Source organism: Daphnia pulicaria, chromosome 1 (assembly GCF_021234035.1).
Source record: "Daphnia pulicaria isolate SC F1-1A chromosome 1, SC_F0-13Bv2, whole genome shotgun sequence".
NCBI classification, from domain to species: Eukaryota; Metazoa; Arthropoda; class Branchiopoda; order Diplostraca; family Daphniidae; genus Daphnia; species Daphnia pulicaria.
This window is the reverse complement of record NC_060913.1, coordinates 35,615,759-35,675,944: the sequence shown is the minus strand read 5'-3', so window position 1 is coordinate 35,675,944 and position 60,186 is coordinate 35,615,759. Positions and strand designations below refer to the sequence as shown.

At 39.5% G+C, this 60,186-nt stretch overlaps 3 protein-coding genes and 1 long non-coding RNA gene across 5 annotated transcripts; 1 reads left to right on the top strand and 3 right to left on the bottom strand.

The window, feature by feature from the left end:
• Positions 1-36,106: 36,106 nt before the first annotated feature.
• Positions 36,107-38,557, bottom strand: LOC124323154. Its single transcript, XM_046784317.1, has 5 exons — positions 38,515-38,557; positions 38,293-38,427; positions 37,940-38,189; positions 37,690-37,871; positions 36,107-37,612 (listed from the first exon to the last, which is right to left on the bottom strand). The coding sequence occupies exons 1-5, from the start codon at positions 38,555-38,557 to the stop codon at positions 36,144-36,146; spliced, it is 2,079 nt and encodes a 692-aa protein (XP_046640273.1). The 3' UTR covers positions 36,107-36,143.
• A 492-nt stretch (positions 38,558-39,049) lies between these two features.
• Positions 39,050-41,516, top strand: LOC124311827. The gene is made up of 7 exons (XM_046776196.1): positions 39,050-39,180; positions 39,242-39,473; positions 39,538-39,756; positions 39,823-39,966; positions 40,023-40,699; positions 40,767-40,938; positions 41,005-41,516. The coding sequence occupies exons 1-5, from the start codon at positions 39,142-39,144 to the stop codon at positions 40,322-40,324; spliced, it is 936 nt and encodes a 311-aa protein (XP_046632152.1). The 5' UTR covers positions 39,050-39,141; the 3' UTR covers positions 40,325-40,699; positions 40,767-40,938; positions 41,005-41,516.
• Positions 41,517-42,016: 500 nt separating this feature from the next.
• On the bottom strand, positions 42,017-42,802 carry LOC124323138 (secreted RxLR effector protein 161-like). Its single transcript, XM_046784316.1, has one exon. It carries the CDS (start codon positions 42,800-42,802, stop codon positions 42,017-42,019), a length of 786 nt encoding a protein of 261 aa, XP_046640272.1.
• Positions 42,803-56,848: 14,046 nt separating this feature from the next.
• LOC124312184 lies at positions 56,849-59,789 on the bottom strand. 2 transcript variants are annotated; one of them, XR_006910321.1, is made up of 8 exons: positions 59,512-59,789; positions 59,182-59,406; positions 58,965-59,109; positions 58,802-58,903; positions 58,325-58,725; positions 58,085-58,254; positions 57,501-58,017; positions 56,849-57,315 (listed from the first exon to the last, which is right to left on the bottom strand). It is a non-coding gene; the product is annotated as an uncharacterized LOC124312184 (long non-coding RNA). The 2 variants fall into 2 exon arrangements; XR_006910320.1 differs by having other exon boundaries at positions 57,829-58,017; positions 59,512-59,787.
• Positions 59,790-60,186: the final 397 nt, after the last annotated feature.

The window sequence follows — 60,186 nt, the reverse complement described above, 5'->3', positions numbered from 1 at the left end:
GGTAAAAATTACTGAAATTAGTTTGGTTTAATTTGTGAATGAGTAAATTTTACTTTTACCGAAATCTTCATTTTTTTCAAAGCATGGAACTTTGAGCAATGTGTCGATTTTTATGTTCTTCATTAAATGTGCAGCAGCAACAATAAGTGGCTCCAACTCTAGCATATTTTGGCGAATTCTGTTGGTTGCCTGAGGGAATATCAAATCAATTTCGGAATAAAGCTATGGAAATATTGGGAATTAAACGTCATTTTGTATAGAAAACTTATTAAAAATACAATATTACAAATGGTTAAAAATTGTTTAAAAAAACGGGTATTCACGGTTTACATATTCCGTTATGAGCTCCATTCCAGATTGAATCACCAGCCTTCTGTCCTTGAAAGTGGTTTCTAGAAGAACTCTAATGCCACTCACCAGCATTTTTTTAACAGTTTGCAGCTCAGCAGTAGTTGGCTGCTCCACATCGATTTTGCAATATCACGAATCCCTTGGTTAATCTGTGACGTCGTGATCACTACTTTATCATTCTTCATTGAGGGTTGCACATGAGCAGTGAATGTCAAAGGCAGCTTGAAGTCTTTATGAAATCGCTTCGAAACCTGCAAAACCTTTGGGTGCTTGATGCTTGGTCTCGGGACCATGAATATATCTCGGATATCACCTATCGCTCACTGGCCAAACTGGTCTCGAATTCATTTCCCTTTTTCCTGATTCCAAGAGATTTTTCACGATATCGGGTTCGCTGTGAATGGCTATGTTTAGATGATGGTTTGATGATGAGTGGTTATGTGTTGCGAATTTATCCGATTCGTTCCACAGTGATCTTTCCATTTGTTGGCGGATTGTGTGACGCTTACTTTCAGTTCACTTTGATCCTCTTAATTTGAATAGAGGATTGTGTGAAAGAAACGGTTCAAATCCTCCACTTCCGTTTGGGTGATGGATGAAAAAGTTTATGACCCCTCTTCTTCTTCTTGTGTGTATCCCCTGCGACCACCTGTACCTGAGTCACACACACAGCCCCCAACCAAATCTAAAAAAGTTCCTCGTTTATATTTAGAAGACTCCATCTTGTTTTTTTTCCGGTAGACTAAAAAGGGGGAACTTGAACTCTGGACAGCCAAAATGACTTTGACGGCCGTATGTTGCGGTGATTCTAATTCCTTGAATTTTTTTTTAAGTGACAGGTAAAGATGCAACGATCTCAGCGGCGCCTGTTAAGAGTAGTGGATTCGTAGATACTGCAGGTGGAGTTTTGCCCAATGTCAAAATTCTCCAAGAACCATCAGGTGTGAATTGTCAACACCTAGGACATCTAGGCGAATGCAGGAACCTTGGCATAAAGAACTTAATGTGTGGTAATTGTAGATTCGACAAAGATAAAGGAACACCGCCAATCAAAGCGCTGCCCACTTCCTGGACACTCCAGAATCTTTGAAAAAGAGATCCACTAGACCAACTTTATTCGTGTTCTAGTCTCCCGCTGTTCCGGTAGGGTTACCATTCCCAATTCTATGTTTCAAACACTAAAAGAAACAATAATCAAAAATGAACGGTAAAGAAATTTAAATGTAATGACGCAACATAACTATCAGACTATAACGAAATTTTCATTTTTAGAAAAATTATGGAGTATCTGAAGGTGAAAACTAATTTGGATTACGACATCCACGTAGTACAAGAAGTTGGGATCTCCGGATCGATACTGGCCAAATTTTCAGATTGCTTCCTGCATTTGCCCAATGGTAAAAAAGAACACCACGAAACTGGAGCCAACATGGCAAACATCTTTTTTTTTAGGTCGTACAAAAATTCGATGTTTGGCTATATGTAAAACTCACCAGGAGATTTGAATGGCAAAATTTCGAATCATGTGAGTACAATATAATAAATTTAATAAATACACTTTCTTATATATGTCATTTTTAAAATTTAGATTGACAATTTGAACCAACTACGGGAAGGCGGAATCGAACCGAGCCGTGTTATTTACATGGCATCTGGTGTAAAAAAATTGTATGTTTGGGTGCTTGATGCTTGGTCTCGGGACCATGAATATATCTCGGATATCACCTATGATTAATCGCTCACTGGCCAAACTGGTCTCGAATTCATTTCTCTTTTTCCTGATTCCAAGACATTTTTCGCGACATCGGGTTCGCTGTGAATGGCTATCTGTGTTGAGAGTGCGCCACTCTGTTAAGATGATGGTTTGATGATGAGTGGTTATGTGTTGCGCATTTATCCGATCCGTTCCACAGTGATATTTCCATTTGTTGGCGGATTGTGTGACGCTTACTTTCAGTTCACTTTGATCCTCTTAATTTGAATAGAGGATTGTGTGGTGCTCTCCTGGTTAGTTTTGTTCTTCTTCAGATGGACTTTTATCGTTCTACGTTGTTAACGAAAGGAAACAATACGATAAACCGACTTGAAAGGTAACATATTTTGGTATTTCCTTGTCTAACAATTATTTAAAGAAACACTGTGGGCGCTAAGGAATAATAATGTTGAGAAAAGGATAATGTTACATGTGTAATGGTCATCGCAGTAGAATTTTGATTGAATATGTAGAATATCTCACTGATTTTATTTATAGGTTTCACTCAACAATCAAAACTGTCTTAAATCACAAGCCAGTGAAGTTTCATCAGGTTTTTTAAGTTCTTCTTGATAAATCTCTAAATCACTATTTTCCGAACCATGGATTCCGACGGAAACACAATTGAGGGAAGATTGAAATTCCCAACTAGGAAACCTCGTCCAGTCTTTCAAAATCTAGCCAAATTATCCACTCCTTTTGCATTAAAACTTGTAGAAAAGGAAATGTGTAGGAAAGGAATTAAATCTTATTCTATTTTTGAGGTATGAGATTTGATGGAGAAATATTTTAGACATCAATTAAATTTTCATTTCACTAAATTGTTTTCAGTCAGGTTATGTCTTCCGTTTGACATAAAAATAAGTAAAATGTTACTGCACCCAATTTGAATACATGCAGCTATTCCTTTTTCATATCATATGGACTACCATGTAGCCATATCATTTACTTAGCTACTGAAAACAAGGTTTCTTTTCAAGAAACAGCATATAACTCTTGTTGGAATGTTTAAATTGTGAAAACGTGAAATGTTGTCGAAATCCGGAATTAAATGAGTTTGCCGTTTTCCCAATAAAGAGATTCAAAGCTAAAGTAGTGAGTCGAGAAATTTGTTTTAAAGCAATCGCATTAGGAAGAAATTGGTCCAACGCTTTGCACACTCTCAAACAAATGAGTGCTACTTAATACCTTGTCATAGTTGACACATATTTATCTCGTGTCCTTCCCAACAAAAAAATTTGTTAAATGATCTCTATATAACAGTTTGGCAATGCTGAAAGTGTTTTGATCTTGAGGTGGTTTCACTTTCGACCTAACTTTCAGCAACGCCATTGGTTTTCAGAGATCACGTGACAAAAACTAATTCAATCGGATACCGTCTGGACGCACCATTTGACGCTCTAAACGTTGCCGATATGTTGGAAATATGCAAATTTTCATGACGTTGCCATGCCATGAAAATAAGCCGAGATTTTTTTGACACAGAAAAAACATACAACTTCGAACATAGATTTAGATACAAACACTATGGATATTTAAACACTTTTGAATAGAGATTGTGATGCGAGACGTCATGGGAATAAACATAGTTTGTTGTAAATGCAGAGTATATGACTCCAGAGTCATACATTTCAAAAATTATACTATTTTACGGGGATTTACATAGGAGGTGCCATTCCATTTGTAGCTTGTAACTATAGATAACGGCTCACAATCTGGGATGTTATTTAATAAAAACAAAGCACGAAGGGGTTTTTCTTCATGTAGTTCAAAAGCATGAAAATGTTTATCAAATAATGAATTGAAATGAGACACAATAAAAGCAATCTCGTCATTTTGAACAACTATTTTTTTGGATTTTTCCAAACTCGGAATAACAAGAAATGGTTTCGAAGCTTTTTTCGGTACAATAGTAGAATTTTTCCGATACATCCAGCCATTAACTAATACCCAAGAAGGGGAAAGAACTGGGTGGTTTGGTTTTACAAATGATTCTACTAGTGGGAATTTTTCTACTGCATTCAGGCTACTTAACACGAATAAATGGGGGCCAACCTCAACTCAATGTTTTTTAAATCCGTCATCGCTTTGCATATTTGCACAAAAGACACTTTGAAGGTGATGAGCGATAGATTTAGAAATATTAGTAAAATTGCAATTCAATTGAGCTTTACGTTTTACAATGTTGTGAAAAGCCTCATATCGCATACACCAATAGCGAATAGGAGAGCCATGCATTTTTATGATGTTGGGATAGTGAATCATATGATGAAACTTGTTAATTGGATTTACGTCCGGAAAAAGTCGGTTAAAATCAAAGTAAAAGTAGTCAATCATCTCACGTAACTGGGAAATATGAGCGGGAGACAGAACTGGAGAGAAAATTATGTCCATAATATCTATAACGAAAAAACTAATGAAAAGTATGGATCTTTTCTAGGGATTAAGTCACCGAAAATAAGTGGGAAATTTTTTATCAAACACCATGTCTGAGTGGCACGTTGTTTTATATTATAGTTACCTTGTTCTCGTAAATTTTCTTGAGTAAATTTTGGTGATGGCTTGTTCGAGGAGTCAGAACTTCCATATGAATACATCCAAATTCTGCCATTTAAAACTTAAGCAGAAATTCCATATTCTTTAACATTCGGTACAAAGAACCTTAATACTAACTTTCAAATGAAGGGGACAACGCCCTCAAGAAAATCGTGCATTGCGTCAAGCACAGGATGCAACACAAACATAAAACACAACACAAAATTAAAAAAGCGACTTTTATTTAAGGCGCAATTTCTTTTTAAACTCGTATTGGAATCCCCTTGATTCATGTCTTCTGCAATTCGAACCCCAACATCGTAGTTTTCTGGAGTTCGTAATTCCAAATTGTCTGCAGTGCTGTGTGATCGAATATCACTCTTCCTGATAAAACAAATTCGGCAAAACCGATCGCAGGATAGCGACATCAACCCTCCCAACTCATGAGCACCCTTAGTGTCTGCGCAAAAACTTACTATTGTTCCCCTGATCCTGAAACCAGGGTGACACACGAAAATTGCGGGGATGGCCTGGAGGTCGTACGCGTTGCTGACCACTAGTGCCCGGCCCTTCATCATTCGTCTCGGCATCTTCTTCTTGCTTTTTTGAAAAAAAAAACAAACAAATTTCTTTCACATAAATTATGACATAAAAAATTTTACACAATGTTGCAAACGGAATACACACCATATTACTAAGTAACTAATTATTAGCCTACTTTTAAATTTTTAATATCGTACCATTATCCCCATCCAGTATTCTATTTTCTTCTCCCATCCGCAATTGTTCTTGAATATTTGTTTAGTTTTAGTCGTTTTGTTTGTAGAATTAGTCTTGAATAGTAAAATGGCCCATCAAGGCCTACAGCAGAAAAAGAAAATAGTGGCGAATCGATGTTCGTCATACCGTGCTTTAAGAAAAAGGCCCACCAAGGCCTACAGCAGAAAAAGAAAATAGAGGCGAATCGATGTTCGTCATGCACGAATTTTAAAAAGGGGGGTAACAAACAGTGATTGTCAAAATCACTAAAAGATGATATTGTTTCTGTACACGGGACTTTTCGTGGCCACGGATACCCATACGGATAAAGAATAAGAAAGACCATTGAATGACAGAGTACAACATGGAAAAAAGATAAGGAAATGCTACTGACAGGAAATGAGGAGGAATTGACCTGCCGCAGCATAGAAAAGCCGTTGGCTGAAAAAAAACACAGCCGCACATTTATTTAGCGGTGAATCAATGTTCGTCGTTGACGAACTGAAGACAAAGGAGAAGTAACAAAAGTTAACGGTAAACATACACTCTCTCTCTCTTTCACACCAAAATTTTGTTACAGGCGAATCGGTGTTTGTTGAAACGGGTAAAGGCAATAAAATAGCAGAGTAAACACGGCATGACAATGTTAATGCCTTCATGTACAATTAGTTCCCAAATCAAGTACCCGTACGAAGTTGTTTTTGTGAATTTAATTTTTTGGGGGGAGGGGATAGGGGACGTATCAAATAGGGTTATATCGCTGAACCGTCGGACGTGTGCGCTATAAAAGCGAATTAGCTGAAGCAACGAACGCTGAGGCTTGGACGCTGTTATAAACCACACGGTGGAGTGTGTCGCAGTGACTAAAAATAAAATTTTGCAATCAAAGAGAGAGGGTGATTACGGATTTAATCCCATGAGTTGACATGAAGTAAGAAAAACATGGAGTAAAGGATTTTTCAAGGGACAGAAAGCCTTAGTAAACAAAAAATTAAGAAAAAAAAAGAAAAGCCGGCGAAGGCCTGGCAGGCTGTACTTTGGACGGCTGTGATTAACGACGTCTCCTGCCAATCGTTTGTCACGTGCACGGGGCCAGTTGACGCTGCGTTTTCGATCCTGCTCGCATTGTTTGCCCGTGCATATTTATGGAAAACACTATCGTTAACACGAATAAGAAGAAGAGGAACGGTTCATCCTCATCTCGCCATTCGAAAAACCAATGGGATCAAGACATTTTTCCAGAGAGAAAAGAGAAAAATGAAATGTCTCCAATCAACGGGGCCAAATTTGGTTGTATAGGGGAAAATTGATTCTCTGCCCTAAAAATACGTTCTGGCGTTATACCAGACACTTCACGGGAGGGTGCAAACAAAATGTAAAAATGATAAAAAGAGATAAAACTGGGGTGGGACGCCAGAAAAGTAAAAAAAAATAACAGCCACGGACGAAGTTCAAGGCATCTGGTATAATGCGAGGGTATCACATCTTGGGGATGTGGGGTGATGTGGACTAGAGCGTCAACGCTCTGGAAAAAGGCAATGAGGCTCTGGTTTCGATCCCCAGCTGAACCCGTCAACAAATTGTTAGTCGCGCCTGTAATGGCAGCACAGCACAGATTCTTGATAATAGTGTCAAGAAACCTGATGTTAAATATACTATGATGTATAACACATCTCGATAAACTGAAGCGCCTTTGATCATGTTATGGAAAAGGCGCTATATAAATGTAATACATAATAATAATAATAATATCACAATATAGCAAGTCAAATTAAAAATCAAAAGCCGAATCTCAATTGCGGCTGAAATCGTTAAAGCCAACCCACGGCCGAAAAACAAATGTAAAGAGGACGCGCAAGAAATCAAGAAGATTGCCAAATGGTGTCAACCTTACTCATACCTCATCATGCAGGTGAAAGAGCAAAATTTCACCCCCAATTTCAATATTACTATTCATTTTCTATTCTTTTTTTCTTAAGCTTTCGTATGTTCAATAAAAAGTAAACAAACTCGAGGAACACAATTTCAATTTATTATTTCCTATGGCCTTCCTAAATACATCATTAAACGCAACACACGAATAAGCACGCGGCGATACAAAACCAAATTGCAGTTACCTTCCTGTTATGATCCTCCGTACATCTTGCTGTCGCCTGAGTGTTTCTTGGGAGGCTATGAGCTTTATCGGAGGGTCCAAGGAGGGAGCTGTGCCGTGTGGGCGTGCTCTCACTGGGTCGGTAAAAACCGTGTCCGGGCCTTGCACCGGTAATAACACAAACTGTAAACACTTTGTCATTGACTCGCGAATGAGCGAGATGGCTAACCCTGTGGAGAAATACGTGGTCACTGCCACGTTGTTAAACACCAGTTGCTTTTTTACTCTGTTTTCCATTCTAACTGCTAGGGTTGAAGTTTGAAGTCGACTTACCCCGGATTCGAACAATCTCATTTGACGAGATTGTTGCCTAACGGAAAGTGAACAGACCCTTGTTGGACCTTTTCGAGAAAAACGAGTAGTCCCTGTTGGATTGGAGATGCTCCTAAAGCTTCTGGGAATGACTATATTGTGTGGGGCCACTTATTGGCATCATTATTATCGGGCCCCTTCCTCCTACCTTTTTAAAATCTGATCCTTATTTCTCGTTCCTTGTTGGTTCACACTTGTTGAACGAGGGAAAAAATGCAAAGGAAAACGAAACAGGGAGAAAAAAACATTATTGAAAAATGCGATGAAAGAAAGAGAAAAAAACATCTGGTGGGGTCAAGGAAGAAAGCAATTGATTTAGAAGAAATGGGTTAGGAATTCAGGCATGTGTTAAATGGATCAGGATTTACAATCGAATATTCGCCTGTTCCGTTACAGTTTTTCAATATATCACGGAATTATTTGGAAAATCAATCACAGGGGTAGTGGAAAAAGAAGAGAGAGATAACAGAAACGAAGGAAAATAATCCTGTGAGGGCAGAAACGACGTCAACAGGGTATTTTCGTTTTTTTTTTTAGTTTTGAATAAATTAATCAAGAAAGTAAAACCGACTCGCTGGATCATTGGAATAAGTTTGGCTGAATGCTGCGAACTTTTCCCGCAATTTGAACCCATTTGGCAGACTGGTCGTTAAAGGGGGTACATTGTCGTTGATTGGGATCTTCCCAGCCAAATTTTCTGATTCGACTTCAAATTCAAAATTGTTAAGACAATTTGTGTTCTAATAGGTAAGGCTTGTTCCTTGTACCTCTCAAAAACGATGAGGAGAAGTTGGGGAGTTTCATGAGAGGTGCTCTGATTGGAGACTGATTTCAAGAATGTGAAAAATTTTGAGTACTTTGGATTTCGTCATTATTTTTGCAATAATGAGGGTAATATATTTTCTGTCGACAGATCGGTATTTAGCGGAGGAATCCGCTTGAGTTGGGATAGTAGGAACAATTTGTTTGATTCTTTTTGTTAGACCTGCAGGGGCCACTCAGATTTACTGCACCGGATTGTTGATGGCGATCGAAGATATAGACGTCGACAAGGTAATGTCCCTAAGGGAATCGATGAGAACAATGGAAGATGTCGATATCAAATGGGTAATTTGGTGGTGGTGCATCTCTCTACTAAGGAGAAATCTAGGGGTCAAAACCGACTTACTGAATCATCAGAATTAATCAGGTCGTTCCGGTGAAATGAAACCACCGGAGTGGGAATTTGTCACTAGGGCGGGTCTCTCGTTTTCCGGCGGTTGAAAAGTACCGCTTTACTTGTATTCCCTTCCCGTTGTTTAATTTACTTTTTACTTCTCTGCGAGATGACATCTGTAACTCTCATGCAGAACTCCAATTGCTTTAAACCAAGTTATATCCACCTTAATTTTCTTGTATTCGCCACCACGGCTAAGACGTGATGGCTTGCGTCCGTCTTTTGGGATTATTTTAGAGATAATAAATTAAAAAAAAAATTTGCTGTTTTCCACCCTTCCGATGACTTATGAAATCGACTGGGCAGCTGCAGGTGTCGACAGTGTCATTTCGACATGAAAGTGGTCAACCACAGGGGGGATTGGTTTGATTATCTCGTTAATTTACTTTGGCTCCTAGTTGGACAAGTTTGGCGACGACACGGCAGGCGTAGTGCTTGACAGTTAAACAGTTAACGGTGTCTCCAGTCTACTGTTTTTAATATTGATGTCGCACTTGGTTACTTCTTCGACAATTCCTGTCACACTGTTCGAACGGGCATATTTATGCAAAACACTATCGCTATTTAAAGGTTCGGAACCTACACGTTTACTGAGGAGTCGTTTTGGGGCACTCATTCCACAGCTTACTGGCTGCATAATGTTACACATTGAAGTTGAAAGCTGAACTGTAACAGAAAAAGGTTATGTTGGCGTGTGAAAAGTCCCCGTTGAATCGGAGATGCTCATACGGTTGTTGGAAATTTTTCCCCTGTGTGTGGCGACTTGGCATCTTTATGATCGAACCCCCCCCCCCCCCCATTTTTCTTCAATATGATTCCCTTATTGTCGCTTGTCGACCAATAAACACCAATTTGGGCTGGATTATACTGCTTTCATGTCTAATTCCTTTAGTTTCAAGGTAATCTTCAAACTTGGTGGGCGTAATCTTCAAAAGTGGCGGTAAAGTCGTCCTTAAATAACACGAAATTTTTAGTACCACCAAGGCTTGTGATGGGCCCCAAACATCTGTGTGTATTATGTCACCAATTTGAGTAGTGTCAATGGTTTTGGTTGGCAATGGAATTTGGCTAGTTCACATATTCGACATAATCCAGTATGAATAGTTTGATTTTCTGTTAAGTTGTGAGACCTTTGTTGAATCCTTTGTTGATCATCTTCGTGAGGGTATGGTATTCGGCGATGTTGTTTTTAACATTCAATTTGACCTTGTTTTAGCTGCAGAATTTTTCGTGTGTACTATCTACTATATGTTATCCCAATGTTTGTCTTCTTTCTTCATGTACATAGCAGGAAGTTTGTTCTTTCTTTTTTCTTTTCTTCCCACTCTACTGTAGTGGATTCGCACTTCCATCTTATCTCGTTCTAATTCTTTATTCCAACTACAAAAAACACGGTAATACACAAATTCTAATAACAACAGACGTTTCCTAGTCTTTTATGCCATGCTGGGAGCGTTGCTCGAAGGTCTGCTCCTAATCCAACATCCTCTTCGTTGGCGGCTTTTGGTTTCTGTTTCTGGCATCTCAGGTTTCAATTTAAGTAGGTAGGTCATTCTTGCTTCTTTTCCAGTGAGGACTTTTTGACTTTTCGGGTTTGCTTCACTTTATCCAGCATGTTGTAAAACATTCGTGTAGCAGTCCAAGAATCTTCGCCGACTAGTCCGAGCAAGTTGATTAAAAGAAATTATAGGGTTGACTTCACATTTTTACTGAAACAGATTTCAATCCAAAACGTGGTAATAAGCAGCGAGCAAAATTAGAACCGCATCTGATGCGGGTCCTTCTATCTGGAACCAATGTTGTTTATCGATGGCGAGATGCAGTGCTTTTCCACGGCTGAAGATAAATGGGGATGTTCGTATATCTATTATTGTGAGAACCTTTCTCACAGGGAAGCTGCAGTCTTCGTTCGATGGTCCCATTCGATGGGGGGATATTTTTCCAAGAAAGAGTGAGCTGATGCATTTCTTACACTTTAAAAGCAATCGATTGCGTACGGTCGGCATATTCCTATTTGAAAAAAAAATAATAACAGGTTAGAGATAACAGAAAAGAGCACAGAAAGAGGAAAATATTCAGTGTCGCACCTCTCTGTAGTATAAAAAATGACTACGCTCTTATTTGTTCCAGGTTACTAAAATGAGAAACTCGCAAGCTGTTGTTGTGACTGAGTGTTTGTAAAGGTAAAAATTACTGAAATTAGTTTGGTTTAATTTGTGAATGAGTAAATTTTACTTTTACCGAAATCTTCATTTTTTTCAAAGCATGGAACTTTGAGCAATGTGTCGATTTTTATGTTCTTCATTAAATGTGCAGCAGCAACAATAAGTGGCTCCAACTCTAGCATATTTTGGCGAATTCTGTTGGTTGCCTGAGGGAATATCAAATCAATTTCGGAATAAAGCTATGGAAATATTGGGAATTAAACGTCATTTTGTATAGAAAACTTATTAAAAAGACAATATTACAAATGGTTAAAAATTGTTTAAAAAAACGGGTATTCACGGTTTACATATTCCGTTATGAGCTCCATTCCAGATTGAATCACCAGCCTTCTGTCCTTGAAAGTGGTTTCTAGAAGAACTCTAATGCCACTCACCAGCATTTTTTTAACAGTTTGCAGCTCAGCAGTAGTTGGCTGCTCCACATCGATTTTGCAATATCACGAATCCCTTGGTTAATCTGTGACGTCGTGATCACTACTTTATCATTCTTCATTGAGGGTTGCACATGAGCAGTGAATGTCAAAGGCAGCTTGAAGTCTTTATGAAATCGCTTCGAAACCTGCAAAACCTTTGGGTGCTTGATGCTTGGTCTCGGGACCATGAATATATCTCGGATATCACCTATCGCTCACTGGCCAAACTGGTCTCGAATTCATTTCCCTTTTTCCTGATTCCAAGAGATTTTTCACGATATCGGGTTCGCTGTGAATGGCTATGTTTAGATGATGGTTTGATGATGAGTGGTTATGTGTTGCGAATTTATCCGATTCGTTCCACAGTGATCTTTCCATTTGTTGGCGGATTGTGTGACGCTTACTTTCAGTTCACTTTGATCCTCTTAATTTGAATAGAGGATTGTGTGAAAGAAACGGTTCAAATCCTCCACTTCCGTTTGGGTGATGGATGAAAAAGTTTATGACCCCTCTTCTTCTTCTTGTGTGTATCCCCTGCGACCACCTGTACCTGAGTCACACACACAGCCCCCAACCAAATCTAAAAAAGTTCCTCGTTTATATTTAGAAGACTCCATCTTGTTTTTTTTCCGGTAGACTAAAAAGGGGGAACTTGAACTCTGGACAGCCAAAATGACTTTGACGGCCGTATGTTGCGGTGATTCTAATTCCTTGAATTTTTTTTTAAGTGACAGGTAAAGATGCAACGATCTCAGCGGCGCCTGTTAAGAGTAGTGGATTCGTAGATACTGCAGGTGGAGTTTTGCCCAATGTCAAAATTCTCCAAGAACCATCAGGTGTGAATTGTCAACACCTAGGACATCTAGGCGAATGCAGGAACCTTGGCATAAAGAACTTAATGTGTGGTAATTGTAGATTCGACAAAGATAAAGGAACACCGCCAATCAAAGCGCTGCCCACTTCCTGGACACTCCAGAATCTTTGAAAAAGAGATCCACTAGACCAACTTTATTCGTGTTCTAGTCTCCCGCTGTTCCGGTAGGGTTACCATTCCCAATTCTATGTTTCAAACACTAAAAGAAACAATAATCAAAAATGAACGGTAAAGAAATTTAAATGTAATGACGCAACATAACTATCAGACTATAACGAAATTTTCATTTTTAGAAAAATTATGGAGTATCTGAAGGTGAAAACTAATTTGGATTACGACATCCACGTAGTACAAGAAGTTGGGATCTCCGGATCGATACTGGCCAAATTTTCAGATTGCTTCCTGCATTTGCCCAATGGTAAAAAAGAACACCACGAAACTGGAGCCAACATGGCAAACATCTTTTTTTTTAGGTCGTACAAAAATTCGATGTTTGGCTATATGTAAAACTCACCAGGAGATTTGAATGGCAAAATTTCGAATCATGTGAGTACAATATAATAAATTTAATAAATACACTTTCTTATATATGTCATTTTTAAAATTTAGATTGACAATTTGAACCAACTACGGGAAGGCGGAATCGAACCGAGCCGTGTTATTTACATGGCATCTGGTGTAAAAAAATTGTATGTTTGGGTGCTTGATGCTTGGTCTCGGGACCATGAATATATCTCGGATATCACCTATGATTAATCGCTCACTGGCCAAACTGGTCTCGAATTCATTTCTCTTTTTCCTGATTCCAAGACATTTTTCGCGACATCGGGTTCGCTGTGAATGGCTATCTGTGTTGAGAGTGCGCCACTCTGTTTAGATGATGGTTTGATGATGAGTGGTTATGTGTTGCGCATTTATCCGATTCGTTCCACAGTGATATTTCCATTTGTTGGCGGATTGTGTGACGCTTACTTTCAGTTCACTTTGATCCTCTTAATTTGAATAGAGGATTGTGTGGTGCTCTCCTGGTTAGTTTTGTTCTTCTTCAGATGGACTTTTATCGTTCTACGTTGTTAACGAAAGGAAACAATACGATAAACCGACTTGAAAGGTAACATATTTTGGTATTTCCTTGTCTAACAATTATTTAAAGAAACACTGTGGGCGCTAAGGAATAATAATGTTGAGAAAAGGATAATGTTACATGTGTAATGGTCATCGCAGTAGAATTTTGATTGAATATGTAGAATATCTCACTGATTTTATTTATAGGTTTCACTCAACAATCAAAACTGTCTTAAATCACAAGCCAGTGAAGTTTCATCAGGTTTTTTAAGTTCTTCTTGATAAATCTCTAAATCACTATTTTCCGAACCATGGATTCCGACGGAAACACAATTGAGGGAAGATTGAAATTCCCAACTAGGAAACCTCGTCCAGTCTTTCAAAATCTAGCCAAATTATCCACTCCTTTTGCATTAAAACTTGTAGAAAAGGAAATGTGTAGGAAAGGAATTAAATCTTATTCTATTTTTGAGGTATGAGATTTGATGGAGAAATATTTTAGACATCAATTAAATTTTCATTTCACTAAATTGTTTTCAGTCAGGTTATGTCTTCCGTTTGACATAAAAATAAGTAAAATGTTACTGCACCCAATTTGAATACATGCAGCTATTCCTTTTTCATATCATATGGACTACCATGTAGCCATATCATTTACTTAGCTACTGAAAACAAGGTTTCTTTTCAAGAAACAGCATATAACTCTTGTTGGAATGTTTAAATTGTGAAAACGTGAAATGTTGTCGAAATCCGGAATTAAATGAGTTTGCCGTTTTCCCAATAAAGAGATTCAAAGCTAAAGTAGTGAGTCGAGAAATTTGTTTTAAAGCAATCGCATTAGGAAGAAATTGGTCCAACGCTTTGCACACTCTCAAACAAATGAGTGCTACTTAATACCTTGTCATAGTTGACACATATTTATCTCGTGTCCTTCCCAACAAAAAAATTTGTTAAATGATCTCTATATAACAGTTTGGCAATGCTGAAAGTGTTTTGATCTTGAGGTGGTTTCACTTTCGACCTAACTTTCAGCAACGCCATTGGTTTTCAGAGATCACGTGACAAAAACTAATTCAATCGGATACCGTCTGGACGCACCATTTGACGCTCTAAACGTTGCCGATATGTTGGAAATATGCAAATTTTCATGACGTTGCCATGCCATGAAAATAAGCCGAGATTTTTTTGACACAGAAAAAACATACAACTTCGAACATAGATTTAGATACAAACACTATGGATATTTAAACACTTTTGAATAGAGATTGTGATGCGAGACGTCATGGGAATAAACATAGTTTGTTGTAAATGCAGAGTATATGACTCCAGAGTCATACATTTCAAAAATTATACTATTTTACGGGGATTTACATAGGAGGTGCCATTCCATTTGTAGCTTGTAACTATAGATAACGGCTCACAATCTGGGATGTTATTTAATAAAAACAAAGCACGAAGGGGTTTTTCTTCATGTAGTTCAAAAGCATGAAAATGTTTATCAAATAATGAATTGAAATGAGACACAATAAAAGCAATCTCGTCATTTTGAACAACTATTTTTTTGGATTTTTCCAAACTCGGAATAACAAGAAATGGTTTCGAAGCTTTTTTCGGTACAATAGTAGAATTTTTCCGATACATCCAACCATTAACTAATACCCAAGAAGGGGAAAGAACTGGGTGGTTTGGTTTTACAAATGATTCTACTAGTGGGAATTTTTCTACTGCATTCAGGCTACTTAACACGAATAAATGGGGGCCAACCTCAACTCAATGTTTTTTAAATCCGTCATCGCTTTGCATATTTGCACAAAAGACACTTTGAAGGTGATGAGCGATAGATTTAGAAATATTAGTAAAATTGCAATTCAATTGAGCTTTACGTTTTACAATGTTGTGAAAAGCCTCATATCGCATACACCAATAGCGAATAGGAGAGCCATGCATTTTTATGATGTTGGGATAGTGAATCATATGATGAAACTTGTTAATTGGATTTACGTCCGGAAAAAGTCGGTTAAAATCAAAGTAAAAGTAGTCAATCATCTCACGTAACTGGGAAATATGAGCGGGAGACAGAACTGGAGAGAAAATTATGTCCATAATATCTATAACGAAAAAACTAATGAAAAGTATGGATCTTTTCTAGGGATTAAGTCACCGAAAATAAGTGGGAAATTTTTTATCAAACACCATGTCTGAGTGGCACGTTGTTTTATATTATAGTTACCTTGTTCTCGTAAATTTTCTTGAGTAAATTTTGGTGATGGCTTGTTCGAGGAGTCAGAACTTCCATATGAATACATCCAAATTCTGCCATTTAAAACTTAAGCAGAAATTCCATATTCTTTAACATTCGGTACAAAGAACCTTAATACTAACTTTCAAATGAAGGGGACAACGCCCTCAAGAAAATCGTGCATTGCGTCAAGCACAGGATGCAACACAAACATAAAACACAACACAAAATTAAAAAAGCGACTTTTATTTAAGGCGCAATTTCTTTTTAAACTCGTATTGGAATCCCCTTGATTCATGTCTTCTGCAATTCGAACCCCAACATCGTAGTTTTCTGGAGTTCGTAATTCCAAATTGTCTGCAGTGCTGTGTGATCGAATATCACTCTTCCTGATAAAACAAATTCGGCAAAACCGATCGCAGGATAGCGACATCAACCCTCCCAACTCATGAGCACCCTTAGTGTCTGCGCAAAAACTTACTATTGTTCCCCTGATCCTGAAACCAGGGTGACACACGAAAATTGCGGGGATGGCCTGGAGGTCGTACGCGTTGCTGACCACTAGTGCCCGGCCCTTCATCATTCGTCTCGGCATCTTCTTCTTGCTTTTTTGAAAAAAAAAACAAACAAATTTCTTTCACATAAATTATGACATAAAAAATTTTACACAATGTTGCAAACGGAATACACACCATATTACTAAGTAACTAATTATTAGCCTACTTTTAAATTTTTAATATCGTACCATTATCCCCATCCAGTATTCTATTTTCTTCTCCCATCCGCAATTGTTCTTGAATATTTGTTTAGTTTTAGTCGTTTTGTTTGTAGAATTAGTCTTGAATAGTAAAATGGCCCATCAAGGCCTACAGCAGAAAAAGAAAATAGTGGCGAATCGATGTTCGTCATACCGTGCTTTAAGAAAAAGGCCCACCAAGGCCTACAGCAGAAAAAGAAAATAGAGGCGAATCGATGTTCGTCATGCACGAATTTTAAAAAGGGGGGTAACAAACAGTGATTGTCAAAATCACTAAAAGATGATATTGTTTCTGTACACGGGACTTTTCGTGGCCACGGATACCCATACGGATAAAGAATAAGAAAGACCATTGAATGACAGAGTACAACATGGAAAAAAGATAAGGAAATGCTACTGACAGGAAATGAGGAGGAATTGACCTGCCGCAGCATAGAAAAGCCGTTGGCTGAAAAAAAACACAGCCGCACATTTATTTAGCGGTGAATCAATGTTCGTCGTTGACGAACTGAAGACAAAGGAGAAGTAACAAAAGTTAACGGTAAACATACACTCTCTCTCTCTTTCACACCAAAATTTTGTTACAGGCGAATCGGTGTTTGTTGAAACGGGTAAAGGCAATAAAATAGCAGAGTAAACACGGCATGACAATGTTAATGCCTTCATGTACAATTAGTTCCCAAATCAAGTACCCGTACGAAGTTGTTTTTGTGAATTTAATTTTTTGGGGGGAGGGGATAGGGGACGTATCAAATAGGGTTATATCGCTGAACCGTCGGACGTGTGCGCTATAAAAGCGAATTAGCTGAAGCAACGAACGCTGAGGCTTGGACGCTGTTATAAACCACACGGTGGAGTGTGTCGCAGTGACTAAAAATAAAATTTTGCAATCAAAGAGAGAGGGTGATTACGGATTTAATCCCATGAGTTGACATGAAGTAAGAAAAACATGGAGTAAAGGATTTTTCAAGGGACAGAAAGCCTTAGTAAACAAAAAATTAAGAAAAAAAAAGAAAAGCCGGCGAAGGCCTGGCAGGCTGTACTTTGGACGGCTGTGATTAACGACGTCTCCTGCCAATCGTTTGTCACGTGCACGGGGCCAGTTGACGCTGCGTTTTCGATCCTGCTCGCATTGTTTGCCCGTGCATATTTATGGAAAACACTATCGTTAACACGAATAAGAAGAAGAGGAACGGTTCATCCTCATCTCGCCATTCGAAAAACCAATGGGATCAAGACATTTTTCCAGAGAGAAAAGAGAAAAATGAAATGTCTCCAATCAACGGGGCCAAATTTGGTTGTATAGGGGAAAATTGATTCTCTGCCCTAAAAATACGTTCTGGCGTTATACCAGACACTTCACGGGAGGGTGCAAACAAAATGTAAAAATGATAAAAAGAGATAAAACTGGGGTGGGACGCCAGAAAAGTAAAAAAAAATAACAGCCACGGACGAAGTTCAAGGCATCTGGTATAATGCGAGGGTATCACATCTTGGGGATGTGGGGTGATGTGGACTAGAGCGTCAACGCTCTGGAAAAAGGCAATGAGGCTCTGGTTTCGATCCCCAGCTGAACCCGTCAACAAATTGTTAGTCGCGCCTGTAATGGCAGCACAGCACAGATTCTTGATAATAGTGTCAAGAAACCTGATGTTAAATATACTATGATGTATAACACATCTCGATAAACTGAAGCGCCTTTGATCATGTTATGGAAAAGGCGCTATATAAATGTAATACATAATAATAATAATAATATCACAATATAGCAAGTCAAATTAAAAATCAAAAGCCGAATCTCAATTGCGGCTGAAATCGTTAAAGCCAACCCACGGCCGAAAAACAAATGTAAAGAGGACGCGCAAGAAATCAAGAAGATTGCCAAATGGTGTCAACCTTACTCATACCTCATCATGCAGGTGAAAGAGCAAAATTTCACCCCCAATTTCAATATTTCTATTCATTTTCTATTCTTTTTTTCTTAAGCTTTCGTATGTTCAATAAAAAGTAAACAAACTCGAGGAACACAATTTCAATTTATTATTTCCTATGGCCTTCCTAAATACATCATTAAACGCAACACACGAATAAGCACGCGGCGATACAAAACCAAATTGCAGTTACCTTCCTGTTATGATCCTCCGTACATCTTGCTGTCGCCTGAGTGTTTCTTGGGAGGCTATGAGCTTTATCGGAGGGTCCAAGGAGGGAGCTGTGCCGTGTGGGCGTGCTCTCACTGGGTCGGTAAAAACCGTGTCCGGGCCTTGCACCGGTAATAACACAAACTGTAAACACTTTGTCATTGACTCGCGAATGAGCGAGATGGCTAACCCTGTGGAGAAATACGTGGTCACTGCCACGTTGTTAAACACCAGTTGCTTTTTTACTCTGTTTTCCATTCTAACTGCTAGGGTTGAAGTTTGAAGTCGACTTACCCCGGATTCGAACAATCTCATTTGACGAGATTGTTGCCTAACGGAAAGTGAACAGACCCTTGTTGGACCTTTTCGAGAAAAACGAGTAGTCCCTGTTGGATTGGAGATGCTCCTAAAGCTTCTGGGAATGACTATATTGTGTGGGGCCACTTATTGGCATCATTATTATCGGGCCCCTTCCTCCTACCTTTTTAAAATCTGATCCTTATTTCTCGTTCCTTGTTGGTTCACACTTGTTGAACGAGGGAAAAAATGCAAAGGAAAACGAAACAGGGAGAAAAAAACATTATTGAAAAATGCGATGAAAGAAAGAGAAAAAAACATCTGGTGGGGTCAAGGAAGAAAGCAATTGATTTAGAAGAAATGGGTTAGGAATTCAGGCATGTGTTAAATGGATCAGGATTTACAATCGAATATTCGCCTGTTCCGTTACAGTTTTTCAATATATCACGGAATTATTTGGAAAATCAATCACAGGGGTAGTGGAAAAAGAAGAGAGAGATAACAGAAACGAAGGAAAATAATCCTGTGAGGGCAGAAACGACGTCAACAGGGTATTTTCGTTTTTTTTTTAGTTTTGAATAAATTAATCAAGAAAGTAAAACCGACTCGCTGGATCATTGGAATAAGTTTGGCTGAATGCTGCGAACTTTTCCCGCAATTTGAACCCATTTGGCAGACTGGTCGTTAAAGGGGGTACATTGTCGTTGATTGGGATCTTCCCAGCCAAATTTTCTGATTCGACTTCAAATTCAAAATTGTTAAGACAATTTGTGTTCTAATAGGTAAGGCTTGTTCCTTGTACCTCTCAAAAACGATGAGGAGAAGTTGGGGAGTTTCATGAGAGGTGCTCTGATTGGAGACTGATTTCAAGAATGTGAAAAATTTTGAGTACTTTGGATTTCGTCATTATTTTTGCAATAATGAGGGTAATATATTTTCTGTCGACAGATCGGTATTTAGCGGAGGAATCCGCTTGAGTTGGGATAGTAGGAACAATTTGTTTGATTCTTTTTGTTAGACCTGCAGGGGCCACTCAGATTTACTGCACCGGATTGTTGATGGCGATCGAAGATATAGACGTCGACAAGGTAATGTCCCTAAGGGAATCGATGAGAACAATGGAAGATGTCGATATCAAATGGGTAATTTGGTGGTGGTGCATCTCTCTACTAAGGAGAAATCTAGGGGTCAAAACCGACTTACTGAATCATCAGAATTAATCAGGTCGTTCCGGTGAAATGAAACCACCGGAGTGGGAATTTGTCACTAGGGCGGGTCTCTCGTTTTCCGGCGGTTGAAAAGTACCGCTTTACTTGTATTCCCTTCCCGTTGTTTAATTTACTTTTTACTTCTCTGCGAGATGACATCTGTAACTCTCATGCAGAACTCCAATTGCTTTAAACCAAGTTATATCCACCTTAATTTTCTTGTATTCGCCACCACGGCTAAGACGTGATGGCTTGCGTCCGTCTTTTGGGATTATTTTAGAGATAATAAATTTAAAAAAAAATTTGCTGTTTTCCACCCTTCCGATGACTTATGAAATCGACTGGGCAGCTGCAGGTGTCGACAGTGTCATTTCGACATGAAAGTGGTCAACCACAGGGGGGATTGGTTTGATTATCTCGTTAATTTACTTTGGCTCCTAGTTGGACAAGTTTGGCGACGACACGGCAGGCGTAGTGCTTGACAGTTAAACAGTTAACGGTGTCTCCAGTCTACTGTTTTTAATATTGATGTCGCACTTGGTTACTTCTTCGACAATTCCTGTCACACTGTTCGAACGGGCATATTTATGCAAAACACTATCGCTATTTAAAGGTTCGGAACCTACACGTTTACTGAGGAGTCGTTTTGGGGCACTCATTCCACAGCTTACTGGCTGCATAATGTTACACATTGAAGTTGAAAGCTGAACTGTAACAGAAAAAGGTTATGTTGGCGTGTGAAAAGTCCCCGTTGAATCGGAGATGCTCATACGGTTGTTGGAAATTTTTCCCCTGTGTGTGGCGACTTGGCATCTTTATGATCGAACCCCCCCCCCATTTTTCTTCAATATGATTCCCTTATTGTCGCTTGTCGACCAATAAACACCAATTTGGGCTGGATTATACTGCTTTCATGTCTAATTCCTTTAGTTTCAAGGTAATCTTCAAACTTGGTGGGCGTAATCTTCAAAAGTGGCGGTAAAGTCGTCCTTAAATAACACGAAATTTTTAGTACCACCAAGGCTTGTGATGGGCCCCAAACATCTGTGTGTATTATGTCACCAATTTGAGTAGTGTCAATGGTTTTGGTTGGCAATGGAATTTGGCTAGTTCACATATTCGACATAATCCAGTATGAATAGTTTGATTTTCTGTTAAGTTGTGAGACCTTTGTTGAATCCTTTGTTGATCATCTTCGTGAGGGTATGGTATTCGGCGATGTTGTTTTTAACATTCAATTTGACCTTGTTTTAGCTGCAGAATTTTTCGTGTGTACTATCTACTATATGTTATCCCAATGTTTGTCTTCTTTCTTCATGTACATAGCAGGAAGTCTGTTCTTTCTTTTTTCTTTTCTTCCCACTCTACTGTAGTGGATTCGCACTTCCATCTTATCTCGTTCTAATTCTTTATTCCAACTACAAAAAACACGGTAATACACAAATTCTAATAACAACAGACGTTTCCTAGTCTTTTATGCCATGCTGGGAGCGTTGCTCGAAGGTCTGCTCCTAATCCAACATCCTCTTCGTTGGCGGCTTTTGGTTTCTGTTTCTGGCATCTCAGGTTTCAATTTAAGTAGGTAGGTCATTCTTGCTTCTTTTCCAGTGAGGACTTTTTGACTTTTCGGGTTTGCTTCACTTTATCCAGCATGTTGTAAAACATTCGTGTAGCAGTCCAAGAATCTTCGCCGACTAGTCCGAGCAAGTTGATTAAAAGAAATTATAGGGTTGACTTCACATTTTTACTGAAACAGATTTCAATCCAAAACGTGGTAATAAGCAGCGAGCAAAATTAGAACCGCATCTGATGCGGGTCCTTCTATCTGGAACCAATGTTGTTTATCGATGGCGAGATGCAGTGCTTTTCCACGGCTGAAGATAAATGGGGATGTTCGCATATCTATTGTGAGAACCTTTCTCACAGGGAAGCTGCAGTCTTCGTTCGATGGTCCCATTCGATGGGGGGATATTTTTCCAAGAAAGAGTGAGCTGATGCATTTCTTACACTTTAAAAGCAATCGATTGCGTACGGTCGGCATATTCCTATTTGAAAAAAAAATAATAACAGGTTAGAGATAACAGAAAAGAGCACAGAAAGAGGAAAATATTCAGTGTCGCACCTCTCTGTAGTATAAAAAATGACTACGCTCTTATTTGTTCCAGGTTACTAAAATGAGAAACTCGCAAGCTGTTGTTGTGACTGAGTGTTTGTAAAGGTAAAAATTACTGAAATTAGTTTGGTTTAATTTGTGAATGAGTAAATTTTACTTTTACCGAAATCTTCATTTTTTTCAAAGCATGGAACTTTGAGCAATGTGTCGATTTTTATGTTCTTCATTAAATGTGCAGCAGCAACAATAAGTGGCTCCAACTCTAGCATATTTTGGCGAATTCTGTTGGTTGCCTGAGGGAATATCAAATCAATTTCGGAATAAAGCTATGGAAATATTGGGAATTAAACGTCATTTTGTATAGAAAACTTATTAAAAATACAATATTACAAATGGTTAAAAATTGTTTTAAAAAACGGGTATTCACGGTTTACATATTCCGTTATGAGCTCCATTCCAGATTGAATCACCAGCCTTCTGTCCTTGAAAGTGGTTTCTAGAAGAACTCTAATGCCACTCACCAGCATTTTTTTAACAGTTTGCAGCTCAGCAGTAGTTGGCTGCTCCACATCGATTTTGCAATATCACGAATCCCTTGGTTAATCTGTGACGTCGTGATCACTACTTTATCATTCTTCATTGAGGGTTGCACATGAGCAGTGAATGTCAAAGGCAGCTTGAAGTCTTTATGAAATCGCTTCGAAACCTGCAAAACCTTTGGGTGCTTGATGCTTGGTCTCGGGACCATGAATATATCTCGGATATCACCTATCGCTCACTGGCCAAACTGGTCTCGAATTCATTTCCCTTTTTCCTGATTCCAAGAGATTTTTCACGATATCGGGTTCGCTGTGAATGGCTATGTTTAGATGATGGTTTGATGATGAGTGGTTATGTGTTGCGAATTTATCCGATTCGTTCCACAGTGATCTTTCCATTTGTTGGCGGATTGTGTGACGCTTACTTTCAGTTCACTTTGATCCTCTTAATTTGAATAGAGGATTGTGTGAAAGAAACGGTTCAAATCCTCCACTTCCGTTTGGGTGATGGATGAAAAAGTTTATGACCCCTCTTCTTCTTCTTGTGTGTATCCCCTGCGACCACCTGTACCTGAGTCACACACACAGCCCCCAACCAAATCTAAAAAAGTTCCTCGTTTATATTTAGAAGACTCCATCTTGTTTTTTTTCCGGTAGACTAAAAAGGGGGAACTTGAACTCTGGACAGCCAAAATGACTTTGACGGCCGTATGTTGCGGTGATTCTAATTCCTTGAATTTTTTTTTAAGTGACAGGTAAAGATGCAACGATCTCAGCGGCGCCTGTTAAGAGTAGTGGATTCGTAGATACTGCAGGTGGAGTTTTGCCCAATGTCAAAATTCTCCAAGAACCATCAGGTGTGAATTGTCAACACCTAGGACATCTAGGCGAATGCAGGAACCTTGGCATAAAGAACTTAATGTGTGGTAATTGTAGATTCGACAAAGATAAAGGAACACCGCCAATCAAAGCGCTGCCCACTTCCTGGACACTCCAGAATCTTTGAAAAAGAGATCCACTAGACCAACTTTATTCGTGTTCTAGTCTCCCGCTGTTCCGGTAGGGTTACCATTCCCAATTCTATGTTTCAAACACTAAAAGAAACAATAATCAAAAATGAACGGTAAAGAAATTTAAATGTAATGACGCAACATAACTATCAGACTATAACGAAATTTTCATTTTTAGAAAAATTATGGAGTATCTGAAGGTGAAAACTAATTTGGATTACGACATCCACGTAGTACAAGAAGTTGGGATCTCCGGATCGATACTGGCCAAATTTTCAGATTGCTTCCTGCATTTGCCCAATGGTAAAAAAGAACACCACGAAACTGGAGCCAACATGGCAAACATCTTTTTTTTTAGGTCGTACAAAAATTCGATGTTTGGCTATATGTAAAACTCACCAGGAGATTTGAATGGCAAAATTTCGAATCATGTGAGTACAATATAATAAATTTAATAAATACACTTTCTTATATATGTCATTTTTAAAATTTAGATTGACAATTTGAACCAACTACGGGAAGGCGGAATCGAACCGAGCCGTGTTATTTACATGGCATCTGGTGTAAAAAAATTGTATGTTTGGGTGCTTGATGCTTGGTCTCGGGACCATGAATATATCTCGGATATCACCTATGATTAATCGCTCACTGGCCACGCTTACTTTCAGTTCACTTTGATCCTCTTAATTTGAATAGAGGATTGTGTGGTGCTCTCCTGGTTAGTTTTGTTCTTCTTCAGATGGACTTTTATCGTTCTACGTTGTTAACGAAAGGAAACAATACGATAAACCGACTTGAAAGGTAACATATTTTGGTATTTCCTTGTCTAACAATTATTTAAAGAAACACTGTGGGCGCTAAGGAATAATAATGTTGAGAAAAGGATAATGTTACATGTGTAATGGTCATCGCAGTAGAATTTTGATTGAATATGTAGAATATCTCACTGATTTTATTTATAGGTTTCACTCAACAATCAAAACTGTCTTAAATCACAAGCCAGTGAAGTTTCATCAGGTTTTTTAAGTTCTTCTTGATAAATCTCTAAATCACTATTTTCCGAACCATGGATTCCGACGGAAACACAATTGAGGGAAGATTGAAATTCCCAACTAGGAAACCTCGTCCAGTCTTTCAAAATCTAGCCAAATTATCCACTCCTTTTGCATTAAAACTTGTAGAAAAGGAAATGTGTAGGAAAGGAATTAAATCTTATTCTATTTTTGAGGTATGAGATTTGATGGAGAAATATTTTAGACATCAATTAAATTTTCATTTCACTAAATTGTTTTCAGTCAGGTTATGTCTTCCGTTTGACATAAAAATAAGTAAAATGTTACTGCACCCAATTTGAATACATGCAGCTATTCCTTTTTCATATCATATGGACTACCATGTAGCCATATCATTTACTTAGCTACTGAAAACAAGGTTTCTTTTCAAGAAACAGCATATAACTCTTGTTGGAATGTTTAAATTGTGAAAACGTGAAATGTTGTCGAAATCCGGAATTAAATGAGTTTGCCGTTTTCCCAATAAAGAGATTCAAAGCTAAAGTAGTGAGTCGAGAAATTTGTTTTAAAGCAATCGCATTAGGAAGAAATTGGTCCAACGCTTTGCACACTCTCAAACAAATGAGTGCTACTTAATACCTTGTCATAGTTGACACATATTTATCTCGTGTCCTTCCCAACAAAAAAATTTGTTAAATGATCTCTATATAACAGTTTGGCAATGCTGAAAGTGTTTTGATCTTGAGGTGGTTTCACTTTCGACCTAACTTTCAGCAACGCCATTGGTTTTCAGAGATCACGTGACAAAAACTAATTCAATCGGATACCGTCTGGACGCACCATTTGACGCTCTAAACGTTGCCGATATGTTGGAAATATGCAAATTTTCATGACGTTGCCATGCCATGAAAATAAGCCGAGATTTTTTTGACACAGAAAAAACATACAACTTCGAACATAGATTTAGATACAAACACTATGGATATTTAAACACTTTTGAATAGAGATTGTGATGCGAGACGTCATGGGAATAAACATAGTTTGTTGTAAATGCAGAGTATATGACTCCAGAGTCATACATTTCAAAAATTATACTATTTTACGGGGATTTACATAGGAGGTGCCATTCCATTTGTAGCTTGTAACTATAGATAACGGCTCACAATCTGGGATGTTATTTAATAAAAACAAAGCACGAAGGGGTTTTTCTTCATGTAGTTCAAAAGCATGAAAATGTTTATCAAATAATGAATTGAAATGAGACACAATAAAAGCAATCTCGTCATTTTGAACAACTATTTTTTTGGATTTTTCCAAACTCGGAATAACAAGAAATGGTTTCGAAGCTTTTTTCGGTACAATAGTAGAATTTTTCCGATACATCCAACCATTAACTAATACCCAAGAAGGGGAAAGAACTGGGTGGTTTGGTTTTACAAATGATTCTACTAGTGGGAATTTTTCTACTGCATTCAGGCTACTTAACACGAATAAATGGGGGCCAACCTCAACTCAATGTTTTTTAAATCCGTCATCGCTTTGCATATTTGCACAAAAGACACTTTGAAGGTGATGAGCGATAGATTTAGAAATATTAGTAAAATTGCAATTCAATTGAGCTTTACGTTTTACAATGTTGTGAAAAGCCTCATATCGCATACACCAATAGCGAATAGGAGAGCCATGCATTTTTATGATGTTGGGATAGTGAATCATATGATGAAACTTGTTAATTGGATTTACGTCCGGAAAAAGTCGGTTAAAATCAAAGTAAAAGTAGTCAATCATCTCACGTAACTGGGAAATATGAGCGGGAGACAGAACTGGAGAGAAAATTATGTCCATAATATCTATAACGAAAAAACTAATGAAAAGTATGGATCTTTTCTAGGGATTAAGTCACCGAAAATAAGTGGGAAATTTTTTATCAAACACCATGTCTGAGTGGCACGTTGTTTTATATTATAGTTACCTTGTTCTCGTAAATTTTCTTGAGTAAATTTTGGTGATGGCTTGTTCGAGGAGTCAGAACTTCCATATGAATACATCCAAATTCTGCCATTTAAAACTTAAGCAGAAATTCCATATTCTTTAACATTCGGTACAAAGAACCTTAATACTAACTTTCAAATGAAGGGGACAACGCCCTCAAGAAAATCGTGCATTGCGTCAAGCACAGGATGCAACACAAACATAAAACACAACACAAAATTAAAAAAGCGACTTTTATTTAAGGCGCAATTTCTTTTTAAACTCGTATTGGAATCCCCTTGATTCATGTCTTCTGCAATTCGAACCCCAACATCGTAGTTTTCTGGAGTTCGTAATTCCAAATTGTCTGCAGTGCTGTGTGATCGAATATCACTCTTCCTGATAAAACAAATTCGGCAAAACCGATCGCAGGATAGCGACATCAACCCTCCCAACTCATGAGCACCCTTAGTGTCTGCGCAAAAACTTACTATTGTTCCCCTGATCCTGAAACCAGGGTGACACACGAAAATTGCGGGGATGGCCTGGAGGTCGTACGCGTTGCTGACCACTAGTGCCCGGCCCTTCATCATTCGTCTCGGCATCTTCTTCTTGCTTTTTTGAAAAAAAAAACAAACAAATTTCTTTCACATAAATTATGACATAAAAAATTTTACACAATGTTGCAAACGGAATACACACCATATTACTAAGTAACTAATTATTAGCCTACTTTTAAATTTTTAATATCGTACCATTATCCCCATCCAGTATTCTATTTTCTTCTCCCATCCGCAATTGTTCTTGAATATTTGTTTAGTTTTAGTCGTTTTGTTTGTAGAATTAGTCTTGAATAGTAAAATGGCCCATCAAGGCCTACAGCAGAAAAAGAAAATAGTGGCGAATCGATGTTCGTCATACCGTGCTTTAAGAAAAAGGCCCACCAAGGCCTACAGCAGAAAAAGAAAATAGAGGCGAATCGATGTTCGTCATGCACGAATTTTAAAAAGGGGGGTAACAAACAGTGATTGTCAAAATCACTAAAAGATGATATTGTTTCTGTACACGGGACTTTTCGTGGCCACGGATACCCATACGGATAAAGAATAAGAAAGACCATTGAATGACAGAGTACAACATGGAAAAAAGATAAGGAAATGCTACTGACAGGAAATGAGGAGGAATTGACCTGCCGCAGCATAGAAAAGCCGTTGGCTGAAAAAAAACACAGCCGCACATTTATTTAGCGGTGAATCAATGTTCGTCGTTGACGAACTGAAGACAAAGGAGAAGTAACAAAAGTTAACGGTAAACATACACTCTCTCTCTCTTTCACACCAAAATTTTGTTACAGGCGAATCGGTGTTTGTTGAAACGGGTAAAGGCAATAAAATAGCAGAGTAAACACGGCATGAAAATGTTAATTCCTTCATGTACAATTAGTTCCCAAATCAAGTACCCGTACGAAGTTGTTTTTGTGAATTAAATTTTTTGGGGGGAGGGGATAGGGGACGTATCAAATAGGGTTATATCGCTGAACCGTCGGACGTGTGCGCTATAAAAGCGAATTAGCTGAAGCAACGAACGCTGAGGCTTGGACGCTGTTATAAACCACACGTCGGAGTGTGTCGCAGTGACTAAAAATAAAATTTTGCAATCAACGAGAGAGGGTGATTACGGATTTTATCCCATGAGTTGAAATGAAGTAAGAAAAACATGGAGTAAAGGATTTTTCAAGGGAGAGAAAGCCTTAGTAAACAAAAAATTAAGAAAAAAAAAGAAAAGCCGGCGAAGGCCTGGCAGGCTGTACTTGGGACGGCTGTGATTAACGACGTCTCCTGCCAATCGTTTGTCACGTGCACGGGGCCAGTTGACGCTGCGTTCTCGATCCTGCTCGCATTGTTTGCCCGTGCATATTTATGGAAAACACTATCGTTAACACGAATAAGAAGAAGGGGAACGGTTCATCCTCATCTAGCCATTCGAAAAACCAATGGGATCAAGACATTTTTCCAGAGAGATAAGAGAAAAATGAAATGTCTCCAATCAACGGGGCCAAATTTGGTTGTATAGGGGGAAATTGATTCTCTGCCCTAAAAATACGTTCTGGCGTTATACCAGACACTTCACGGGAGGGTGCAAACAATAAAAAGAGATAAAACTGGGGTGGGATGCCAGAAAAGTAAAAAAAATAACAGCCACGGACGAAGTTCAAGGCATCTGGTTTAATGCGAGGGTATCACAATATAGCAAATCAAATTAAAAATCAAAAGCCGAATCTCAATTGCGGATGAAATCGTTAAAGCCAACCCACGGCCGAAAAACAAATGTAAAGAGGAGACTTCTTTACATGAGTAGGGAAGACGAGTAAAAACAGTAAATAAACAAAAGGGTAATAAAATTTCCGTGATCCAATGGTTTGCCCTCGTTTCTAAAAAAATCGAGTTGCTCATCGAGGAATCGCAAGAATATTGGTGTTGGGTAATTTCTAAGTGCTACAACATTTCTTCTCTTTAATTACGTTGAAAATATGATCACCCTAATTGACAGAAGGATTGAAAAATTTCCCAAAGGGGGGGTTTACGAAAAAAAAATATATATAAAGTGGGATGGGAACAGTACATGAAGTTAAAATAGAGCAATCACCGAAGAAGGTTATTTCAAAGCTTGCTGGTGAACCAGTAGCCGGGCAACGGAGCTTGCCCTAGTTTCTCGTTTGTTTCCATTGCAAATCGTTTTTTTTGTGTCTCCTTTAATATTAAAACGGGAAGAATAAGTGTAACTCGATTCTACCGGTTGTTTTGTGTGGGGGAGGGGAATCCCAATGAATTCAAACTCGTTCGCGAATAAGTAAGAAAAAGTTAACGGCAAAGAAGGTATGCATAGATCCAATCCAATGAGTTGTCAAGATGAAACTATAATTATATCTGTCAGCGTAGCAGTATTCTGGCAAAAGGTAACGAATAGTAAAAAGGAGAGTGAGATGTCGTCCACTCCCACAATATATATATATATTTTTTTATTATTATTCAGTCGTCCCCCTTAGAGGAGACCCACGGGGTCCACATTAAAATTTGGGGTATACACTAGTTATACATTAAGTACATCCCCAGATAAATTAGTACGTATTAAGTAGACCAGAGAGGAGGGACTACTTGCCGTAATATCTTCGTGAATACGAATTTCGCCAGGTAATGCGAATGCCAAACTGAACGGCGTTGGGTTGTTTACTATTACAAAAAGGAAAAGATATCCGCACACAACGAAAATTTTTCTTTTTTTCTTCTCCACCCGGCAAAGCTTTTGAGTGTCCAATGGTTCGCTAACGTTTCTAAAAAAAATTTGAAATAGAAAACGGAATTCGTGTCAACACCAGATGTACACGGATTTAAGCAGCGGGTTCCCAAGAGGGAAACGGGGTGCTCTTGCTGCAATATCTAAAATAAAAAAACAAAAGGGTAAAAGGGAACACAATAGTAAAATTTTGTTTCTTCCCTCTTCTCGACGTGATATACATGTGGTATACCGTAATTGATCCTGAATAAAATAGAATTGAACCTGAATGAAATAGTAAAATAAAGTATCAAAAACACAAAAGACAAATTGAAACGAAAAACAATAAATTTCAATACGAAACGGGAATTCCCACTCCACCATTTGCGGAGATAACGGCAACAGCGCCCTTGCTTTCACCGAAGCCGTCTAAAAAATATCAAACACAGGGCACACGAATTGCAAGTGTAGACATACCAAACAAGAAAACGTTTATGAAAAACGCACGGGTGCCAAGTCAAATGTAAGGTCCTACTCTACGGTTAATACAAATAACTGGCAAGTTCTCCAGTTGTAAGGAAAAGTCATTAAATAGTTATACCGCTGAAACCGTCAGACCCGTGCCCGCTATGACAGCGAATTAGCCGAGGCAACCACCGCCAAAACTAGGGAGTTGTCATAAGACACACGGCAAAGTGTGTCAAGGCTATGTAAAAAAGGGGAAATATTACATTCAACATACGGGAAAGAGGGGAAATGCAATTATTATCCCACGGACTATCATGAGGGAGGGAAAATCGGTAACGCGTAACGTGCGGAAGTCAGTACTTAAGTGACTGATTATGTCCCTTAAAATTCTCTACTAGACTAAAAATAGCGATTTTTGTATCCATAGACGATTCATTGCCACCTCAATGAAAATATACAGCTTTGGCTGTGGGGCGAGATTTCACCTCACAGAGAAAGAAAATATTATTTAAGAAAACAAAAATGGGAAGGGAAGGGTAATATGATTGACCTGCTTGTCCGACAGAAAACAAACTGATACACAACGATTCAAGGCTGTCGAAAAAAAAATAAGAAAACTCAATTCTTGGGTCAAGACTTCTTTTCAAGCCAACCGCCACGAATAGTAGAAATAAAAGCAGTTGTGGACAGCAATATCAAGGGAAAACATTGAGAAACACAGATTGAAGGGTACAGGTTATATAGTGTAGTAGCAAAAGGAAACGACTCAATTTCCAGCCAACGTTTTTTTTTCTCTCATCTAATCCTAGATGAGGTGGTTTAAAATTATTTTTTCGGGCACGGGTTATTGTCCAGTTGTTTGTTACAGAAACGTTTTTTAAGTCATCTACGGAAGCAAAAGAAAATAGGTGAGGAACTGCAAGACGCATGTTGTTGGTGTTGACGTCCGTACCGTGACGTAGACGGAGTTCTATTCGCCATTATTCTTCGCGAGAAAAGAAACAATAACAAATAAACTCAAGTAGCAATGAGCTTGCGTGACGATAAGGGAAAAAACAGTGCTAACACGCACAGGATATATCTATGTATATTTTTTCTTCTCACTCTAATGGGGGGGGGGATATCCCAGTCTCCAGAGACTCAACACCTGGCAAAAGACCGAATTCCCAACCTAACCAAATTATCTTAAAAGAAAAGTTCGAAAAAAAAATCACTCTTAAACTCTATTCTACACCTGCATTTCCAGGAACTACGCCCAAATTCCAGCTACAAATCAATTCTTATTCATTTTCTAACCTTCCTTTCTCTTTATTTTTCAGAAGACTGAAACATATACTCGACCACATTTTTCTCTCTCCCTTAATTGCCCTCCTTCACACCTTTCTTCAGTACGCAGTAATTTGACGGTACTTGTACGGTACAAGTACCGTTTAAAAGTTGGTGCCAGTAGCCCCATTTTCCGACGGAAAATTACCATCACTTACAGTGCCTACAGTGTTCACCTCCTCTCCTTGACGGCATCACGATCTAAACTAATTCTTAATTCCAGAAATTTATCCCAAAACAGCCGTGATTGTATTCGTCGAAAACACCAAAGCCACTTGACGTGCACAGGTGGTCACTAACCTGGCGTTGACCTTCATCAACGCCTCAACAGCGACACTATTAAAATTTGTAGCACGCCCAGTGGCGGGACCGGACACTTCGTTTACCGATCCCATAACAAATCGGGTATTTCAAATCATGGGAGAAACTAGCCTGCTCATCACCATAGGGGGACCAACCGCAAGCGCCACTGTATACGTCGTTAATGACACGGAGATAGGTGCGTCCATGGTCCTGGGGATGGATACCATAATTGCACTGCACGGTACACTTTTCTTGGGGGGCGACGAACAGATGAATCCACTCTTCGACACCCCAAACGGAAAAAGGTTACCGACCCCAAGGCCGGTGTTAGCAACCGGCCTGCCCATTTCACTCGTCTCCCAAGCCTGGGCATCCAAGAACGAAGCGGTAATATCACAGGTAGATACCCAGTACTATCGAGACCACATTACCAATACAACATACAACATTCCCGGTATATGGAATGGTGACCATACCGTCCGGAAACAACACATGCCAAGCATTTGTCACCAACATTAAAACCAGCATGAAGCTTGGGGTGAATTATTTGAAAATAGTAGTATTTTTATTTTTAACTTTAACCTATTTGAATTATTTGCATCAAGTCGCCGTTTTTCTTGTTCTGACACTTTGAGAAAACTATTTCCACCACAGGTTAATATAAATTTAACTACGATAACCTTTTCTTTTGCAATTAAATTATTCCTGTCTGTTTATAAACCAACACCTTCTCTGCATTAATGTGGGAATTGAATTAAACGTTTTCCTATATAAAAGTCCAGCGCAGGATTTATCATACCGTACCCTTTCAGAGCTAAAAAAATTCTAACATGGAGAATATAATACGCGTGTAATTTTTAGTCTCTTTGTGGGCCTAAACGTTCCAAACCCTTACCCCTCGACAAACATAATGTCCTTCTATCCTTTTTGCTTGTTCTTTTCCTAATATAGGAAAAATTATCTTAAAATAATCAAAAACTAAATTGATAGCTGAATTGTATATATTTTTCGTTCCATTATCCGCAATGAAATGTTTCTAAAATAAAATTTAACTTCTTCTTTAGTTATACTTTTATATTTATAGTTGCATTTCATGTATTTATTTGAAAAATTTTTGCATCATTTCATATTTCCGCTTTTATATTGACTTCGTCTGCTTGGCAGTAAAAATTTACTGTAGAACAGCAATCCAAGCTGAAATTTTAGCTACTTGATACGACCCTTATCCTGTTGGGACAACTAGATTACTACCTCTTGACAAGAAGGTTTTAAAATATAGGTACTTTATTGTTGGTGGTAGGTACTTTATTGAGCTTTCAGTGCAAACATTACTACTGCAAGCAAAAAACGATTCTAAACAAATATAATTAAACTTAAGGAGGGGTTGAACGAGCTGAGGTGTGTGTGTTTTTTGGCCGTTTTACTTTTACTAAGCATGTTTTAGTCTACCTTGTATCTATCTTTGCGTCCGTTTGCTTAGCTCTAGGCCCTATGATTTTCTTAGACCTTGGAGCTTAACGCATAGAGTCAAGTTGGTCTTGGGTCTCCTCCTCCTCCTTTCTCCTGTCGGAGGTGAGAGTGAGTCGATTTCAGCGACTCTATTGTTTTCACGCCCATTCTCAATCACCATAATTCTCTACGCAGCTAAGCCGTAGATTTTCTCACTGCATCTGTGTGCATCGATTGGCATTTAGACATGTATTAGTCTACCCTGTATCTATCTCTGCGTCCGTTTGCTTTTAGCTCCAGGCCATATGATCTTCTTAGGCCTTAGAGCTTAGCGCGTAGAGTTCAGTTGATCTTGGGTCTCCTCCCCCTCCTTTTTCCCCGTCGGCCAGGTGAGAGTGAGTCAATCTTAGCGACTATATTGTCTTCATGCCCATTCTGAATTACCCTCTCTCTCTGCAAAGCTAAGTCATAGATTTTTCCACTGCAACTGTGGGCGTCAATGGCCGTCGGTTGGGGGCCTCGAAGGAGCAACCAAACCAAATTGGCTCCTATAAGCCAAGCAGAACTCGCGTATGCAACGCTCGACAAGTGTGGTGTAAATAGGCCCAGCTAGGTTCTCGCTGTAATAATGTTCCTTACTCATTTATCTCTGTCATGAAGTATTTTATTCTCGTGTTTAGCTCATGCACTGATGCTCCTGCATCATACCTTATACTGAATTCTTTATGATAGACTTATATGTAGACTTATACTTTATACTGTATTCCATTCCCAAAAGTAGTTTTTCCATCAGGTCATATATCCACTCCAATGGAGTATGAAGATTTTTTCGTAGTACCTCAGATTATATCGCCCATCTTACACTAAGGGCAACTAAGGGAAGACACTGTTGAACTACGACAGCCAGACCTTCCAAATTTTTAAGGTGAGCAGATTCAAGATGAAACGGAAGATGTTGAATCAGCCTATGATGATGGTGAGGAGTGAAGAACCGCTATCCAAGTGTCAGCTCTGGGAGACTAGCACGACGTTAGCAAAGAGGTTGTTTATCCACCCAGATGAGGCTAACGGATTGTTGTCGGAGGGAGTCCAGATTGATTGTCGGGATATGCTGGGCGATCCTCAGGAAGCCCACACGCATCGTTACCGATTTGGTAACGAAGAAAACATGAACAAACCAAGATGACAGAAATTTCCCTTCTTTATGTGAAGTGGAGAATGCGTTTGGTGGTATTTTCTTTGTAAACCTTAAAATCCAACGAATCCTTTCATCAAATTGGTCATTCGTAAAAAAACTTTCATATGTTTGTATTAATGTGATGCCGCTCCTCTTTCATTTTTATGCCTCGTGTGTTATACTGTACTTCCCTCTTGCACGTCAAGATTATGACTAATTTTCATTCTTAACTGAAACTTTTCTTCTGTAAAACAAGAGCTGCCTGAAACTTTAACGTAATAGCAAAATGAAAAGTGATAATTGCGGGAAAAATTACAAACAAACGTACAAATTTATTAAAATCTATACAGCAATCTCCACAAAACTGAGAGATTTAGCCAAAAATGGTAACATTGCCTATTTCTTTAATATTAATTTTAATTCTGGTAGTTTCAACTACTTTATGTCTTTCATAAATTTTTCGATAATGGCTCGGAAACCTTTTTATTTTATTGCAATTTAACAGACGGCCAAAAAATTAACGCTGGGTAGCAACAGCTAAAGTGAACTGGCGAATTCTGAACACGCACAGCGATGGTAACCCTACTAACACGGCTCATCCGCTTGACACAACATGTATATAAATATGGGATGTATAGATCCAGGTCCCATTTGGAGGACGACGGTATATTGCGGGTGTATGTTTTATTGCATGAAAATTTGCGCTGTCCCGTCTATCCATTGTGTACCTTCTTTTAACGTGTATGTTTTATACTCGAAGTACATGATTTTAACCTCCTATGCGGTACAACCATATAGTCCACAGTTTACAGAAAAATAAGATCACTTCTGACCCATCCCTTAAGTAAGGAGATTTGAAAGTAAGCGGATATCCTTATAGTATATGACCAGTATACATGTCAGAAATGTACTTGGAATCTACTGATGTTACGGAGAAAGCGAAATATACAAATTGTTTCAATAAAGGATATTCATAGTAACTTCCTTTAGCTATATTATGCGGATGTACTGATTTTACACCGAACCGTATCATATTTATATGTACGGCGAGGATTACATGCTCCTTTAAATAGAGATAAATATTTCTATCAACCCAATATTCATATGAAATACTTTACACGTCCATGTGCGATGGAATATTTGAAATGAATTGATTCGAAAAAATGGCGGCAAATTTTTTATTCAGTAGAGGCAGAAAGTTTCAATTTATATTCAAATTAAGCAGTTTTGACACGAAATACGACCCCGTTTCTGGGAAAAAAGTTGGTATTCGAATACATTTGTACTTGACTTCACAAAATTCAAAAGATTCCAGGGTGTGTGACAATTGAGAAACAACTATTTCATAGATATTACTAGATGGCAATGGGTAAGAGAAATAGTTTTCTTGATGTAAATATCTTCTCCCAATTACATACAGTTTTTCATATTCCCACACAAAATTTGCAATCAACACAACATGGTTTCCTTCGATTATAACGCAGTTATCTGGCAAAGAATTTGTCAAAATCGTGTTTTCCAAAACTAATTGTTTGTACTGTTTTCCCGATAAAAGTCCAGGCAAGATAGGTCCGCAAAAATGAAGCATTTTAAGAACTAATGGTTTTTGTGCAGCGCTGGAAACTCTCGAGGTTACAGACAACACCGAAATTTTACATTCTTGATCAATACGACGAACAAGTTGCTCTAATGAGCGACCACATGGCCGAACCATGTTTTTATAGACTTGCAATTTGTTTTCGAAGCAAAAGGCGCTAGTATCCTCAAGACTGCCATGTTTTTTAACACCTTTCGCTAAATGGATTAGGGAATGGATATTAAAAGTCACAAATGCTGGGCCATAAAGCTGCGAAGATACTTGAACAAAGAGTCTCAATAATTCGTTCGCATAGTCTGCATCAGCTTGGCACGAATCTCTTTCTAATAAAAGCCTTATAGACACATGCAACAACATCAAATGATCATAGCTATTTTTAGTTATAAAACACTTGTAAATTACTGGACAAAGATACAATAGATCTAGTCTAAGCTCTGTTGCTTTCCATCTTGGAAGATCTTTTGCACTACGAGGCTTTCTTGCAAAGTCACTTGGAATGTATTGACGAACGTGTTCACGAAAAGCTGAGATAGCCAATAAACTGGCGGGACTTAATCGAATATTATCAAAAGGATGGCAAAAAAATACATTTAGTAACTTTTTAAAGCAACCAATACAAACTAAGTGCATGTAATCTAAATGTACGTCTGCCGTTAAATCATCAATGATATCTTCGACAACAGACCTGATCTGGTTTTTATTGTGGTGCTGGATGTTTTCTCGTTTACGGAATGATGAGTCAGATCTCAACGGTGCATTAATTTCTGGAAAGGTGACTCTTCCCCCAGACCTGGCGTTAGTTCTTTTCGAAATCGTTGGTGTCCACGAACCTCTGGTTGTGCAAATTCTGCAACCATGAAAGGCATTATGCCCTTTGATGTTCAAAATGTACGCCGTGGCAGGGGCATCACTCGACATGCCGCAAACAGACACAGTAATTGTTTGTCCTTCAAACTGTAATCCAGATCTTCTTAGTTGATGGATATCAGCAGCGAAGAATTTTAAATACACGTTGACGTCTGCTGGTTTTCCACGACCTTGATAAATCCCGGCACCGAAAACAAAATCGTAACCTATATAGAAATGAAATAGATATATCATACTACTGCTGTGGTTTAGTAAAATGGAATAAATTTAATCGTGTTATTACCCTGAATTCTGACGAGAATGGGCCAAAACTCATTAGAGCCACTTTTGCTCAGTGGAAGTCCATCAGCATTGAAAAGAAGTTTAATTTCAGAAGGAATTTTGATGCCTTTGGACTGTAAAGCCACTAGAAATCTGACGAGAGAAGCTTCAAGATCAAAGTGCGATATTTCCCAGGATGCATATCTTCAAATAGGAGTTTGCCTCGGAGTGATTTAAGTAGAGTTCTGCTGTCTAGTGGCAGATATGTTAGCCCTGCATCCTTATGAAGTACTTTCAGCAAACTAGAAACATGTATGTAAGGCACTTGAGTACTGCTGGCCCATTGTCGTAGATTGTCAATCACTACATCTTCTTGTGTCTTTTCTGGTAATTGAAGTTGTGAGGTTTCTGTTGAATTCAGCTCTTCATCTGACCAAGAGTCGTCATCTGATTCTTCAGCAGCCTGTGATTGTGTGTCATCAAACTCCACGTCACTATCAGGCTCTTCAAAATTTAGATCACCTAACAAAATTTAAAAATGATTACAAAATTGTCTCGCATTTACTTCAAAGCCAATGGTTTCTATATTTTTCAATAAAGTAACACAGAGTAGGGCATACTTTACCTATAGCTGATGACAAAATATCTTCGTCAAAGATTTCCTGTGGGTCATCATGGATGTATGCTGTCTCTATTTCTGATGTTGTAGATTTGTCGTTAACTCTTTCCTGTGAAAAGAAAGTCTCCAATTCTTCATTTTCTGTAGTCAGAAGTCTAAGTTTAAAAAAAGAAGGGATTTTTTATTCAAAATGTATTCCATATAGAAACTGTGTCAAATTTCACTTACGCTGAATGTGTTGGTTGAAAACTTGACGTGGGATTTGGCACATGTGATTTTTTATTACATTCTCTTAACTTTGCGTTTAAACGATTTCGAGTTTGTCGAATACCAACTACTTTTTTGGACACACGCAATACGTTAGACATTGTAGAAGGAGTATTGTTGCTCCTAAAAAGTAATTATTCAAGATCAAAGCTAGGATAAGCTTTATTTTCAAGACGGAATAAAACGACGAAATAAAACCTCGTGATTATTCTCGTCAATTATCGTTTCGTCTGCTAACACTGTTGCTGACATACCAAATTTGCCAGTTTACGAACAATATGATTTTATTACCTATTAGTATTTTTTCGAATGTGAATTACAAAAATTATCTATTTCAACAATGACTTCATCGCATTATTCAATAAAAATTCATATTAAAAGATAAATTAGTTTGTTTATTTTTTTAAAGTTAATTTTATGATCTTTCTGTACAATGGAAATCTGGCAATACACCACGCTGCTGAAATATCCCTTCTTCATTCTTTCGTCTCGCTGGTCTGGTTGCTAAGTTTCGACTCTGTCTGATTTCGTTAATATCTGCAAGTGACATTTAATTTCTAAGCTGCTTATTTTAAATACTAACTTTAAATGAGTGATTCATCAATGTCGGTTCAGGTCTATGAAGACGTAATGCTGAAATTGTTTACTGATTCGACATCTTTGTTAAAATATTTGTTGTATTTTTCAGAATGGAAGATTTGCATTAATTGATGCCCAAATGCCAGACCACAATGGCGTTTTTGTGACATATACTCTTGTTGTTCCTGATTTCTGGTTGATGGCCGTCGACAACCAAAATGGTAACAAAGAAACGTATTGTGCCTACAAAAACTGCAAAGATGTCAATGTGGCAGTCAAAGGTAGAGAAGTACCTCGCAGAGATTGGCCAACCTATGTAGCAGTTGTTCGCAAGATCTTTGGTAACAATTTGTTACTCGTTAAGTTTTAATATGTGTATTAATCTTTTTTCATTTTCAATTTAAGAAAACTTCAATTCTGCTAGACAGCAACTAGCCTTGGCTGTTGAACAAACTGACTTGTCGACAGAAGAAGCTGCTGAAGAAGGGAGAGGAAAAAGATCTAAAAGACCACCTGCTAGGTATGGTCAGACATCGATGGAAGAATCTATTCAGGATTCAAGTAACGAGGAGGAAGATGCATCTTATGTGTTGGCAAGTTGCCCTTCGTTTCCCAACACCACTAGTAAGCTACTCAAGTTTTTATATTCACAGTTATTATTTTATTAACTCTATTATTAAATATTTGTAGGGGGATTCTATACATCAACCCAAAATCCATCGAGTGTTTTCACACAAGATTCTTCTCAGTCTTCAAATCTTCAATGTCACATTAATGATACTGAACAGGCTGCAGTTGATGCTGTTACACGTAGATTTGTTATTTGCCAACAAGGTAATCATATTTCATTTATTGCGAAATTGCCTTAGTGTTCATTATCATGTTTTTAGGTTCTGACAGCCCGGAACTTGGATCTGCACCTGTTGGTGTTGGAGAAGATTCACAGCGTGACAGTCAACTGATCAACAGTCCAACTCTGAGCGATAGCAGTGACAATGAACCAATTCCCAATCCAGGGCCTGTTAGTAGACGACTATTACCAGCAGTTGCCAAACGACCACCTTTCCCATCTACTACCAATCAACCTGCTACTACAGGTGTTGTAAGTCGACCATCGACTTCCGCGAATGCCAATCAACGTTTCTCTTCGGGTGTTTCTACAACACCTTTATCAGCTAACAACCGTCAGTGATTTGTCATCCCAGATGTTAATAGAAGACCTCCATTACTTGCTAGACCACCTACATCAGATGGCATTGAAGATGAGGCTTTGGGGGAAAATAGACCCGTTTTGTTGGCAATTGAAGAGCGTCCAGTTCGACATGCAAGAATTAATGGAATTGAAAACATCGACCCTATTAGGATTTACAAGGGAATTTTTAAGTTAACCATTGAGGTTAACGAACTCAAAGATCTGATAACTGTTCTTACTAAAATATGCCTTAGCAAAGCCGACTGTCATACCGAAGGAAGCGAAACTTTGGACGAGATCCCTATTTATTCAGTAGAAAGCTTTAAAGCTTTTGAAATAAAATTGAAGGATTCAGCAGACAAGTATTCCAGTTTGGTAAATATGATCATAACTAGATTTCCTTCAGGATATTTTTTAATTTCTTATTTGTTAATGCTTGTAGGTTAAATTCATCAAATTTCTTGGCGGAAATTCTGAAGGCGATGCCGTGCAGAGATCTTGGGAGAAGTTGACGACGATTGATTGCAGGGCTCAATGCAATTTCAATGGTGTAAGGCGTGGACTAAATCAGAAACATCCTCTGAAAGGGTCTGTGATTACTGCTGCGCTTTTTGGTAATATTGGTTACAACTTGTTTTAATTTATTGATTAACCATTTATATTTATCATTTTAATCTTAGCCGGAATCAGAGCAAATAGCCAATTTGCAAACTGTACCGACGCAACTTTAGAGCATGAAACCATTCGTTGTTTTGTAAGGGCTCCTGAGGCGGTTCGACGACGTGATTTGGCTGCAGCAGCTGTTCCCGTAGAAGCGGACGATGCAGAAAGACGTCCTCAGCAACAATAGATTTTCCTCATCTGCTATCGCATTCACGATTCGTGTTCTTACTTGTGGTTGAGCGGTACTGTTTTCCCTTATCTTTTCTCCCTTCTTTACACAGTTCATTCTGTTTCTTAAGAAACAGAGTGAGGTTATATGTGAACAATTTTTCAAACATATAACCTTACTAAATACTGATTCGTTCATTTAACTTTAAATGAACATGTTAACCAAGATATTATTCAGATACTTGATTCATTGATGGGCTTTGTGCTGTGTTACCTTTCATGTTCTCTTTGTGTGTTGTGTGACCCATGCGTAACCTAATTGGTTTTATTGGGGTTTCATAAATAAACGATTTATACGGAATTTATTGTGTATTTATCACTTTTGGAACGCAGTTTTCACGTACACTGTTGATATACCAATGATATGATGTGTGGATAGAAATAGGATTACTGTTTTTATATACCGGAATTATACCGTGTTAATATACCGGGGTTGTAAAAGCGGTGTTGGAAGTTGTTGGAAGTTATACTGATTAGAATTGATTTAACACACAAGATTTCCTTTTATTCTGTTTGAATGTCTTTCTTTACCTTCTATACAGTTGAAATTGTGAAACACAAGAGAGCGAAATTTCAGAGAGACACTTTTCAAGAGAAGAGAAGAGAGTAGGGAGTTGACAACTGGCGGTGACAGCAGACAGTTTTTCTTTGATCGGTTTATGCAACCAACTTTGGTTCAGCAACGCTGACGCGCAATTTTTGCACCAACACTCCCACTCAAAAATTAAAGAGGAAACATGAGGTAAATACGACATTCAAGGCAGCAATTATGCCCCTTTAACTTCTTTAGCGGGTGGGCTGTTACTCTGGAAGAGGTCGAACCCGGATGAGTTCACGAAATCTTTTGAAGTCGGTTGACGGAAGAGGTTTAGTGAGGATGTCGGCCAGGTTGTCCTTCGTATCCACCCGTTCAGCTTTGATCTGGTGCGCCTCTACATAGTCACGGACGATGTGGTATGCAACGTTGATGTGTTTCGTTCTTGATCGAAACACAGGATTGCTGGCTAGCTGTATCGCGGCGTTGTTGTCGCAGAAGAGGGTAACGGCTCGTTTACTCTCAACACCTAGCTCCTGTAGGAGCCACATAAAGAAGGCCGCTTCTCTTGACCCGTCGCTCAGTGCTTGATATTCGGCTTGAGTGGTGGAAGATGCGGTCGACGGTTGTCTCCTGCTACACCAGCTGACTGGACCATTATTAAAGAAGAGAATGTATCCTGTTGTAGAGCGATAGTGATCTAGGTCACCTGCGTAATCAGAGTCGGTGTAGCCAACTAGGGCACAGTCACTACTCCCACTACTTCCATTAAAGCATATGCCGTACTGAGTGGTTCCTTTGAGGTACGCCAGGATATGTTTGACCGCTTCCCAGTGTTGGGGTCCAGGATTGTGGCAGTAGCGCGAGACTTGGTTCACGGCAAACGCAATATCTGGCCGCGTAGCGTGTGTAAGATAGTTCAGGCAGCCCACTGCTTGTTGATATGGCACCGTTTCCATCGCAGCCTTTTCTGTTCTCGTTGAGGGGCACATTTCTTTCGATAAACGTACGTGGGGATTCGCTGGCGTCGACTTAGGGTTGCAGTCTGACATGTTGAATCTGGATAGAATTTTCTCGATGAATCCAACTTGATTTACAAACAGCTTTTTTTCCTCCCTAATCCTTTCAATCTCGAGTCCAACGAAGCGGTCTGTTGGCAGTGTCCTCATTTCGAAATTCTCGCCAAGGAAGGCCAAGACTTCAGCGATTGCTGTCTTGCTATTGCTGCACACGAGGCCGTCGTCGACCCAGATCACGATGACCAAAATCTCCTCCTCTCGGTGACGGTGGTAGACACAGGGGTCGTGTTGGCTTCGGGTGAAGCCGAATTTGAGAAGGAAGTCGTTGAATTTACAGTTCCACACCCGTGGGGACTGTTTCAGGCCGTAGATGCATTTTACTAGCCTGCCAACTAGATGCTCCTTGCCTGGTACGATGAACCCTTCCGGCTGCTGGATGTAAATTTCTTCTTCGACTAGGCCGTAGAGAAAGGCCGTTTTGATGTCCAACTGGGCCATGTCTAGATTCAGAGCTGCGCACATTGATAGAATACCACGTAAGGGGCCGTAACCAATCACTGGGGAGTAGGTTTCAGTGAAGTCAATACCTTCGATTTGGGCATACCCTTTGGCGACCAGACGTGACTTATAGCGGGCAGGTGTGCTCAGGTGGCCTGGCTTTACTTTGTAGATCCAGCGACATCCGATGGCCTTGCGTCCGGGAGGTAACGGTACGAGAATCTATGTGCCGTTCTGAATGTGTGAGTCGTATTCGTCTTGAACGGAGGGCTGCCAGAGGTGCGCTTCCTCACAGCTCATAGCCTCCTGGTACGTGCGAGGCTCAAATGGCTCGGAGTTATGGACGTCGATCGACTGCATGCTCTTGATCACTTTTGGTTTACGATCACGTAGCGGATACCGTCGATTGGCGCAGACAGGAATTTCTTCGTGACTGGTTGCGTCGTTGAAATCTTTATCGGAAACCAGTTCGTCTCTTTGGTGGTCAGCATTTCCGTCTTGTTCAGATTGAGCATCATTCGCCTTTGTTTGGGTCGATGGGACGACGGAGGCTTCTTCGTTATCTTTTGACGGTGTGTCCTTCTCGTCAGAGGGTTGGTTTGCATCATCTGGTTGCTGTTTGGTTGCAAATGGGAACTTTGGAGGAGTGGCGTGGTTCTGTTGCTCCGTGCTTGGAACGTTTCCTTCGTCAAATGTGACGTCGATGCTGACTTTGATTTTAAAGGTTTCTAAAATCAAGACACGGAATCCAGTGGAAGTGTCATCATATCCCAGGAACATTCCCTTTTCGCCTTTCTTGTCCCATTTGCGTCTTGTTTTATCTGGAATATGAACATAGCAGATACAGCCAAACGGACGAAGATGAGAAATATTTGGTTTATTACCGTGATATTTTTCATAAGGTGTGACCATTCTGGTGCGGGACAGCGTACGATTAAGAGTGTACACGGAGTACGCAATTGCTTCAGCCCAGAGCCGTAGTAACACTTGCAGAGAGACAGGGTGTCTCTTCCCGTACAGGGCGCTTCGTGCTGATTCTACGATTGTCCGGTAGTCTCTCTCCGAGGTTCGATTTTGCTGAGGGGAGTAGGCAACGGTGTACTGTCGAATGATGCCTGCTTCTTCAGCCCAGGTCCAGGCGATGCCTTTGAACTCGGTGCCATTATCTGTTCGAAGCGATTTGATTAGGTTACCAGTTTCGTTTTGAAAACGAGAAACAAAGCATTTGAATTTACCGGCAACTTCTGATTTGTTTTTGAGGAAGTAGACTTGTCGATGGCCGCTACATTTATCTTTGAATGCAACATAATAGTTGGCACCACCAAGGGACGACTCTTGCATGGGGCCGCCGACGTCTGCTACGATCACTTGTCCTACTTCAATTGGTTTTTCAGAACGGGAGTGAAATGGGCAGCGGCTGAATTTTCCATAGATGCATCCCTCGCACACCTGAGGTACGTCGTGGTTTGTGATAACGAGTCCGTCCACTGCGTTGGTTGACGCCATGCGTTGAATTGTTTTGCAGTTGACGTGACCGAGACGAAAGTGCCAGTTGATTAAGGAGGTAGCTGATTGTCTTGCGACACAGGCTTGCTCTTCTTGGATTGACTGAATGATTGCTTTGATGTTAAGTTTATAGAGAGTTCTGCCTGCTCTACGACCAGTTACTTCAACAACGTCGTTTTTTATAAATGAAACCTCTTCACCAACGAATGTAACTTGTGTACCGAGAGCAGTGACAGCGCCAATCGAGATCAGGTTGATCCCGCCGTCTGGAACATACAGTACTCTTTTGAGTAGGCCATTCCGTGTCTTTCCATTAACTGTTGATTCAAATAAGACATCGCCGTAGGCGTGGACGTTAGCAGTTGACTGATGAATGCCTTGTATGACCCAGCTGCCTACTGGAACAGTGACGATGTTTTGAAGAATATTCTTCTGATTTGTAAGATGGGCCGTGGCTCCAGAGTCAGCGAACCAATCGGTTAAATCAAGGCGAGCTAGGGGACTGAAGGCGGCTGGTAAGCCAAAGTCCACGGTCGGTGAGTTGATAAAGGCGGGGTTAGCTGAGTCTCGTTTAGCTGCGTGAGTCCGTTTTCTACATTCTGAGGTTGGATGTGCTGCGGTAGTGGCCATGGTTGTGCAGAAGTCACATGGTGGACCAGTGTACCTGGCTCTTTTGGCAGGTGGGCCGTCTTGAAATCTGACACCGCCCGAATGGCCTCCTCTACCACCGTATCCTCCTCTGCTGCCACCTCGATACCCTTTGCTAGCTGCAAAGTATCCAAGATCTTGAGGCTGAAACATTTCGTTTTTACTCTCTTCGTTCAGAATCTTTGCTGTCAGCAATGCAATCGTCTGTTCTTGTTCTGGAAGAGCCTCCCATGTTGCAATGAATCCACGCAGGTGAGGTGGAAGAGTGTAGATAATTTTGGTGCAGATTTGCAAAAGAGTTGGGGCTTCACCCATGTTTTTGAGTTGTTCGACAAGGTTCTCAATGGCCGAGATGTGGGACATGGCGTCATGGCCTGGACAAAGAGAAGGGCACAAATTAAAATATGGTTTGCTGTATGAACAGACTGAGTAAATTACCTTGTTGGTAGTCGTAGTTAAGGAATTTTCGTTGAATTACGTATCTGTTGTTGGCTGCACATTTGTTGTGTTGTGACGAGAGTCTTGTCCATATTTGGAAAGCTGTCTTGCATCCGACCAACGTATTCTGCAGTTTTTCCTCAATTGTTGAGAGTAAGATTCGACGTGCTGTACAATCTTTCGTTTTCCAATCCTTGATTGCATCTGCATTTAGGAGTGGTCCTAGCATGACTGGGGCTCCATCGATCACAGCTTGTCCTTCAGCAGGTTCATGGACAGCTCGCATCTGTAGTGTTTCGTACATGAGTTAACGAGATAAAAAGGATTTAGTCTTAGTTAGACATCTTGAGTTAAAGTAGGTGGAGCGGGTCCAGACAAACTTGTGATTAACTATGAAAGAGGGGCTTTTGAATGTATACCTCAGGTGGCATGAGGCAGGTGCCATCGGTCACACTCTGAACATCATGTTCTTCTAGTGCAACGTCCAGGCCCAACTTCCAGAGTGGTAAGTTGCTACCATCAAATTTGACCACATGGCTTAAACTTCTGTTTGAGCACGCCATTTTCTCCTTTTTTTTTCTTTCTATTCAGTAATATCAGCTTGCACAACTGGGCCCATAACCTGTTGGAAGTTATACTGATTAGAATTGATTTAACACACAAGATTTCCTTTTATTCTGTTTGAATGTCTTTCTTTACCTTCTATACAGTTGAAATTGTGAAACACAAGAGAGCGAAATTTCAGAGAGACACTTTTCAAGAGAAGAGAAGAGAGTAGGGAGTTGACAACTGGCGGTGACAGCAGACAGTTTTTCTTTGATCGGTTTATGCAACCAACTTTGGTTCAGCAACGCTGACGCGCAATTTTTGCACCAACAAGCGGATAGTCCGGATTATCTACAGTTGGTACATCCACCGAATATATTTATTTGGCGTCCAACGGAAAAACAAATTGTATGTACAGGTCAGGGGAAATAAGGATATGCTATAAGCATTCCATGTATGAGCAATTTGTATCTCCCATATCCCTGTCAGTAGACTATTCTCACCTCCCGGGAACGTCTCAGTGTTAGTAGGGAACATAGTTTTCTGAGATGCTTTTTTGCCTTCCAGGAGTACCTTCTGCTGGGTAGAACCCCCTTCCACAGTTGCAAATTTTCCAAATACCTAGCCTGTATTTTTTCTCCCCATGCCCCTAACATTTCAAATCTCTGTATTTTGAAAAATCGGCAACTACTACGAGAAGGGAAACTTAGGAAATCTTATCTCTTAGGAATAAAATTTATTTCCATTATAAAATCAACTTTAAATATATTTTTTATATGGCATGGTGGTCAAAATTATCATTTACGTTTCAAAGAACCATAACTGGCCCTCTCGACTGTGGGGAAAATTTTCATTCCAATTTTAAAGAGATCTTCCCGCAAACGAAAAGAAAACCTAAAAAAAAACCTACAGCAATAAAAGCAAATTTGCATTTAATGCACATCTTCGTCTGAAATAAATTCACCCAATACAAGAGCCAAACAAATTTCTAAACTATAAAATTCTGATGATCAAAAATTCAATTTATTAATTCCAAAAATTCGTTCTTTTTCGGGGAGAACTCCTGAATTAGCGATAGTTATCAATTTAGATATCTAAAAGTTTTGATATCTTGATCTAGTTTTATGGCCGGATGGAAAATGAGGTATTTAAATAAATGATTCAAAACTCCTTCATTAGATACATGCATGAGATCGTTCATGAAACACTTAGTTAAAAATGCATCGACAATTTACGATAGAACAATGTAGAAATTTTATCTTGTTGAGCTAATTTCTTATTATTACATTCGAGTTGTAAAACTTGGGATTCATGAGACACTTTGTCTCATAAAATACAATCTGGTTCTAAATGAATACTTTCCAACTCGTTTCTGATAGAATCTATTATTCTGAATTCTGATGAATGAATGAAATTCTGATATGAATCTATTAAGACATGCATGAAGAAAAATAAATAGAAATCAGGGTTGATAGAAAATCTTTAAGGAACTGAAAAGCACCACTTCAATGAATTTGAAATGACAATTCTGATTGTTTCACAAATTTCAATGGTTTCCTTGTTACAGGATATGTTAATCGATGTCCAATACACTATTTCAAGTCTTTAAAATCAATGAATCTATTAAGACATGCATGAAGGAAAATAAATAGAAATAATGGTTGATAGAAAATCTTTCAGGAACTGAAAATCACCACTTCAATGAATTTGAAATGACAGTTCTGATTGTTTTACAAATTTCAAGGGTTTCCTTGTTACAAGATATGTTAATCGATGTCCAATACACTATTTCAAGTCTTTAAAATCAATGAATCTATTAAGACATGCATGAAGGAAAATAAATAGAAATAAGGGTTGATAGAAAATCTTTCAGGAACTGAAAATCACCACTTCAATGAATTTGAAATGACGATTCTAATTGTTTTACAAATTTCAATGGTTTCCTTGTTACCAGATATGTTAATCGATGTCCAATACACTATTACAAGTCTTTAAAATCAATGCATCTATTAAGACATGCATGAAGAAAAATAAATAGAAATCAGGGTTGATAGAAAATCTTTCAGGAACTGAAATTCACCACTTCAATGAATTTGAAATGACAATTCTGATTGCTTTACAAATTTCAAGGGTTTCCTTGTTCAGGAAATCTATCCTGTACTATCCTTAATCTAAGTAAGAATTGCTTCCTTCATGTGGACGAAGTGTCCGGTATGTATCGAAGGACAGAAAAAGGAAGACGACTTCCGCAGTCGGCAGATTGCAAAAAGAATCTTCTATTCCTTCCAAAACCAAAAGGAAGAGGAAGAAGAAGAGGAAAAAGAAGAAGAACGTAACCTCTTCATTTGTGACCGTTGCCATTCCCGAGTAGTGCAAGGAGCGTTGGATTTAACGAAGAAAAGCGACGCCGGCAAAACTGAATTTGTCGGGTCACTATTCTTCAAGGACGGAACCTTGAACATACAGAAGTAAAAAGAAGCCCGAGACCAGAGCAGCAAGGAAAGAGAGATTCGGACAGGCGAGTACCTAGTGGAGATCCCGCAAGAGCTGTCAGCAGAAGACTGCAAAAAACCATACATTCGGGAGTTCTACAAACGAAACCCCCTAACATCGAACATCACCATCCGGCCGGGAGAAAGCCACGAACAAGCACTGGCTCGCCAAAACCCGAACCAGAAGGATGGACAAACCATCCAACTGGTACAAAAACTTTAAAGCGCAATATATGGAGAACACTGGGACACCGCCCGAAAATTATTCAACAGAATTCTAGACGTATATCCACTTCAATGCAGACCACCGCCGCCAACCCAAGAAAAAGAAGAACCAGAGCCGAAGCGGCAACGGATCGCTCACTTTGACAATTCCGTCGTAGAAGAATGCAACCCCAGCCCAAGCACTTCCGAAACTATACTCCCAAATATAGAGGAATGAAACACTACTCTATTATTTTTTTTCTTCCCCTCAAACGAAATCACATTTTTTTTTACTTACTGATGTTCGGTTATTGATGTTTAACAGAAATAAAATGAATTTCATAAAACCGAGTTTGAATACAACATATTCCAATTATGGCAGAAAAAAAAATGAGTAAAGAAATAGCCAACAAATAATAAAAGGAAGAAAGAATGAATATGTAATGTTAATTCACAACATATGGCAAAGCCATTGACAAGTTCTCACACTTGTTGATGCGTTTACCATATGTATATTTCTAATTGCTTGAACAGGGATGGCTACCATCAGACAAGCCATCTTCCGTAGCCCCGTATATAAACCGGACATTTGATCCATTTCGGGAGTCGCTTGTACGGTCGCTTGTGAGACGTTTGTAATCGTGTTACAGTTGTCGTCTTGGTTGTCCGCTGACTTTTAATACACCTTTTTAGCCGCACCTCTCGTATCGACTCTTTTCTTGTGATAGACCCACCATCACAAATAGAATAAGAATTTTATGAGCTTAAAAAAAATAAATAAATAAAATAAAATAAAAAAAGCGCCTCTGACGACAAGTCGGAGGCAAAGGAAGAGTTTGATTAGCTTCCAAAATGTTCACTGTCTAAATCGACCTCCTTCTCGCATCGCCACTAATTACTCCTTCATTTTTTCCGCTCTTTCCACAGCAGTAGATGTATGCGTTATTTTACTACTTGTGTAAGGATTCCGCCAGGCTCATAGCATGTAAAAAGGGACACATGACTTTCTAAAGTCACCCTCGCTATTGAAAAGAGTCAAGGCCAAGAGTGACCGACACAAACTAGACCATAACTTCCAGAACAATTTAAACCTTATGCCTTTCTAAAAATGCCCCTTTGTTTATGAAAAAGCCAGAGCCAAAAGCTGACGCTACTAAAAATGCGCCCCATTCTTCAACATTTCAAAATGTAATAAATATAACTAGCAAGTAAAAAGCAGTTCAGTTGAGTTCAGTCCGGCAGTTCAGTTACGCCAGTTCCGCCAGTCCCGTCTAAACTGTTCTTCCTCTGCACTACTCGATTCTACCCTCTCCGAAATTCTCTCACTGACCAGACTCCTCCTTTCACCTTATTTCCACTCTCCTCAACTGTATTGACCAGACGTATCATCGATTGTCCAGCATTCTCTTATAGTGTAACAATGCGGTAAACACAAGTCTTTATAGTAGCATCTTCTTTTATATTGTAATTCTTATGCTAATAATTTGCGCCATCATGGTGGCAGCGATCTATCTGAACTCGTGTTCGTGTTGTGAAAAAAAAATAAAGCTGAATCTCAACCAGGAAAAGAAAAGGTCAAAAAGAGTGACACGCCGTCCTGATAAGTTCAAAGACTTCTTGATGGACGAGTAAACTTTCTACTTTTCATACAAACAACGCTTCGAAATAGAGGCGTCCCCCCAGAAAAACAACTATATAAGGCGACTAAAACAATAGAGTAGTCAGTCGACAATTGTCAACCATCCTACTATCCGTTAAATCAAGTTAAAATGGCTCCCTTCATGTGGAAAAAGTGTCTTGTATGTACCGAAGGGAGAGCAAAGGAAACAAGATACCGCATCCAGGAAACCAATAGAAGAATCTTCTATTGGATTCAAAATGGAGAAGAGGAAGAAAGGGAAGAAGACTCTCCATACGTCTTCTTCTGTGAAGACTGCGAGGAAGATCTCGACAACTGGGGAGGATAACCTGACGGCAGACAACCAACGGAAGCCGTAACAGAACAGCAAAACGGTGAAAAGGAAGAGCCGGAGCCGAAACGTTCGCGATGGAACGAAGCCGGCGGAGGTGACGCTGAAGAGCCGGAGCCGAAACGTTCGCGACGGAACGATGCAGCGCCACAAGGAAGCGATCGGGAAGAGGAAATCCAGCCGGGACCGCGAACACTCAGACCGAGGAGTAATCCCACCCATCCTTGTTGACCTTTTTCATGATTAAGTTGTATTATTGCAAGACTTGTGCTTTGATCACCAAAAAGAAGATCGATTCTACCCTCTCCGAAATTCTCTCACTGACCAGACTTCTCCTTTCACCTTATTTCCACTCTCCTCAACTGTATTGACCAGACGTATCATCGATTGTCCAGCATTCTCTTATAGTGTAACAATGCGGTAAATACATACATAAAGTCCTTAGTAGAATCTTCTTTTATATTTTAATTCTTATGCTAGTAATTTACGCCATCACGCAGCGTAAGTTATTACACTAGTAATTTACGCCATCACGCAGCGTAAGTTATTACACTAGTCATTTACGCCATCACGCAGCGTAAGTTATTACATTGGTGGCAGCGATCTATCCGAACTCGTGTGTCTTTATTTTTCATATTTGTTCGCAACTGTGTACCATCACGTCAGGCGCGGTCTTCAATAATTTATTATTGGATGTAAAAATCACAGCCATCGACGTTCATGTATTTTTGGTCCCAGAACCCTCGTGTGGTGGGTACCGAATGAGTAAGATACGAGTCTTACGTCATTCGAAGCGGCTGTCGAAGGTTTAGCGATCGTACCAGGAACACGGCGTGGATCTTGGCAGTCGATAAGGGATTGATCACGAGTATTTTTCTGGCTTTCAGAAAACATTCAAACGAGTCAATCAAAAATCCTTCTTATTGATTATGTCAAAAAGAAAGCAAAAAAATAAAACAAACCCTCCAATAATTAAGAAACGGGAATAATGAGCAAAACACACATTTCGTATAGCAGTTCTGTTGGTCTTCGGCCGACTCTGCCTGTTTATTTTTTGGTTGCCACCTGTTTCGGCACTTTTTTTCGGCACTTCGATTTCGTCGTTTTCGGCACTGTTTTTGTCGTTTTCGGCACTGTGTTTGTCAATTTCGGCACCGCCGCCACATTTAGTTCCAGGCGTCATGTTTTTGGGAGGGTTGCCAGGCGTGTGTGTTTTTCCGTTTCGGCACTATATTTTTCCGTTTCGGCACTATGTTTTTCCGTTTCGGCACCATGTTTTTCCGTTTCGGCACTATTGTATTTATTGTATTTATTATTAGATTTATTTATTGGATTTTAATAATATTTTGTCAAAATTTTAACACCCCAAATTGGAGTGCTGATGCTTTAAACCACTCAACTAACTAGACATTTCAATCTGATAAAGTTGGTTAGACTAGCGATGACTCAGGGATGTTAGTTTTCGGATTCTGTTCCAGTTTTAGTTTCCGTTTCGGCATCGTCGCAAAATTTTTATTCCACCAGGTGTCGTGTAAACACAAATAAACACACACCGTGCCAACCTTACACCAACGCCTACTGAAATAACGGCCCATCAGCTCGCTATCTCCCTGTTGCCGAATGGTTCCCAGCCCCTACCCCTTCCCATCCCCTACTTTTCATAGGAAAAGTTCCACATTCCATGGAAAAGTTCCACATTCCATGGTATACCATGGAATGTGGAACTTTCTGAAGGAACTTACGACCCTCTGGCTATGAAAAGTAGGGGATGGGAAGGGGTAGGGGCTAAGAACCATTCGGCAACAGGGAGATAGCGAGCTGTTGGGCCGTTATTTCAGTAGGCCATGCCTTACACACACCACATTAAAAAAAAAAATAAGAAAGCAGACCGGCACACCCTAGAAGGCTCTACCCCCCAAAAAGCTATTATCTAAAACCAGTCAGAGCGCCCCTAGCGGCCTGACGGTGCAATAGCGCGGATAGTAAATTGACATGAATAAATCGAGTGATTTAATCACATGATTATTGTCCAAAAAAACTTCCATACGGGTGGCACAGAATTGGTGCCGAAACGGTGAAATTTGGTGCCGAAACAAACAATAGTTTTTCATGTTCGAGGACGTATGGTTTGCATGGGGTGCCGAAACGGTTGAAGTTGGTGCCGAAACGATCGAAATTGGTGCCGAAACGGTCAAATTTGGTGCCGAAATGGACAATATTTTTTCATAATCGAGGAAGTGTGGTTTGCATGGGGTGCCGAAAACGACGAAATCGAAGTGCCGAAAAAAAGTGCCGAAACTGGTGGACACCTATTTTTTTATTAAAACATAGCAGTTTTGTTGGTATTCAGCCTGGTCTGCCTCTTTTTTCTTTTATATAACAGATAGCAGTTTTGTTGGTATTCAGCCGACTCTGCCGCTTACATTTTTTACAATCATTCATGGCAGTTTTGTTGGTCTTCAGCCGACTCTGTCTGCAATTTCATTAATAATAATGACGGCCGAGCGTTTCACAGTAAATTTTTATGAGTAGACTTTTTAAATCTGGTTAATGATTTTAACCAAACAATCAGAAAAGGTTGATGACCGAATGGAAGGAGTAAATATCGACTCTCCTAAGGATAAATTAGGAACACCAGGCTTTTTGAGAAGTATAGGGTCAATTTTTAGTAAATTATCGCCTAAACAATTTCAAAGACGACCAAAATTGCCCCAAACAACTGACGCCATTCAAGTAGACGATTCGCAACCCTCTTCTGAAGAGGAAGAGGACGACGAGGACGAAGGACGAAAAATATCTTCATCTGCGACCGTTGCCACTTCTGGGAAGCGCGTGCCAACTACTTCTCGGGAGTTGCACAGATGGCTTGGACCATCCAGCACGCGAAAGAATGGACGGCTCGCAAGGAGGCCGGCCTTACAGAGTTCATCGGGAGCCTTTTCTTCCCCGACGGCGGCGTTAATATCCCCAAGTTTCAAGAGGTTCAGGACCAGTCGTCACGGCTCCGAACCTTGAGGAACCGGGGGATAACGATCCAGATGCTGACGGAGTTATCGGATGAAGCCTGCCGGCAACCACACATCCGGGAGTTCTACCAAAAATACCCAATGGCGGCGGGAATTGTGATCCAACCGGGAGAGAGCCATAAAGTGGCCCTGAACCGCCAAGACCCCCGAGTACAGGAGAACCACACCACAAGACTCCGGGACCGACTGGACCATGCTATCGAGTGGGAAAATTGGGCAACGGCGAAAGAAATATTTGACCAGATCCTAGATGTTGACCCGCTACGTCGTCGATCTCCATCACCACTTCCACAACTACAGGAAGGAGACGCTGCATAACCGGAGCCGAAACGCCCGCGACGGAACGATTCAGCGCCACAATTCGGTAGTGAAAGGCGACTTTGTTATTCTTGTCGGCAACGGGGCCATGAAATCAAAGACTGTCCTGAAGCCGACGGGAGCGATCTGGAAGCGGAAATCCAGCCGGGCTCTACGAACACCCAGACCAAGGAGTAATCTCATCATCCCATCAATCTTGTTGACTTTTTTGAATTGTATTATTGCCCCAAACGCATATTTTTTTTTAGGTAAAAAAACAATAAAAGGAAAAACAAACCAACGAATGTTAGAATTTGATACGTAAAATTCTGCCAGGAACTGTTGTCGACAAAAAAAATGAGTAAAGAAAGAGCCAAATAATAGAAGGAAGAAATAATAAATAAAAATAAGGAATTTATGAGCTTATAAAAAAAGCGCCTCTGACGACAAGTAAGAGGCGAAGAAAATTTTTTTTTAACTTTCAATTTCTATTTTTGATTTTTCAACATGCGCCATCTGACGACAAGTCAGAGGCGAAGAAAATTTTTCGTTTCACTCTCCTCTTGCTGTTTCTACTGTAAACTATCTGTAACAATACAACATTCAACTAGCCCCTCTTGTTGCTTCATCTCCTGTAAAGGTATTCCACCTTAAATTCTCTTGGGTTTTTCTTGTTTTTATTTTATTAATCTGCAATGTATTTGCCAGTTTCATGCTAGAGAAGTCTTGCGTTTGTGTTGAGTGTAGAAGCCACTCGGTCTATCTGCTTAGTAATTTACATCGTTATCAATGTTGTGTCCCAATAGCGTCGGACCTAACATTGCACAAGAATCTTTCGACATTCAATGTTGTGGGAAGGAGGGTTGTGCTCGGTTTGGAACTGCCATTCCAACGTCGACAAGCCAATTCCATCACGGGAGTGATCCAACGTTAGATTATCCTTAATTTCATCGACCACACGATATCCCATCGCTGCAACCGTATAAAGGACTCACCCTTCTTCCACTCTCCCAGTTGAAAGGTTCGACTAATGTCTACTGTTTTCAACCGGTAGGGGTTATAGTCGGATGAGTTCTTACGCGCGATTACAGCTAGAGGCAATAAGAGTGACGAAATATGGCTGAGGTTGAGTGCAATGACATCTAGTTGTTTGTCGGCTTGTTGTTCGTTGTTATAACGTTGGCTTAAGCTAGGCATAACGAGAAGACTGTTTTCGTCTCTGTTTAGAGCCTTGGAAAGTTTAAATGATTCAGCAGAGGCAAAAGTCGTGCGACTTATCGACTAATGCACACCGTAGCGAGGAATGGCGGTACTTTGCTGTAAGTTTTGTTTGACAGAGTTTTGGCGTGTTTAATAGGTCTACCAGAACACGTGACTATCAAACCAATCAAAAACGTCAAACGCGTATCTGTCAGACAAAACTGGCAGTAAAGTACCGCCAACCCCCGCTACGGTGCGCATTGGTCGATAAGTCGCATGACTTTTGCCTCTGCAAAATTTTTGTAACTTTCCAAAGCTCTGTAAATGCGACTGGTCCCCTCGCGTCCTTAAATGCAACTGCCTGCGATCGGAAACTGACCATCTATTTAAAGGAAAACAACCAGGTCAACTAAGTTTATTTCCGCCAAGGGAATTGAAATTCTACGTGTACCAAAAATATTGAAAGTTCTAGGAAGGTCATAAATGCAGCATACAAAAAGGGAGGTCAAGCAATACTTAGGAAATAACGGAAAATAAAGTTCAAACGAGGGTAAAGCCGGGTAAAGCCACAATAGCAGTTGATAAATTTCTCGTATTACTTATATTTGCATCAATTTGCATCAACCATTCAAGTTGTATTGTTTCTATTTACTTCGCGCATTAATTACTGTATTAATCTATTCTTATAGAAACTCTGCATTATCTTTACATGGTGAATGTTTCATTAAAACAAGATTGGGAATAAAATAGAAAGTTGAGCAACGGCGCCATGGTAGGAAACTAACTCATGCATGAATGCCAAGATAGCGAAGCATGTCCGGCGTCTATTAACTTCATGTAAATGTTGTCAAACTTTTTCTACCTTCATTGTTAATGCTGTTCGCAATGTTCTAGAAAGTCATAATTAATATAAAAGTGAAGGTCCGTTTCTTTTGGTAATTTTTTATGGGATGTGAATTCAGAATAAATAAACCAAGTGACAGTTAATGCGTTTGATTATTATGTATTTAGAAGTTGACAGATGACGCTGACATAAATACCCACAACTTAAATCATTAATAAGCCATTGGGAAGTATGGGAACTATCTAGAAAGGAACAATATGTAAAATCAAAACAGAGGATTAAATAAGTTATTTTTCTATTGTCATTTTCTACTGATAGCTATGTTAACTTCAATTTTCATGTCTCCTATATGGCGTCTGGCGTGGTATCATCTGCATATCAGAGATCTCAAAGAAGATGGGTAGAATAGCTTAAACCGAGACAGCATTTTATTTATCACTCAGGGAGGATTTGGTTTCGTCAACTAAGATGGAATCTCCATTTTTATTTATTAAATTTAACCGTCAAATCCACCATTTCTATGTGATAAAGATGAGATGTTTTACGATTGAGGGCAGTCGATAATTACACAATCAATTGAATATGTCCTTAGTACTGTTTTGGTTTAGAAGTTATTGTGTTATATAACAACAGAGAAAACAGGCATGAAAGAAAAACACAATCAATTCTCGGTAATTAAATTTTTGTTTAAATGGGTCGAGAATCACAATGGCGATAATCAAGATTAGTTTTCATCCGACCCTTCGGAGTCTTCCGACTCTATACATGGCACAGAGTCCAAAGGATCTTGCAATTCAACGGCGGTCGTGTTCTCCGAGTCTTCATTGTCCCACTGCGTCGGTTCCGGCATATCCATCGCCTTGTTTCGCAAGGCTTTCTGCAAATAGAATAAATAAAACAAAACCCAGTTAGTAGCGGCCCTTAACACAAAAATTGCAGACAAATGACATTCTTTTATTATAAATGTTCCGTGTAAAGCTATATGGATTCGCATTCGACGGGAGGGTGGGTGTTTTCATTCCACAATCGAAATCGGCAGAAAAGAGTCGCCAAAACATTTACGAAGATCGTTGGATGACTCTGGTGATGACTCTGTTGGTGTTTCTGTCGACTCCGCATTTTGGTGGTCCGAAGAGCTTTTGTCATCTTCTTCTTCACCCTCATCTTCATTCAAATTAAGCGGCTTCCCGTTGACTGACAAGATGTTGGGTTTCCTGCCACCGTAACGCTTGAAGAAATCTGCCTGGATCTTCCTACGTTAGGCCTTTAACTGTTCCACAGCTTCTTGTTTATCTCGTTCGATTTGAGCCAGATCAACGTCCAGCTGGACACCCTTCGTCGACTCGTCCCACCAACCGTAAAGCCATTTGCCTCCATTCTTTTCGCTTACCTGTCGATCGTTTTCGACCACCTTGTTGAAAATGCTAGAGTACAATTTCTTGTCCTTTTCGCGTAGCTCCCGAATCTTGGCGTTGCAGATCACCACTTGATTGGCGGCCGCCTTGTTGTTCGAATCAAATTGGAGAATCGCCTCGGAATTTTTCTTGGCTTTCTCCGGCTCGTGGATGCCCAAAAGTGCCTATGGTGAGACAAAATCTGTGAGTATATAATCAAATCAAATTGCTGTACTTGTACTTGTACGTTACCTGGCCCATGCGGAATAAATCCTTTTCATTTTTCGGGTCCATCTCGAGCGCCTTGTGGCAATGATCACGAGTTGCACAGAAATCGTTTAACTTTAAACAGCACATGGCCTGATTGAGGTATGCTGCCAGCATGAGCTGTTCTCCCTCCGCAGCTTTCTAGTCTTTAAGAGCTGAAATAGAAACGAAATGTTTAATTTTTTTACAAAATGTAATCAAATCGTTGCGGAAAGCAAAACTAACTTTTTTCAAACTCGAGGAGGGTGACAATCTTGGAGTAGGCCTACTGTTTGTTAGCCAGAGCGTATTTGGCAGTTTTAAAATGATTGGTTCCTTTTTCTTTGCAGAGTTTAGCCTGTTCCAGCTTTTTCTTCGGCGTCCATGCTCCAGCTCTCTTTGGCCTTTTCAAAGCTCTTGAGTTCTACCTCGTATTCGAAGTTGACGTTGGGTAAAACACCTTGTTTCTCGTTACCGGCAGAGCCGAAACCGTATGCAGCCAGTGTCAACTTAAGGAAACTCCTCTCTTGCTTCTTGAATTTCAACAGAGCCTATTCAACACCGTCGGGAATGTTGTGTTCTAAATCTTCTCCAAGGTTGAAGCTTAACTCAAGTTGATCAAATACCGTGTCGACCGACCAGTGAAACTAGAACAATTAAAAGGAAGAAAAAGGAAACTATTGTTGAATTTTCACTTTAAATACTTCAGTCAAGGAAGCATACCTTCAGCAACAAGCACCTTTTCATTATAGGATTTGAATAACTTTAAGGTTTGATTTATAATTCCTCCATCACTTGCTTTGGTGAGATCTTCTATCTTCCAACCTAAAGACAAATATGAATAACAGAATTTATATAAAAATGAACAGTGTGGATCTAACCATACCTCAAACATCAGCAATGTGGCATTTAAGAGGAATTTTTAGGTGGACTTCCATTTTCACCATAAGCATAACTGGATTAACAAGACAAGACTGCACACTTCAATGGTATTTACTCCAGTAAGGTCTTGCATGTCTTTTTTACACTACCTGTAGAGAATTACATTTTAAAATGTCAATAAAAAAAACAACCACACATTCATCACATTCCATTAAAAGTACCTTCGGAAAATCAAGCTTCATGCCATTCGTCAAAAAGCCTGTGTGGACTGACTGGACTGAGCTGCTCCTTGCCAGTTCCCACCTGTTTGATTTCTTTCAAAACACCACATTCGTTTGTTGGGAGTGAGATCAACAGCTGCTGGGGCAAATGTGTAGGCTTAAGGCTCTGTCTTCGTAGAACTTGAACAATGGGTTGACCAACTTTCATGCTGCTTTGTTGATTGGCTGTTATGGATTGTTGTCATTTAGTTGGTTTCATCACAGAATTTCATTTGAAAATGCTTATTGGTTTAACAGTATTTAATAAGTATCATAATTCATAAGACTTACTTGGATTAGGACCCCAGTTGATCGATGACGTTCGATGAGCAGGCTCGGACCTGAGTGTCAAAACGTCAAAAATTGGGCCCAAACTGTCAAAACGTGACGGCAACACATTGACCAGCATTGAAAATGACAATCAGATCCTAGCAGACACTCAGTCACAGAACAGTGAGCTAGATATACCATAATAAATCTACGTAAAACCAATCTGACCATTCTGAAGCAAAAAACTAGTTATGACTTTCATCCGCTTGGTTCGCTGGTAATGTCGTGCCGCGTTTGAGCTCCATTTTGAGAACGAATTTGAAGTTTTGAACCTTGATTATTTCACACGTCATTAGTTCATTAGTTCATTACGACATCCGTGTTGAATAGTCCGGCCATCTTCAGGCCATCTTCATCGATCATTTATTACTATAGGAATCCAACGTTTCTATCTGATAGTACCGCACTTAATGGGTTTTCATATTCTTCCTCGATTTTGTTTTGAGTCGAATATTTTTCTGTCCGCCCTAATAGACAAGTTCCGGATGCTGAGTTGCACAACCGCTAAATTAGGATCGTGCGCCAACGTGTCCTTTTAACGTTGTGGGGATAGTAGAAAGTGGGTTTTTTATTATTTAAGCATAGAATTACTTATCTAATCTTAGAAATGTTCAGGATTATCGTTGATTAGAACAT

Coding starts and splice junctions, on each gene's coding strand:
- LOC124323154 (XM_046784317.1), bottom strand. CDS start 38,557: ATGTGCCAAATCCCACGTCAAGTTTTCAACCAACACATTCAGC. Junction 38,428..38,514: donor TTTCAACCAACACATTCAGC/GTAAGTGAAATT, acceptor TTCTGACTACAG/AAAATGAAGAATTGGAGACT. Junction 37,613..37,689: donor CATTCTCGTCAGAATTCAGG/GTAATAACACGA, acceptor ATTTCTATATAG/GTTACGATTTTGTTTTCGGT.
- LOC124311827 (XM_046776196.1), top strand. CDS start 39,142: ATGAGTGATTCATCAATGTCGGTTCAGGTCTATGAAGAC. Junction 39,181..39,241: donor CGGTTCAGGTCTATGAAGAC/GTAATGCTGAAA, acceptor TGTATTTTTCAG/AATGGAAGATTTGCATTAAT. Junction 39,474..39,537: donor AGTTGTTCGCAAGATCTTTG/GTAACAATTTGT, acceptor TTTCAATTTAAG/AAAACTTCAATTCTGCTAGA.
- LOC124323138 (XM_046784316.1), bottom strand. CDS start 42,802: ATGTCAGACTGCAACCCTAAGTCGACGCCAGCGAATCCCCACGTACGT.